General features: G+C 40.9%; 2 protein-coding genes across 2 annotated transcripts; both read right to left on the bottom strand.

The window, feature by feature from the left end:
* Window positions 1–27,784: 27,784 nt before the first annotated feature.
* On the bottom strand, window positions 27,785–40,251 carry LOC148034992 (pentatricopeptide repeat-containing protein At4g18520, chloroplastic-like). Its single transcript, XM_087680749.1, has 8 exons — window positions 40,104–40,251; window positions 39,843–39,941; window positions 39,427–39,801; window positions 37,998–38,177; window positions 28,768–29,002; window positions 28,361–28,707; window positions 28,073–28,198; window positions 27,785–27,954 (listed from the first exon to the last, which is right to left on the bottom strand). The coding sequence occupies exons 1-8, from the start codon at window positions 40,249–40,251 to the stop codon at window positions 27,785–27,787; spliced, it is 1,680 nt and encodes a 559-aa protein (XP_087536875.1).
* LOC148034993 (pentatricopeptide repeat-containing protein At4g18520, chloroplastic-like) lies at window positions 40,251–40,799 on the bottom strand. Its single transcript, XM_087680750.1, has one exon. It carries the CDS (start codon window positions 40,797–40,799, stop codon window positions 40,251–40,253), a length of 549 nt encoding a protein of 182 aa, XP_087536876.1.
* Between the last annotated feature and the right edge of the window lie 31,290 nt (window positions 40,800–72,089).

The following is a 72,089-nucleotide window of genomic DNA, read 5'->3' on the forward strand; positions in this document are numbered from 1 at the left end:
TGGATGTAGTTTCCAACAGTTTCCACGAAGGGTCTATGCCAAACACTCCGTCTACACGATCCTCAAATGACGCCATATTCTCTCTCTGTCATGGCGCCCCCCTGTTCATAAACAAATCACAGCCTACGAGGCGCAAATTCGTCCGCAGAAAAAATGGCACCCCCTCTTCTTCCACATTCGTCATCATCAGCAGGCGTCGTTCGAAATCCAATGCTCTCCTCTTCTTCTTCACGTCGTGTCGCACCCCTCCCTTATCATGACAGTTTTTTCTCTAACTGCTCTCTCACACAACATTCTTTTTCTCCCCCCTCTCACTACATTTTTTAAAAGAATAATGACGCTCCCCTAATAATTTCTTCCTCAACTCTCTATGAGTTGGAAACTTCCTTCTTCTTCATGTTCTTTTCGGATAATCTCTACATTGTCATGGCCAAGTCCTCCTTTCCTCTTTGGAGAACTTCCTTCAAAGACTCTTGGATGGCTCTATAGTGCCTACTTTTTGGAAATTTCCTTTCTTACTCCCTTGTTGACTTATTTTCTTGAGTGACTTCTCAATATTGGGCTTTTGTTCCACCCTTGGTCATTTGTCCTTCATTTATCCCACTTTTTTACTACTAGTGCTACTTGGAATGGTTTTGACAATCCCAAGGCTGTAGTAATGAGCTTATGAGAGCACTACCATAGGTGATCACATAACTTGGCCTTAGTAGTGATAAGCTTTTCATAAGGATTTTTGGGAAGATCCATATGTGCCTTGGCAACTGATGAAGACCCTCAATGCAAGAGATATTCTGCTACACTAATGATAGGGATACGAACCAAAAGTCCCCTGATACTCTTGGCCTTGAAAATTTGACTCTCTCATTGAAAAAAATCTTATGTTGGTTGCGAAAAAGTTCCAGCTTTCCAATTACCTGATATTCAACACCTCCCCAAAGGAATCTCCATAATAATCACCAATGATCTAATGATCACCCCTTGATCATCGCTACAGTATCACTGTAGACAATAATCACAATCATGATGCTGTGCATTCTTCATAAAGAATTTAATCCTTAGGAGGTAGGAGGTAGCATATTAACTAGTAAAATCCCCCATCCCTTAGATTAATACTAAGATATCATATCAACCTGTCAAGACCTTGCCAAGTCTAAAATTCCCCCCAAAGACTCCTAATTTATAACAAGGTCTTATCTCCTCTAAGTGATAATAATCCCTACGGGAAAATTTTAAACAGTCATAGCTAAGATTCACTAAGTAAACCTATCAGATTTTTATCTAAAACTCCACCTTCCTCTCATACAAGAACTTTCTCATAGATTCATCTCCTAGCTAGACTGCAAGGACACGGCCTCCAAAGACAGCAACAACGAACACCGCTTCTGCATTAAATTCATGTAAAAATTTAGTAATAAGGTGTCAATTGTATACAGTTTTGCCAAAAAATTGTTGCAATAAATGAGTATATTTCTCCACTTGATAACCATTCTTGCCTATAGAACTATCCATCTTACTAACTTAAATATCCCAAACTCCAGCACTGAGAGGAATACCCTAACCGTGCGTGCAACTAACTACTAACTACGTGGAAAATAAAACTAAAGTGCATGAAAACCTACAGGATATCAATAACTCAAAGCATTGTATGTTTTTTTTTTAAACGATATATATTTGTTTGTTTGTTTTTTTTTCAAAATGTAGAATAAAAGAAAAACATAAAAGATTAAGAAAACAAAATATCTAGACTAAAATCTTCAAAGTCTCTGAGATCTTCTAGTGAAAACAATAATCCTAATCCAAAATCATCAACTCCATCTAAGTCAAACCTATTAACTAAACTATCATCTATAGGATGCTCAAGAATATCCTCTAGCGTAGACATATCAGAAGTCATAGATCCGCTATCATGTGCATCGCTAAGAACCTCCATCACATCATGGAGCGAAGCCGAAGCTGCATCATCATAGTAGGGCATAGGGGCCACTGGTAAAGCATCTAAGGAATGCCCCTCGGTCGTATCCATATACCAACAAATATAATCCCAACATGGGCAGGGAACACTAGTTTGCAAATCATGGTAAGATGGAGTAAGGCGGTAGACAGTCGAACGATATCTCGCAAATTCTGCCTGCTCTCTACCTACCCTAGACTGACCAGCGCCGCGCTCAGGAGAAAAAACACTATTATAATCATGACGCTGGTAGGTATAACCAATCATTTCCTGCATGGCAGTGGTACCATAGCGTCGAAAGTATGTGCGACACAGCCAACACAAGAGCTGAGCACGCACAAATAAATGCCGCTGACAGGACCTACAACCAAAAGGTGGATGATACTGTAAACAAAAAATAATCACAAAAGAAGAACCACAACAGGCCTCCCCTCTCGGTGCATATAAAAACCTGTCATGCGTCTGAAAACGCGGAATATCGTAAGGTCCAGCATGAACAGGATCGGTACTATCGGCATCAATACGAGGGTAAAGCGCATCCATCCACAAAAAGGCCATACCTACATCCCATTTAAAAACCCCCCAAGAAAGAAAAGACATCCAAGGGTGGATTAGTCAAAATATTATTGTAACTACTAACCTAACTATACCTAGCTAGCCTAAGTCACAAAATGTTTAAGGCGCAGGCCATTAACCCTAAATATCTCATTTTCAGCATTAATATCCTGCACATCAAGAGAACCATTATCATAAACATTAATCACCTTAAAAGGTCCCAACCAACGAATTTTAAGCTTCCCAGGAAATTTATAATAACGACTGTCATAAATTAAAACTAAATCGCCTTCTTTAAACTCCCGTACTTTAATATTCTGGTCGTGCCATGCTTTACGACGTTTTTGCATTGCTTCTAGACTTTGTAGAGCTAATAATCTTTCCTCATCCAACTTTACCAATTGTAAAATCCGTTGTTTCAAAGATTCAACCTCACCTAGTCGTAATGATAGAGCTACTCGTAAAGTGGGCAACTCTTGCTCAATAGGGAATATAGCATTAGTGCCATAAACTAAATTGAAGGGTGTATTTTGCACTGTCACCTTATAAGTAGTTCTATAGGCCCATAACGCTTCATATAAACGTTCATCCCAATCTCGCTTGTGGGAAGCAACCGTTTTAGTTAAAATCCCACAGATAATGCGATTGGTTACTTCAACCTGACCGTTAGCTCTGGGATAATAAGGTGTTGATTTGCGATGTTTAATTTTATAGATTTCCATTAACTCGCTAATAAGACCATTCAAGAAATGGGAACCTCGGTCACTTACTAATTCCAGTGGGCAACCAAAACGCGTAATAATATTCTCATACATAAACTTAGCCACATCAATGGCTTTATCCGTTTTAAGCGCTTTCGCTTCCACCCACTTTGTAATATAGTCAGTACAAACTAAGATATAACGATTCAATCGATATCTAGTAGGCGGATCAATTGGGCCTACAAAATCAATTCCCCACTTCTCAAAAGGTGCTAATGCTAATATAGGTGTCAAAGGCGTAGCAAAACTCTTAGAAGGACGACCAGTCCTTTGACATACATCGCATTTGCGACAATAATAATAAGTATCTTTAAATAGAGTAGGCCACCAATAACCAGCTAATAGAACTTTTCTTGCAGTCAATTCATCGGCAAAATGGCCACCACACGGCTCATCATGCAATGCCTTAAGAACCACTGGTACTTCATCTTCCCTTACACAACGTCGATAGATACCTTCGCGTGGAAAAAATTTATAAAGGTAACCCCCTAATAATCCGTAGGAGCGTGCTTGCATTAATATCTGACGTTTCCTGCGCTTATCAGCACCAGGTGGATATCGAGCAGTACTAAGAAAATTCGCAATATCAGCATACCATGGAACTCGTGTCTCCACAGTAAAAAGTGATGCATCCGGCAAATCATCTTCCACACCTTCCTCCTTGTCTGATGTTAATAATCGTGATAGATGATCTGCTAGCACATGACTCTACCAGGACGAGTAACTATTTGAAAATCAAACTCTTGGAATAACAACATCCAACAAATCACACGTCCTGAAAGTTCTGCTTTATTAAGCAAATACTTTAACGCCTCATGATCAACATATATGGTAAACTTATTCCCTAATAAATAATGACGAAATTTCTCCACCGCAAATACCATTGATAGGCATTCTTTCTCAGTGGTGGTATAATTCCTTTCTGCATCACTTAAATTTTGACTCGCATAATAAATTGGATGATCCACCTTACTATCATCTGCTTGGCACAAAACAGCTCCTACAGCATACATAGATGCATCAGCATGAATATGGAATTCTTTTGTCCAATCTGGAGGTGCGAGTACTGGTCCTTCAATTAACTTATGTTTAAGAAATTCAAATGCTTTCTGGCAAACATTATCCCAAATAAAAGGAGTATCCTTTCGTAGTAGATTTGTCAAAGGTGATGCCACCTTTGCAAAATCGGAAATAAATCTCTGATAATAATTTAGATGTCCTAAAAATCCACGCAATTGCTTAAGATTTGTTGGAGGTGGAAGTGCAGAAATCTTAATAATTTTAGCTGGATCCATGGCAATACCTTCTTTAGAAATGATATGCCCCAATAAGGTTCCTTTTGGTACTCCAAAAACACATTTATCAGGATTCAAGGATATACCTACTTCATCACTACGTTCAAATACTTGTGTTAGTAGCTCAGGCATTTCTTTTGCCGTACCATAGACACAAAAGTCATCTAAGAAAACTTCCATCCATTGACGTAGAAAATCTTGATAGGCTGCAATCATAACCCTCTGAAATGTTGCGGGTGCATTGCACAAACCTCATTACTCTATAAGCAAATGTACCCCATTCAGTAGTAAATGTAGTTTTGGATTGATCTTCAGGATGAATTAGTACTTGGTTGTAACCGCTAAATCCATGAAAGAATACAGCTCATGACCAGCAACCTTATCAAGTACCTGATCAGTAAATGGCAAAGGAAAATGATCTTTACATGTTTTGCTATTCAGCTTTCTATAATCGACACAAATGCGAATCTTCTTACTATTCTTCTTGGGTACTACCACAATAGGAGATACCCATTCACTGTATGCAACAGGATAAATGAATCCAGCATCTAAAAGCTTAGTAATTTCAGCTTTCACTAACTCTGCATACACAGGGTTTGTTCGTCGTTGACGTTGACATACAGGTTTTGTGCTTGGTTCTAGATCAATAAAATGCTGACATAATTCAGCTTTGATACCCTTAAGGTCCTTATATGACCAAGCAAAAGCGTCAACATGCACTCGTAAGACTTCTTCGAATCTTTCACGATGTGGCGATTCCAAGTGGTCTCCTAAATTTAAATATTTTCCTTCTGCCATTTTAAGCTTAACTACTTCAACTTCAAGCTCTTCAATAAATAGAGAGTCTATTCTTCGTGGCTTAATTGTGGGCACATCTTCGGATATCTGCATCAATACATTTTCAAGCAGGTTATTCTTAGTACTTAATTCCAGTGCTTCTTCTCCCACATTCACAGAATTTACTAAGGGTAAAGCCCTATAAGGAATAATAGCCAGGTTATCTTGCGTAGCACCATCAACTTCTACTCTATAAATATTTACTAACTCAGGAAAGGATTTTTCAGTATATCTCTTCCCATATTTATCTACACCGCCATTATTGACAATTACATTTTTACGAGATTTCATGGTAAATGAGGTTCTTACAAAGTCAATTACGCTAGGTATCTGCTCTGAATTACATGGATATTGAGCATGTAACCTACGGCGATATCGACGTAAAATTTCGTTATTCTTTTCTAGACATTCCTGATCATCTAAACTCCAAAACCATTGATTATCTTTAAGCTTGAGAATTAATGAATGTAGATTCTCATCCTCCTCGCCCTGAATTCGACAGCCCAAATAATGTATAACTTGTTTCAGTTCCACAAAATTCCTAGGTGCTGCAGGTTCAAACCATCTAAGTTGTGGATCTTGCCCATCCCCATAAATAGTAAAATCCATTACTCTTTCTTTTGGATGAGGCAACACCACCGCTTGCATATTGTGCAATTTAACCTTAGTAGGTTCAGATTGGACTCGTTGATAACCAATTATCGGTCCCCTAGAACAGCGATAAATCTTCTGCGCAATTCCGGTCGAACGCCTAAAAGAATGACACAACCAGGGAACATTTGTAGGGTTTTTCTCTTGAGTCTCTGGTTCAAAAGTATTCTTAGATTTATTTTTTTCCAAAAACCTATCAGTGTCTTCATGTTCTTCCCAATAATTTGTATCCATAGATAACGCTTGGTCCATCTGTAACTCACCCCTACTGAATTTAGATTTCTCTTCTTCTAAATAAAATTCTAAAAGCGAGATTTCATCTAGATATCGCCTTTCTCTAAACTGAAACTCTGCCTTTTCCTTTTGCAACTCAGTAATCTTCTTCATTGCTTCATTTATAGCAGTCAACGCTGCCTCACGCTCTACTTCCAATGCCTCTTCCAATTCTCTAATAATCCTAGCGTAACTACCATGATGTTCACGAGAAGTCTGTGAAAACCTGTTAAAAGCCGAAGCTGAATCATCCTCATCCTCACGAGATAGTGGTCTTTGTAAGGGTTTGCACCTATGCCTACTTCTCCTTTCTCTTTCCTTCGCTTCTAGCTGATAGTAATAAATCCTTTTAGCTCTATCTGGCAATTGTCCAAATCCAAAGGGTAAAGCATTTTCCCCATAAGGAAGAGCTTCTAAAATCCTACTCTCAAGCATACTATTATGATTATCAGTAACATCATCTTCTCCCATATCTTCTGAAGAGGTTATTGAAATGTCAGCCACATCAGATATCATTAACTCAGGCATTTCTTCCTCCTCTAATTCATCCATAGAAATCACTTCCGACCTGTTGTAAGCAGAAAATACATCTTCTTGATTATTTTCTTCTTGATCCGTAGATAATTGAAAACATGTTTCAAGCGAATCATCAAGATATTCAGCTTCTTCTGCTGAAAGCATTAAGCAGTCGAGGGTTGTATCTTCGGATGTAGATAACCACTGAGTAATATCGCTATCCGAATCATTGTCAGATGAAAACGCTACAGCATATTCACCAATACCCATCTATTCTACCTTGTGAGGCTGATTTACTATATTGACCTCCACTTTCTCTGCTCCTGCTGGGTGTGGTGTTTTAAATAACCAGGCATAAGGCCCTTCATGATCAGTCCTCTCCATTTCTGAATCATAAAACTCACTGTTGGATCTCTCATCCATTTCACTAACTGCCTCATCTCCTGACTCTTTCAAAAATCCTTTTGAAATAACTTGTATTTTAACCCTATCATTTCGAGGACCAATCACAATTGAACCTTTATACCAGTCTTGAATGCATATTGCTTGGTATAACCAAGGTCTTCCCAACAGGACAGAATATGATGAAATATTTGTTTGCGAACGAACGATCAAATAGTTCACATGAAATTCTAATCCAGCTACTACAGATTTTACATTCCGCAGTAACCCCAAAGGAGTTACTTTCCTTTGATCAGCCACCCGTAAAACAATATGAGTAGGTTCTAGATCCTTCAACCCTAATTCTTGCATAGCTTGTTCTGTCATCAAATTAACTGCTGAACCGCCATCTAACTACACTTCATGTAGCAAGTGGCCATTAATAGTAGTATCGATAATTGGAGCTCCTGGGTCCACAAATAAATCTACTATTTTTACATCCTTAGTTGTTTTTCCTTTGAAAGAATTTTCACTGACTTTAGAAGCGTTTATCTCAATCCTCTTCCTTCGACGCCGAACTAATTTATGGTAAAGTTGTTTCCGACAAACAGGCGCTATTTCTAGCAATTGCCGAAGGTTAATAGTCAATGATATTTCTTCTAATGCAGCCCAAAGATCATAGGTCTTATTTACGGATTCTACAAAATCTTTACTCCCTTCCTTAAGAGGAACCAATCTTTCGGGAAAAGGAGCTACTCCCACTTGAATCTTCGGATTTGCCAAAGGCACAGGTAATAACGGATGGTCAGAGGAATGCTGCGGAGAATCCGATTCAGGTAGTTCTATATTAGGATCTATGTCCTTAAACTTATCCTTCACTGCTCCGTTTAATTGTGGACTCTCTTCCTCTAAACCTTGCTCCTTTTGCTGTTGCTTTCGTGCCCGAGTAATAACACCAATCATCGGGTCAGCTCTAAAAGTCACCTTGCGAGGTATAAATTTTGACTTAACTCCAATATCTTTCCTTATTGTTTCTACTTCAACTAAATTTGCAGCAGACGTTGAAGGTTTGTTAGAGGTTTGTTTCCCTTTGTCAGACATTTTATTATCCTCTCGCTTAGGACAATTCTCTTCATAGTGTCCTTCACCACTGCACCTCCTGCAAAGAGGAGTATAGTCTTGATTTTTACGCGCATTTGGACAATATGTGGCTATGTGACCTTCTTGTTGGCATCGATAACAAATTACTGGTCCCCTAGGTCTTTGTTGACCACCTTGTCCCATTGGATTACGAAAATTTCCATTATTTCTTCTAAAAGGAGAATTTCTCCCTCGATTGCCATCACTGTTGTAATTGTTTCGAGGCACTGGGGGTCTACCCTGGGTGGGCAATCCTCGTGGCCTAAAAGGTTGATTGGGTGGTCCAATCTCATAAGTCCTATTATTACGATCCATGTAATTGTAATTCGTTTGCATTGAACGAGCTTGTTGTTGCTCTTGACCTAATTTATGCCAACAATTTGTATCTAAATGACCAGTCTTGTGGCAAAAAGAGCAAAACGGTGGATGATCGGGCATTAACCTTGAAGGCGTCGGACACTCTGTAGCCACATGGCCGTAACCATGACACTTACCACACCAGATATTAGATCGAGGTGGGTTTGAATTCGAATTTCCCGACGATTGTTGAGCACTAGATCCTTGTGTCGTTATCGAATAAATTTCCTTCAAAGGCGCTTGAACTGCAGTCATAATTTCCTCCTTTAATTTTCCTAGAGATTTCGCAATAATATCTGCTACTTTTGCTTCATCCAGAGGAGATTGAGATTGCGGCATAGAAGGCATTCCTGTCTACATCATATAGGCTGGAATTGAAGTGTACGGATTTAAGGGTACACTTGACATGTTTGAGCTTGCGGTTACCGAGGGATTTAAAGGAACGGTCACATAAGACACGTTCTTAGGTCCCCCACCTGAAGTGCTTGAATATTCTGTCCGAGATTCTTTGAATAGATCTCTCCGTCGTTGTTGACTAAGCTGCACTTCTTCCCACCATCTAGCATGTGTTTTAGCATCTGCCAACGTAGCTGGTCGTTGTAAACTAACATGCTGATGAACTTCAGGATTAAGTCCATCAATAAACTTACGTTTTTGCGTGGGATCGTCAGGAGCAGGATTCATCTTACGAATGATTGTCTCCATGCGCTCAATATAATGTTCAACACTTTCAGTTGCTCCTTGGGACAGATAATCCAGTTGAAGAGCCAATCTATCTTGAAAACCTTGTCGTCTAAATTTTTCTAGAAAAGCTCTTGATAAGGCATCATAGGTCCCTTTATGTTGAGCATCTAAATTCCCATACCATTTCGCTGCTTCATCTTTTAATGTTGCAGGGAAGATATGAAGCTTTTGGTCATCATCTATTATCTCATTGGCGACGCAAGTCACCTCAAATCTTTGTGAATGGGCATCGGGATCTTCGTCCCATAACCCCCCGAATTGCGTGAAATCAGCTAATCTGACTGGGTTGCGAGCCATTGTTTCTCTAAATAGTAGCCCTAACCCTAAATCGGTGATAATATCAAACCACGGAGGTTCCTGAGGTTTCTTAAATAATTGACGCAATCCGAAATTTGACTCTAAATCCCAGTCAAAGAGCAGTTCAATACTCCCGACCGTAGCATTAGCTTCACTCTCCCTATTTTCACTATTTTGCCTACCTCTTTCGCCAGTGACACTGCTAGTACTGGAGACAACTTGATCCCATTGATATGAAGCTGCTTCACTTTCCTTTGATAGTGTTCTATTAGTTGATAAGCTAGGCTGAAGAGGTTCTACCGTTGAGTTAGACACAGCGTCTACTCCCAAATTCAGCAATGCGTTGACCCTCTCTAGCCTTTCTAATAGCCAAGCCTCTTGTCGCACTGCTCGTTCTCTAACTCGCTGATCCCTAGCTTCGTTTTGCTGCTTCCGTCTCTCTTCTGAATTCATCCACGAGTACTAAACTAGCTTTTACTGTCATACTCCAAAATTACGCTCGTTTTATTGGAAGCTATAAAATTAGGTTGTCGCTTATATGCGCACTTAGAAGGTTCAAAATAGTCGGCAACTCTGGGTCTATCTCCCCAAAAGGTAACTTTTCTTCTTGCTCGGGGATTAAGCCTAGAATTTCAGCAACCTCTCTAACGTCTTTCGTGTCAAAAGCAATTTTTAAACCTCTGGATACACGTATCCAAGGCAACACATCATCCCACACTACTCTTCTAAACGTCCGATAAGCTGGGCGGTGATACCAATCAAAGTGGTACGATACACTGATTGTATTTATCTCTACTGCGTCTATTAACCCAAAGTGTGTCGCTAATAGAACTATGGTTTGCGCACAGTCGTTATAACCCCAGCTCCAAGAGGATAATTGTTCGACGTCCACCATTAATTGTGGCCCAAAATATGTGCCTCCCTCTACTAACTCTGTATCTCTCGCCCAGTCTAGCACTTTTCTTTGGCACTCTTGGGGCAAATTAGGAAAATAGTCCCTTAGAAAAGAGACTGCGTATTCACTCATAAATAACACTTAGGATCTAAAATACCCTCGGAAGATTTATCACTCGTTCGAGCGCACTTGGCTCCCGGCAGACGCACCAAAAAATGACTGGCCAAAGACCAAGCCACTTTTACCCAGGTTAGCAAGCCAACTCCTAAGAGTTGTTGCACTAAACAAGTGATTATTTGCACTAATTGTTTTAATTCGACTTAACCTTCTCTAATATCTACAACGTTGTTTGTAGTAGTCCAACTGCAAAGATTCTAAACTTCAATAAATTATACTAGGCACTAAATTGCTAAACCTAAGATGATTATGGTTTCTCCCCATCTCTCAGGGGCAGCTCCTCATAATGTTCTCCTGCCATGCTAGTAGCGGTTTATTCAGGAAATGTTTTTAATGTTTGACTTTGGAAAGGTTGTTTCAGGGATATAGATCTCTTAGATCTATTTGTATATCTCCGTTTAAAATTCCTTTTTATGTTTTTCCTCCACCTGATTAAAATTAATTCTTTTTATTTGTTTAATTTTAAACAAACATTCAAATCAAATTTTCTGACGTACCATAAACTCCTAAATTTTAATCTCCCTTGGTAGACGTTTCCCACTCCGTATATAAATTTCGTCGTTGCTTTTAATTTTTAAATAATTTTTTCATTCTGCGAAAATCACGTCCTTTCTTTTCCTCTTCTATAACCAGTATCAAGCATGATAAAACAAGTTCTTTCCACACTCTTATGGTTCACATACAACGTTCATTTTAAATCCCGTATATCCCCTTAGTTTTCTTTAAATTATCATAGTGGCCCTCCACTCCATGTATTTAAGAAATCGATTGTAAAATGAATAACATGTAAAAATTTAATAGATGCTGAGGCTTGTCCCCCATGCCATCCGATCATCAAATTGTTTGATTTTATTTGTTTTAATTTAAACTAAATTTTATAACTGCAACCTAACATTATTGATTATTAAAAAGTGTTGTCAAACTTTTTATTTGTCACTTCCCATGTTTCCTAAATGTTCACACCGCGTATAATCTCTCCTTTCAAAACCAAAACACCATATCTTTATACGAGCATTTCTTAAGTAAAATATTATTAAATTATTATTTCTTTTCTTTAACCCTTACAACAAAAACGCACTAACAAATCAGAGATTTTGTTTCCAATATTTTACTAAGAATCCATAGTTTATATCAATAAATAACACATTTTACGTAAAGGAAAACTATGCTTTTTCCCTAAATATAACTCTTTTCTAATTTTCAAATATAACAAAACATCTTTAAAAATCTTGATAAAAATTCAGTAAATTCCTTGACTCATAATATTTATAGGAAAAATATCAAAACTTATAAATTTTCAGTCAGTAATTTTATAAAATTTTATTTATGATAATTTTGAGTCATTTTTTAGTGTTTTCGACTGTTTTTGATTTTTAATAAATAAAAACCAGTTCAGATAAATGCAAACAACCATGTAGCATGAGAAAACAGGTTTAAAGACATATTTTAAAAATATTAAACTAAAGAAATTATCATGCCATATCATTTACTTTAGATAAACGAATTAAGACACTTACGTGTAAAACCGCGGGTCGTGATTGCGCTTTTGGGGTCCGCGTCCTCTTGCAGTCCAGCCAAGGTAGGTCTGTCGTCCAGCCACTCGTTTCGACCGTGAGCTCACCAATTTTTTTACTCTCTCACCATTCCTCGCACGACTGTTAGTCTATGACTGTAGAAATGCCCCTTCTCTCTTAAGTTAAGGATTTAACTCTTAATCAAGAGTTAATTGAAACTCTTGCTAAGGTTTGGAATTGAAGAAGGCGTCGACTCTCCATGGCCAAAGAGATTATTTCCATATCTTTCTGATCTGTCTGCCAAATCGTACGCGAGCCCAGGCGATAGAACGAGAAGACAATCTTCATCCAGCCTACCACTTCAGATTAGGCAAGTATATGGAAGCTCCGAATTCTCATAGAGAGATATGGCGTCGTGTGATGAAGGCATTGATGGAGCAATTCATCCTTCCTGCTCTTCTTGATTGTGATCTTGCTTTAGAGATGCTTTTCTCTCTCTCTCTCTCTCTATATCTCTAGAGTTTAGACCAGCCCGTCGCCACACACACTCTCTCTCTGTCTCTCTCCTCCCTTCCAAGTTCTCCCTCTTTCTTCTGGAGATCTGGTTATGGCGGATTTCGACTCTTGAGAAGCCGATTGATTGTGAGACAGTGCGTTGTCGGGCTTTGGGGCGAAACGATCTCTCTCTCTCTCTGTATTATCGTAGATCGAGGAAGCCTCATAAAATCTGCATATCGGCACAGCATCGTTTCAAATAGCGCCTGTAACGAATGATATCACCGAGACACAATCATACGTGAAGGAGATGGGGGACATGCTCAGCCAGAGATCGCGAGCCACCACACCGCCATCTCGGAAATCTCTCTCTCTCTCTCTCTCTCTGGGAGACGATCTGACGATCCTCGATCAGATGCAAGACCTCGATCAAGCGATGATGGGACTATGCTATCAGCGTGAAATATGATGCTCTCCTCCGTTGCATGACAAGATCAAAGCCCTAATTTGGGGTGTGCCATGGCAGATAGAGATGGACCCTGGTAAAAGCAAGAACAATTATCACTCTCTCACCCACACACACGCACACACACACTCTCTCTCTGCGTCTGTGTGTGGCGAGTTTGTCAGTCGGCCGATGGATGTAGTTTCCAACAGTTTCCACGAAGGGTCTATGCCAAACACTCCGTCTACACGATCCTCAAATGATGCCATATTCTCTCTCTGTCATGGCGCCCCCTGTTCATAAACAAATCACAGCCTACGAGGCGCAAATTCGTCCGCAGAAAAAATGGCACCCCCTCTTCTTCCACATTCGTCATCATCAGCAGGCGTCGTTCGAAATCCAATGCTCTCCTCTTCTTCTTCACGTCGTGTCACACCCCTCCCTTATCATGACAATTTTTTCTCTAACTGCTCTCTCACACAACATTCTTTTTCTCCCCCCTCTCACTACATTTTTTAAAAGAATAATGACGCTCCCCTAATAATTTCTTCCTCAACTCTCTATGAGTTGGAAACTTCCTTCTTCTTCATGTTCTTTTCGGATAATCTCTACATTGTCATGGCCAAGTCCTCCTTTCCTCTTTGGAGAACTTCCTTCAAAGACTCTTGGATGACTCTATAGTGCCTACTTTTTGGAAATTTCCTTTCTTACTCCCTTGTTGACTTATTTTCTTGAGTGACTTCTCAATATTGGGCTTTTGTTCCACCCTTGGTCATTTGTCCTTCATTTATCCCACTTTTTTACTACTACTGCTACTTGGAATGGTTTTGACAATCCCAAGGCTGTAGTAATGAGCTTATGAGAGCACTACCATAGGTGATCACATAACTTGGCCTTAGTAGTGATAAGCTTTTCATAAGGATTTTTGGGAAGATCCATATGTGCCTTGGCAACTGATGAAGACCCTCAATGCAAGAGATATTCTGCTACACTAATGATAGGGATACGAACCAAAAGTCCCCTGATACTCTTGGCCTTGACAATTTGACTGTCTCATTGAAAAAAATCTTATGTTGGTTGCGAAAAAGTTCCAGCTTTCCAATTACCTGATATTCAACACCTCCCCAAAGGAATCTCCATAATAATCACCAATGATCTAATGATCACCCCTTGATCATCACTACAGTATCACTGTAGACAATAATCACAATCATGATGCTGTGCATTCTTCATAAAGAATTTAATCCTTAGGAGGTAGGAGGTAGCATATTAACTAGTGAAATCCCCCATCCCTTAGATTAATACTAAGATATCCTATCAACCTGTCAAGACCTTGCCAAGTCTAAAATTCCCCCCAAAGACTCCTAATTTATAACAAGGTCTTATCTCCTCTAAGTGATAATAATCCCTACGGGAAAATTTTAAACAGTCATAGCTAAGATTCACTAAGTAAACCTATCAGATTTTTATCTAAAACTCCACCTTCCTCTCATACAAGAACTTTCTCATAGATTCATCTCCTAGCTAGACTGCAAGGACACGGCCTCCAAAGACAGCAACAACGAACACCGCTTCTGCATTAAATTCATGTAAAAATTTAGTAATAAGGTGTCAATTGTATACAGTTTTGCCAAAAAATTGTTGCAATAAATGGCATATTTTTAGGTGTTGTCAAATTTCTTCATTTTTGGACTATAATACTATAGTAACGGATAGTATTGCCTATTATTTTACAATGCTTGATGCAATTTGATGGAAGCTAATTTGAATATATTGTCATTCATAAGCTCACTCCTTCGTTAGAATTGATTCGAACATATATATATTTCCTTAATAATTTTTCTTTGCATGATTGACTAAAACCCAAATTAATATCAAGAAGAAAACCTGGCTTTGAGGTGAGATATCCACATGGATACCGGGAGATGACCCTCCCGCGGTTACGCCTTGGACTTTCTTAGGAGGCATCGCAAGTGTGGTCCGTTGAACGTGGAAGCAGCTTTATAACTTCTCCTTAGAATTCCACCGTCGCTCCTTGCACCGTTCGTCAAAAGTAGTTTTGGAAGGTTCCCTCCTTGAATTCGGGAATTGAAAAGGGTGTTTTAGAAACTTTTACCACTAAGACGCATTAAAGCCATGGGACAAGCTTAATGGCCTTAGTAAGCTTGCACGAACGGGAATATCAAGGTGTGGAAAAAGACGCAAGGTATAGGAGAGCTTTAAGGGAAATTAATAGCCGTAAAGATTATAAGTAAAGGTCTAAGGACTTTTAGGCAATTAGGCTCATGCGGGTTTTCACACGAAAAGGGGGGAATGATTCCGAACCCAAGGGGGAAGAGTATATAATGCTTTAAATCACTAGGGAAAGGGGTCTTAATGGGGAAAGGCCTTAAATTGTGACGGAAAAAGGGTGTAGGACAAGTTTAGGAAAGGCCTAAACTCCGGGGAAGGGGAATTTAAAACCATAGAAAGAGCTAAGAGGGTTTTTTTTAAAAAACCGGGGTTAAGAATCCCTTTGTTAAGATCGCAAGGGGGAAAAGGCTTTATACAGTCCTAAGGGAAAAACCCTAGGGGGAAAAAAAAGACCCTAAGGGGAGGCCTTAGGGAGGAGTTTAAAAGGGAAAATAAGGTAGCCTTAAAGGCTATTAGTAAGAGGCCTAAGGGCCTTTAGGGTAAATAAACTTTGGGAAGGATAGGGTAGTTTCAAAGACCACACGAAGGGGGCTTAGGAAACCCCCCCCCCTTGGAAGTTTCCCAAGGCTTCCAAGAAGCCACGTGGGAGAAAAGAAAGACCAAGGAGTACGTGGCAGTCAGGCGTCCGATGGCGGCTGAATGGCGAGGATGGCGGCTGATCGTCGACTGCTAGCTGGCGGCGTTTGCTCCACGGCAGCCCCCTCGCCTCTCTCCTCGCTGCTGAGTCCTTCAGCTATAATGGCTTCCTCCCTTTACGACTACCACACGGCCTCCGTCAGCACATCAATGCTTCAACTCTTCCTTTCCTCACGAATGTGGCGATCCGTAGCTTCCTACAGCATCCTCCCTTCTCAAACAGCTCCTGGCTTCGACAGGGTGAAGGGCGTCGTCTCTCCCTCTTTCCTCCTTCCTCAGGTTTTATATAGGAGGGGGGGAAGAGGTACCTTCCCTCCCCACGTGGATCGTGCATGGATTCCCTCCTCTCCACGACTACTCCATCTTAGTTAGGCATCATTATCTTCCCTCAGCCACGCTTCGGCTGAGGAAAAAAAGAAAAAGAAATTTACCTAAATTCCCATTATTATCCCTTGTCCTCCTCCCAAGAGGAGGTTCTTATGGGAAATACACGGTTTCGAAAAGCCGTGACTTGTATGGACTCAGTGAAGGTGTGTTAGTTTAGACTATCCCGTCCGAAACGTCACTGTAACCTTATTATTTTCCCGAAACTTCGCATGGCCGGAAATATTACAAAATGTTAGAATTCTTATTATAAATATTGTTATGTATGCTAAAGGAAAAGGAGTGGTTGCAGACATTGAAATATGGCACAAATATATTGGACAAGTAAATATGAAAAGGTTAAAAGTGATATATTCCAAAGGATTGGTTATAGGGTTGCCTACTTTTAGAGTTGCAAAATTTCATAAAGTATGTGAAGCATATAAATTTGATAAGCAAGCAAGAAAATCTTTTTCACATGATAGAGATATGAGAAGAAATATACTTGATGTTACCCATATAGATGTTTGGGGGCCTACATAGAAAATATCTCTTAGTGGTAGAGCAAATAGTTTATCATATTTATTGATGATTATTCAAGAAAGTTGTAGGGGTATATTTCATGAAGGAAAAGACTGATGTATTTGAGCACTTAAACTTTAAAGTTACTATTGAAATAGAAATAGGCTTGAAAGTTAAGTGCTTGAGGCTAGATAGAGGGGGAGAGTGCCTCTCTAATGAGTTCAATGACTTCTTGAGGTCTCATGGGATAAAGACATAGTTTACTTATTGGTATACCCTAGAGCAAAGTGGGGTCGTAGAAAGAAAAAGTAGATATATTGCAAATATTGCATGGACATTGATGTCTAAAAAGAATATGGCAAAATATTTTTTGTTTGAAGTTGCCTATATTGTTGTCTATGTTATGAATAGAACTCCCATAGCTACAATTTATGGAATGATCCTTAAATAATGCTTTAGAGATAAGAAGCTAGATGTGCCATACTTGAAAGTGTTTGGTTGTATTGCATATGTTCATGTGCATGATGAGGTATGAAAGAAGTTTGATCCAAATGTTGAAAATATATATTTTTATTGGATACTCTTTAGAGAAAAAATAATATCGCTATTATAACCTTGCCATAGGTGAGTTTAGAGTTAGCACTAATGTTATCTTTATGAGATGAGCAATTGGTATGCATCTAGTAGTGATGCATTGATGATGATGATGATGATGATAGTTATGTGCAAATAAGAAGCAAGAATCACAGAGCCTTAGCCGATCGAAAACATCATTCGGTACTACATCTACAAGTAGTCCTTGGTTTGGGAGACTAAGGAGTAGTCCCACATCTTCAAGTATATCAACAAGTTTTATAGGTAAAGACAAAGGGAAGAAGAAAGTGTTGAATGGTAATGATGCATCTACTAATCATTTGGGATTTGATGGAGGTTCTAGTGATTTAGAGAGTTTGAAGGATGGTCTTGGTATTCCTTCAATCAAGACACTAGGTATACAAAGAGCACATGGTAATGTAAAGACTCCACTGAAAGTGTAATATTTTGATCCTACAAAAAAATACATGACTATGAATGTGTTAGTAATTTAAAAAAGACACAATACATAAATTACATCATCTTTTTCTTTTTTGTCACAAAAAAAAAATGGTCGATAGCTTAATAAACATTAACTTAATCAACAATGTCCTCATCCCTGCACATATCAACATCCTCATCATCATGAACGTCAACATCATTGCATTGCTAATTGGGAAGGATAATAACTTTCCTCCCCCCAAAATAAATTACACGTAAAGTAATAATAATGTGCTTTTGATAAACGAACCCCCTGCAAAACTATAAATTGAGGGCATGTGGATAACGAGAGGGAACAGAAAGGGCAATATTGATGAGGGTGAGATGTTGATCGAGAAGGAGGAGACTCTATTCCGCAATTCCAAGACGAAGAGACTCTACTCCATCAACTTAAGAGGAGAAGACTCTACTTATGAGATGAGGAGATACAACCCAAGGAGTGGATACACTGAAGATCTCTCATCCTCTTCTACTCTAATCCAAGAAGAGAGCACGTTAAAGAAACCTATACTATTCTAACAATCCAATAGAAGTCATATCTCTACTCTCGTCCCTACTTCGTCTACTAGAGAGAAAGAGAGAGAGAGAGAGAGAGAGATCATACCTATTCTCTCACTCTTGCTCTATACTAGCGAAAGAGCTACTATTGTTCTTATCCTTACTTGCCAAGGTGAGAGAGAGATATGTGTTTCTCTCAATGAAGCAAGAAGAACCATTAACAAGGCCTAGATCATCGAATCCTGCAATAACCATCATCATCATCGAGAGTCTTACACCTCTACTAGCCGGTATTATTGCCACGTTCTTCTTCTTCTACAAATCATATTTCCCTCATGGCCCCGAAAAGAAGGAATTCAAAATCGGAAATCGCGAGTGGCGGTACTAACATGGAACTAACAGATAGAGTTGCAAGCATGGGAGTCACTAACGAATTCAAGAGTGTGGATAACAACCCTTTACTAATCACAATACCATAGGTTTTTCTAAAAATTTATGTCTAAATTCAATAGGAATAAGATAAGTCTCTTAAGAAATATTGCGATCTTAGGGCATTCACTTGGTAAATTGTTAGAACATATTATAGGCTAGAAACTATTAGGGAAACTATGAAAACCTAGAACTCAATAGAAATCATGATGAATTTTCCAATACGAATTTTTTAGGAATAAAACCCTGAAGAAATTAGTCAAGGATATGGTTTTTATCTAGAAGCTTTGGTAGAAGATTTTAAAGACCAGAAATATCTCAAGTTGAAGAAATTGACTTAAGGTCAAAAAACTTGGGTTACAAGAATGTCATCATAAACCTTAAACTGAGAAGTTAGAGACCCCAAAATCTAGATACGAGCTTATTGAATGAAGTTCAAAGGTCGATTGTGTAACGTGTCCGCTTGTATCTTTAGGACACGTCTTAGCAGTCCACCAGAAAGGATGTCTAGAAAGATCCACCCGGCACTCCCATGGAATGTTATGGGGTTTGCAATCTAAGGCTTTCCACGTCTGCCACGTAGTGGAAGTATTCCGACTGTTCCCACTTAGGATCGACCTGAATTAGGGTTTCCCTTATTGGTCATTTCCTAACGGCAACTAGCGTCAGACCCAAGCGAACTACTTTACGGAGAAACGCCAGGTCCGAAGCGAATTCACGCTGCACTTGGTTCAAGGAGAATGGGAAACGAGAGGGATGCAAATCTCAACCTCTCTGCCATAAGGCATAGTCCCATTCCATTCCCCTAAAACAGCGTAAAACGGGATCAATCATAACTCTAGGTCAACTCTTTTGTTGTTCGTGTTCTTTGACGATCTTCTTGCTGTCCATCGTGATTTCAGAAAATTTTCCGGCCAATTGGGACCACCCATCCATAGGCCCATCCTCTGCACTTTCCTCAGGTTGTTTTAGTTATTTAATTACCTAACACATTAGTTGGACATGTAACAACCGGCTTCTTTAATTAGCCCGTTAGGCACTGGTTCTTTCACGTAATCATATCACTTGACATAGGAAAACAATATCAGAAAAGTTCCTTATTAACAGGTTATCATATTTATCTTTGAAATACAAAAAGTCCAGCCCGTAGGCTTATCCACAATCCGCTCGAAGGCTATCCAGCAATCCACAGGCGTGTAGACTAGTATGCGGGCCTCGAGATCCAATCTCGAGTCACGTTAGCCTCTTGTGCAGGGACCGGAAGGCGAGGGATTTACGGCCAGAGCCCCACTGGCACCCAAGCATCCTCCTACTCCAAGCAGTGCTCAACGGAGAGATCTCTCGTGGCGAGTTCGGTCCACTTCCCCACCGCAGTGGGTCAGGCACGCAGTCAAGGATAACTGAAGCTGCCTCTCCCTTCAGGCCTTCAACCTGAAGTATAGATATCCATTTATCTTTTAATTCATTGATCAAACAAAGCTTAACAGTGCTCTAAAATCTGTAGCAAGCACAAACATTTCCATTGATCGTTTTTGTTGGCAAACTGCTAAGGAATGAATCCTTCCTTTCAATTGCATCCAACACTCGATCTGGGATAACTTGCAACTTGGCAAGATCCCTTATATCCTGGGTTAGGGCGTACCCTATTAACCCGACTTGGTCAAACCTTAAGTTCATAGGTTATTTCAGTTTATCGGCTGGTCTATTGCTTCCAAGCAATCTTCTTTACTCAAGAAAGATACTAAATTAGGATGATTATTCATCCTCTTGCAAGATAACTTGCGTAAGGACCTGCCAACCTCATTGCGAGAATTGGCCATTCCCTTGTGATCCAATCACAAGATCATATGACTCTGCACTTGTTGCGCAAGTGTCGCATCGAACTATGAGACTATTCTTCTCATTAAATGGAGTCACGAAACAATCTATTTCTGATTACATTAGGCTGACATCGTCAGTCCTAGAGTTCCAAGTTCCATCTCGTAAGATTCTTAGGGACAAACCCTAGTTCACTTTCCAATTACATTTAATTGTCCCTACATTCAGTGAATGTGGGTAAGTATTTAAGGTATAGGAGTTTCACTTTTAGCAATACGTACGATTAGGTCACGTATTAATTCCTAGTGAATTTATTGGAATTTAACTCATTCTAAACGAGTACTCCGGGGTTGAGGTGTTTAGGTTTTATGCCAATTTGTTTAACTCTTGAAGATAGTTACGTTATCATTTCATAAACACATGACTCATTGTCTACGCATAAATTGATTTTTCAACCTTAACTTATCGATTAAGTCTGTAGGTTAGGTTAAATCAACTAATCTTCCTATAACTTGCGAACAAAATTCATGCTAAACAAGCAACCTTCTACTTGATAATTTATGTAGTTGACAAACGATAATTGCCTAGTGTTATGCATCGTAAGAATCATTTCATGCCTTGCACTTTCCTAAGGATTCCTAGCACTTTCCATGATGATTGAATTTGCGAAGAGGATATGGGTTAATAATGCGATATCCAGTTTATATTTCCATGTTTAAATGAGGTATACTATTTTAATTCTGTTCTATAACAATGGACATTAATCTAATTTTAATTCATTGCAGTGCATAAAGCTTACTAGAAATGCATTTATGCGGCCTTTATTTTGCTTGTTTTATTAAAAATATTAATGACTAAATTCCTCTGTCATGAGCTAGTTTTTCTAAAGCATTTAAAATGAAAAATGCATCCTATTTCCAACAACTATTCTTTGCACGATTGAGTTATAACGATACCAGTGTGGAGGACAACCAGAGGAAGGCAGTGATCACTACAGTTGAAAATGAAGAGACTCACAGTTCTTCACCAGACAAAAAATTCTTTGAAGGTGGAACAACAAGAAGAATATGCTGACCATTGTGATTATAATGATGATTCAGTCCTGATCATTATGATGATAAAGATGATTCAGTTGCAGAGATCTTCACCCAATTGGAGTCTGCCCTATAGGCCTGTAAATACATCATGAAAACTAAAAAAAGCCTGCTGGTGTCCAAAAATCCATGCTATCTATCAAGAAAATGAGCACATGCTGTCCTGAGTATATGCTATCTTTCAACCGGTATGTACAGTGCAATTATAGTAGCACCAAGCGCAGCAGCTAAACCAATTCCCTTACACTGATGCCAACCATTGCCTGGGCCTACAATAGTAATGGTTGCAGCAACAAATTCTGAGCATATGCAGGCAGTTCGCTACCTAAAACACGCAGCTATTGCATTCTGTAATGATGAGTAAGCATAAGCTTCTATTAGCGATCATGACTGAGTTAACTCATTGATTTCTACTACACTGTCCTATAGACAGAGCATTTTGCAGTGGTTCTGGAAAACGGATCAATCTGCAGTCATTTTTGATGTTGCCCTTACTAGGGTGTTTCTGCATAGCTTTCCACAATAGGTCTACCTCCTACTATCTCCACCCTTTTTTTTCTCCAGCATTGAGCGTACTGAAAGGCAGCTTGCCTTCCTCATGTCCATCTGATTCTATCTTTCACTTTGCAATCGATGAACCATTGGAAATGGAGGAAGACGTTTTCAGCCCGAGGACATGCTTCACAATCTTTGCCCCCTCCTGCAATAGGAATTGCAGTACTTTGATGTGCAATTACATTAATTTTACCACACAATGCATCAAAAATTGCTATGATTCAGTCTTTGACAGCACTGATTGCATCACTTTCACCTGTCATTCACAATCTGATCAAACGCTGGGTAAATATAATCAGCAAACTTTATCTCTGCTATTGCTCTATTGCCCATTGCAGCCAATCCAATGCCAAAAGCAATAATTCCATCTTCGCCAAAGACGTAAGACCTCCACAGTTAAACTGGTTCCCCTTTGCCTTTTAGCTCTTAAGAAAGATGTCAAATTGCAACAGTCTGCACCCAACATCGAGCAACCTCCCTCCATTTTCTTCTGGTTCTTTCTCTATGGCCATCTCAACATCATCTTTTACTGGTCAGACGTTCATCGTCGGCTTCTCACAGCCACTTCGTCATCGACGTCACCACATTCTGGCTCTTTGCTGGCACGTCGTCGTCTTGTCGTTGTAACTGTCATCCAGCTTCCGCACTACCTTAGTCCTGCGACGTCTATCTCTTTCCTCTTTTTCCTTCCGGACCAGAAAAGTCGCTTCCTCCACTCCTTTCGTTCATTGCTTTTTCTTCCCCAATCGGACAGCTCTATTTTTACTGCACGGTGGCCAAATTTTCTCCATGTCATCCCAGTTGGTAACAATACCATGCTCAATGGGATACTTTAAAGTCAATATTCCTCGTTTAGATTGAGCTTCATCACTAACATAAGCATCCCATACCAACCATAACACGAGTGTGCCATGGTTGGCCTACAATACTTGGAAATATAGCTTGAGGAGCATCATCTACTTTTTTGGCTTTGCATAGTCTAAGAGTAACCATACCCTCAGTGAGACTATCTGGAAGCATTTCTACTTTCTGCATTCTATTATACATTTCCAATGCATCATCAAATCTTTGTGCCTTGAGGAGAAAGTCTATAACACGATTGTACGTGAAGCTAGCACGCTCACAACCTAGATCACTCATGCGATCAAACAGTTGCAAAGCCTCCTGAATGTGTTCTTGTTGGGTATATCCTCCAATCAAAGAGCTCCATGTCACAACATCTCAATTGGATAGTGTATCAAAAATAACATGTGCATCTGGTAGGTTTCTATACTTGGCATACATGCCAACTAGAGCATTACAGATAAGCTCCTCTTGCTCCAAACCCTCTTCACTATACTGCCCACGCAGAACAAAAGTATAAACACAACTAAATATGTACAAAGTATCAAATCCCACACACACAACTTTTGGGTGGATTTCACACCTCGGATGCGCAGCAATACGACAGCGTGCCAGCGGGCATACGCACAATCTTTGGCAAGCTCCAGCAAGGAGCTTGCCCACCATACTAATCCCCTCTTCCTCCAGCTCGACAATCAGCTGGAGGAGAGGGAAAATAAAAAATTTTGCTTTTATCTAATTAAAAAAAATTATCCCTATGTCTTATAGAAGTAGTTCACGTGTGGGGAAAAAAAATCAGAACGTTACAGATTGCTACGAGATTAATCATCACTTGAAAGTTGTATGATTGCTTGAAGTCATAACTACTTGAAGACATCAATCTTGTTTGTGATTTTCTAGATTAGATCTTGATTTAATTAAGTATTGGAACTGATAAGAATTGAGTATCCCTATACCTCCCCCAAGGATAGTTGTTGAATCCCCATACTAAGTGGGGATGTTTTTACTGCCACCGAAGCATGGACCGACTCCGATGGCGAGAGATCTCCTAGCAGGGATCATATTAAGTAGGAGATGGATAGGGTGCCAAGGAGTAGGCTCTTTCTAGTAAATCCTTTACGCACCTAGGAACTACTTGGTCCCCTGTATGGCCCGAGTTCTATTTGGGACACCTAAAAACACTAGCTATAGGTGGATTTGATCTTGATGATGTGCAGATGCATTGGAAACAAACAACTATGCATAAATGAATTTTTTTATTAATAAAGTTGTTTTATATGTTTCATGTAATGTGGTAGGTAATTAGATAACTAAGAAACTTCATAGAGGGAAGTGAGTGAATGGATTCCTGATGAATCCAGTCCTATGGTAGGGTGGTCTCGGTTAGCCGAGAGCTTTTCCCAAAAACAAACACTAGGAAGGACTGATTTACCGACATACCTAGGGTTTAGTCTTAGAAACAAGTTGTAAATTATCTTAAGGGAAAGGTGCCGTAGTTGTGCTAGAGCATTGCTAGGGATTTCATAAATCCTTGGTTTGCCTACTGGAAAAAAGTATTGTAATCCATAAGATATGCTCGACAAAGACTTGTATACCTATGACTCTAAACTTTGGCAAAGGAGGGATGAAATAGATTCTTGAGGATATTTTTGTGCAGACCTCTTATGTGGCTGGAGGTGATGCTTCTGCCTCTGGTATGCAGATGGAGAGGAGACCATAGAGTAAGCAACAACTATGGACTTTTTCTTGGATATATCACATAGGGGTAAATTGCTACAATGAGAGTTGTCTAGTGGGGGGTAGAGCATAAGGAAAGAGACAAGATGGGATGCACCAATAAATACTTACTCTTTCTATTACTTGGAGAAGAACAAGGGGACTCATGTACTTGTTGAAGAGAAGAGAAGGTAGGATGATTATGCTCCATGTATATCTAAAAGGGCTAGAGGGGGTGAGTTTGCTACTCTCCCTCCTAAATCAGTTCTTGAGAGGGTTATAGATGATGCGTAGAGAAAAGAGAAGAAGTAGGATGTGCAACCCAAGAAACGACTTAACTGTAAATTATTTTTAGATATTGAGAATGCTATTGACCTCAAGAGAGTGCTTGAAGGCTAGATTTTAAGTACTAAAGTGGAGTTCAATCTAGACAAAATCTTGAGAATAGCCAAGATGGAATTCCAACAACCTGTAAATCGCACCGCATATTTCTTGACCTGCGATCGTGATTGGTAGTACAAACTGCCACAGATGAAGAAGCTTTACAAATCATGACTTCACCATTAGATCCTTAGAAGCTTCTGAGGATCTAACGCTACCTTTTCAAGGAATGCATCCACTTCCATGTCGCCAATTTGTCGATGTTGCAGTCCATGGTTTTGATACTTGCAAGCCTCACTAATATCGCTAACAATGGCTCTCTCTTAAATATTCCCTGTTGTTTCTGTCCACAATCCATCATTAAGCCAAATTTATCTAATCAGCTTTCCCTCCCCCCCCACCAGATAGGCTGCCTTTGGATCCATTTTATCCGCCTTAAATGCTTGACAAGGGCATGGAGCCATGCCTACTAGGATGGCTAGGAAGCTTATATCATGTTGTAGTCCTGTCAACTCTAGAGGTTGAAGCTTATGCATAAATGAATGAAGAGGGAGATTTGGATTGATTACACCTCCATTCCTTAAACTTGCTTGCGATTATTTCAGCCTTCTAATACCAGTCTTGCATTCAATTACTCCCTTCCCTCGACGATGTCGAAGGGTTTTCGAAAGCAAAGTCACGACCGCAGAGGTCCTTGAGAAATTCCAAGATAGAAGATCAATCAAGCAAATAAGCAAGATGAGAAAATGATGTCAAGTCTCTGTTTTGATTTCTGTCAATAACTGAAGACAAATAGAAAGCCAAATTAGCTTACAATGGCAACCTCCACAATGTTCATGTTTACATTCGAACAACTCTTCAAAAGACTGATGAGACAAGTAGCTTTCTAGCTTAACAACTCCCTCTTTTACATCAGAAGAGCTGAACTCTGTTGTGACAACATGATCTTTTGATTCAGACAGGTAATTATTGTCTATGTTCAAATCCACAGCTTCAGTAGCTTTTGAGAATTCTGAACCCAATCTAAGACAACAATTCTGTATGTCTCAGCCCTCAGAATAGCAGCAGCAGCAATAAAGGACAAGTACGGAGGATCCTCAGAGGTGTATACAAGAGGTTTAGGCAACAGTTTTGGTGCAGATCAAAATAATGCCGAGTACTGTAAAGGATTCATACGAAATCCAATAACATAGGACAAAAATCAAGGATCTCTTTACTGAATAACAAACTACTCAATTTGACATCATAACAGATACATTCAAATCATTCCTGCATCATCTATCTTTCTTGAGTATCATCTGATTCATCACTGCCTCACTTTGTTGTCCTTTCATACCTTTGAAAAGTTCTGAACCCTTTCAAAGACCATCATGCCATCTGCAGTCTCTCAATTTTCTTCTCTTACATCTTCTGCTATCAACCCCAGTATTTAAGTGCAGTCTGATCATAAGCTCTTGCTGCTTTCTCACATTCATCATAAACACCTAAATAAACTTGTTTGGTCTTTCAAGCCTTCCCGAATCTCTCACACAGATAAGCACGGTAGTGTCTGTACCAGCAATGCCTTCATGGACGAATGCAGGTCAGCAGCCCCTATAGAAAATCTTCCTTGCGACGGAGGGAACCTCAGTGCTATATGAAGTACACTCTTACAAGCAAGATGCGAAGGTTTACGCAGGTCATAATGTCTCAGTATCGAGCAGAACTCTCCTTGCTCTTAACATGATTCGAGTAAGAATTTCAAGTGGAAGAGTCGAGCATGACTTCCACGGTAACCTGCCCGCACAGAGCCCCCATTCAGTCACAGACTCCAGGTCCAGAATGCTGTTAGAGAAGATAATGCACCAATAGTTGTATCCGTACTCCAATCATCTGAGATTCCATCATGAGCCTCGTTTGTGAGGAGAGGGAGCTTTGCTGTTGATTAGGCAACACTACGCACCAACTATGCTTCCAGTAGCAGTGGAAGAGTGATGACTACTGCTCGTGGGAGGATGTGAACTGCATCCTTAGTGCTCCAACTGGTCATGCTTTTATCAATCGCCGCATATGTTCGTAAGACTTAGCCAATGAATGTTGGATGGCAATCATGGCAGGGAGGGTAACTCTTCAAAAGACCAAGTCTTCTTCCCCCTTCTCGTCGTCTTCTCTTCCTCGTCCCTATCACAGTCGTCTCCTCCTTCCTCTGTGCCAAAATCAGGCTCCTTTTTTATTTCGAGCCCCTTTTTCCCCTCCAGAAAAGCGGCCCCCTCAGAAAAGCAGTAGATACATACCATCACCAATCGTGCCCACAAACAGACCCCCTTCTAAACCTGATTTATTAATATCAGCATGTACTTCTCTGCCTCTTTCTACAGCTCCCCTCACACCACACACTTTCAAGGAGAGAACAAATGTGACAGCACATCTGGAGAAACTCCTTCTAGTTGCATCTTCTTCAGACAGTTCACCACTTCCTCTCCAAACCCATGTTTAGCATAGCCTGCTACTAGTGCATTCAAAGAAACTGTATTTCGATCTGGAAGGGCTTCAAACACCTTATGAGCTCCTGTTAAGCAAGCCAGCTTTGATGTACATATCCACCAGCGTACTGCCCACATGAAGGACTCTCTCCAGCCCCTTAGTAACTACCTCAATATGTAATATCTGGCCTGTTTTTATATCACCAAAGGAAGCACAAGCTTTCACAGTACAAGCAAATGTGATAGCATCAGCAGCAGCAGACATGCCTTCCTGTTGCATTTGATGATAAAAATTCAGGATCTCCTCGCCAAGATCAAGTTCAGAAAATCCTGAAATAAGAACATTCCATGTGACTCCATCTCAAACTAACAATTGATCAAACACTTGCCATGCATCTGCTAGAAACCCACATTTCATATACATATCCATGATTGTGTTGCCTACATTGGCATCCCTCTCAAGCCCCCTTTTGATTAGTTTGGAGTGCATGCCTTGGTCCATTTCTGAATCTCCTAAGATGCCACAAGTCTTCAAATTCCAAACATATATGCCAGAATCAGGGCACATGCCTCTCAGCCACATCAGCTGGAAATAATTCCTTGCTTCCTCATCAAGCCCAAGTTCAATGTACCTTGCCATCAATGAAGCCCATGAAATTGTGTCTTGAACTTGCAGACCATCAAAAACTTTGTGTGCTTCTGCTACAAAGCTGCATTTGTTATACATATCAACTAGAGTGTTTCCCACATAATTCTCTGTTTCCAATCCCCTTCTCGTTATTTCGGCATGCACACTATGGCCTGTATGTAAAGCTCTTGCTGTGCCACACGCTTTTGAGCTGCAAACGAAAGTCACAGAATCAGGAGATGTGCCTTCCAGCTACATTTGCTGAAAACACCTCTGTACTTCCTTATTAAGGCCACGATTTGCATATCCTGCAATGATTGCATTCCATAATACTACATTTGAATTTACCAGCTCATTGAACACTTCATATGCTTCAGCAGGTTCTCCATGTTTGGAGTACATATCAATGAGTGCATTTCCTACTTCTACATCAAAACCGGATTCTGTCCTAATTATCTGATCAGGTATCATTCTACCATGCCTTACGGCCCCAATGTTATTACAAGCTTTTAGAACACATGTCAATATGAACTTGTTTGGCACAGGGCCCTCATGCTGCATAATATCATACTAATGGAGAGCCTTCTCTCCCTATATTGCCCACGCAGAACAAAAATGTAAACACAACAACTAAATATGTACAAAGTAACAAATGTCACACACACAACTTTTTGGTGGATTCCATACCTCGGATGCGCAGCAGTACGACATCCACCCCCTCTGATCCTGCGCATCCTCCAGATGGGCCAACTACCCATGATCATTATCCTCAAGATCCATGAACAAATCAATCTCTTCATTGTGTATTTCCGGTATTTCAACAAGATTATCTATCATATCATTTGTCTCTTCGACTGGAGTTTCTTCTCGTTGCTCTTCTCTTGAAAAATCTTCCAATGCATAATCCTCATCATCTCTTTTCTTGAAAATCTTGATTCTTTTTCCCGCAATAGGCACTCTAAGCACTGTCCCATCCAATTCTGTCAGCTCATATGTTGCATTTTCACAGACATGTCTGACTATGTACGGCCCAAACCATCTTTTCACCATCTTCCGAAGTGCAGTATGCTGATTTTCAAGGCTGCTATCAAAGACTAATACCCAATCTCCCTCTTCTATTGCTCTAGGCCGCAAGCGATGCCTGCTGTCAAACCTGTCCTTATTTCTTAGTCTAGCAACCTTCAACCTGTCAATAGCTAGCTGAATATCCTCTGGTCTTCTCTCCAACTGTCGGATCCAAAGAGCTAAGAGCTCCTCTCTCGTCAAATCCTCCTGCCAAGGTAAAACTGACAAAGTCAAAGCACAAGTCTCAGTCGGCATAACCGGTTTCTAACCATACATCAACTCTGCGGGCATATATCCTGTGGTAACACTGTGAGTCGTACGATCAGCCCACAAAGCAAATGGTAGAACTCTCGGCCATTCTACAATCTGTCCTTTGCATGCTTTGGCTAATGCTTTCACTTTCAGCGGATGCCCTCTTTCACTCTTCCCATTTCCCTTTGGATTGTATGCTGTGGTTAGAGCCAACTTGATTCCTAGTTGACAGAAAAACTCCCTAGCTTCATCTACATCCAGTTCACCGCGATCTGCAGTGATCTTACCCACACAGCCATACCTACAGAAAATTTCTTCCAATAAGAACTTACACACTGCACTAGTGGTCTTCGTTCTCAAAGGTCTGCCCTCAACATGATTGGTAAGATCCTCTCTAGCCAAAACAATATATCTCATCTGCCATAGACCCATAGGCATAGTAAGCAAGTCAACTACCAACTTATAATGAATGCATAGTGGATAGGTCGGATGAAGCCCATCTCAATGACGCACTACCGAATACATCTGGTAGTCTCTGCAAGTCTCTACAAAATGAGAAACATCTCTATACATGCCTTTCCACCAATATTTCTCCTTTATTTTCTCATAAGTAGCCCACACTCCTCTACGACCAGCCCAAGGACTCTCATGAAACTTCCTCATCACCTGTAACTGTGTCTCTTTACCCCAGACAACCCGCAAGGGTAATCCACCTCTTTTCTTCGGGTGCTTCCAAAGAAATCCATCCTTGAGAAAATAACCATAGGCTTTTCTTCTGATCTTCTTGAACTCTTCATCTGTCCATTCATCTCTTTTGCTTAGTGTACTAAGGTACTTGCCAATCTGCAACCAATCTCCAACATAGAGTTCTTCTATGAAAGCCACAATATCATAGCATGGCAAACATGATCAACCATAGCGGCTGAAATTTCTGCATCATCCTCTTCTGCAAGTAGTGTCTCTCATCATCATATCTGGCTCTAGACAGCATATCTGTCATTGGATTATCCTTCCCTGCTATGTGTCTAAATTCTAGATTTAATGACTTGATGTATGCGATCCATCTCAACATAGCTATATCCGAAGTAGAGCAACTCGTAATCATACCTATTAATGGCAAGCAATCTGTCTCTACAACAACTGAGGCTCCAGTAAAGTACTCCTTGTCACATTTGAGAGCCGTAACAATCCCCAGTAACTCCCTCTTGATTTGCAAATATCTCCTCTGTCTCTCGTTTAGGACTTTCGCCCCAAATCGAATAGCGTATCTGTTTCCATCTGCATCATCTTGACCCACACCCCAACTTATGCCAATTGGACTAGTGACAACTATCAATACAATAGGCCTTCCGCAATTATAATCCGCTTTCCTAAGAGTAGGAGCAATCTACAATAACTTCTTTAATTTCCGCATGGCTCTAGTGTGGCTCTCATCTCAATAAAATTTCTGCCCCTTTCGAAGCAGCTGATATAAGCAATCTGCTATGTGTGCAAAATGCAGTATCCAAATCATGTAAAATACACAAACTCCAATGAATCTCCATACCTCTGAAGTGGTAGAACAATACTCCGTAATCTTGCCTATAGCATCCACCTTTTTAGGTGAAGGTTTCCTGCCATAATACCCACACATATGTCCAACAATGACAACCTCATTCACTCCAAAAAGAGATTTTTGCCCTGATAGTGTCAAGTTCACTTCTTCTAACCTGGCCAAAAATCTTCTTACAAGCTGAAATATGATCAGCCACAAAATATCCGCATCCTTGCTCATTTAGACTCTCATTGTTCTCTTCTTCTACACACCCCTTAATGGGCACATCATCCAAAAAAGGCATGGTAAGCTGAGGTATGTAATCACAAAGGACCTTATGCATGGCATTCATCATATGCGCAACATAATTAGTGGCAGCTTGAGGCAAGGTACACATCCTGACAAGCCCAATAGGAGTTCTCATAGTGGTTATGTCCCTGCTTTCCAAATCCAGCTGAAACTGATCATATCCCGAATACAAATCACCTAAAGAATAGATGGCACGTCCAGCAAATGCTTCTACAAACTCATCCACAATTGGACCTATACCAACATTCCTGATAGTAACTCTGTTTATTGGCTGCATGTCCTGTATAAATCGGAGAGTACCATTCTTCTTTCGAACCGTAAACCATCTATTTGAGTATGGTGCAGATGACGGCTCTAGGATTCCCATCCTGATTTTCTCATTCAACAAGTTAATTAGCTTTGGCAGGTGTGCCTTAAGCACTGGAATAGGTCGGAGGTTCCATGGAATATGAGGAATAGTAAAGATCACCATAGGAGCAACAATATCCGGGTTCACACATCCAATCTCATGTGGGAAAAAAGCAAACCCCCTTCCATGTCGCTCAAGCATCTCTTAAAAGCATTTCTTCTCTATGGGTAGCAAGAAATCACCATTTCCAATTTTTAATTCAGCAAGAGTCTCTGCTGAAAATTTATGGCCTATATGCTCTGGATTCCTCAAAATTGGCTGTTTGGCAGCCCTTTCTATTTGCTGATCATTGTTAGGTGGAAGCGGTATAGCTACCGGCTTCACCTTCTTATCCACAGTCTTGTATTTCGTGTCAACCCTGGCTTCATTATGATCCTCTGCATTACTCAAATCTTGTTGTAAATCAGCAATTCTGCACTCTAGTGGCTGAATATCCTCAGCCCTCTGCTCTATGGACTGCATAGAAACAGCCCTAAACTTTGGATGCTGAAATATTTCAGCAGTAAACTCTGTTGGCTGAAAGTTTTCAGCCCTCTGTGTCTCTGTAGTCTGATCATAATCAGCCAGAAACTATGTTTGCTAAATTTCTTCAGCACTCAACACTTTTCGCTGAGTCACCTCAGCCTCTGACTCTATTTATGACACAAAATCTGCAATTTCATTAAACATGTCCAGGGATTGCACTAATACATCACTGTGACAACTCTGCATATCAGTTTTCAGCATATTTTCCATCTTTGTCATCGTATCTGTACAAATCATACTATCATACATCCCATCTATATGCTCATCATCCTCTAAAATACCTGCATTTTTCAAATTTTTCTCCTCCCTGCATATGTACTGCCTGGCAGCTCTAGGCAACTTAGAAGTCTTCTAATAACTCATTGAACTGTTTGGCTGAAATTCCAACAAAACTGGAGGAGAAAACACTACTGCCAGGAGGCAAGAACTCCAATCTCCTCTACTCTATACCACCGTCGTCTCGCGAAACAGCGGTACCTAATGAAAACCCGAATCCCTCACAGTGGGCAAAGGTGCATCTCTAAGAGTATCCCTGTTTCTAACATGGTTCACACACACAATCATAAACTGAACTGCTCTCATACCATCTTTACTGCGAATCCGTGCATAAGAAGATCCATCATCCATTACTTTTGTTTCCATGTGCATCTCTGTGATGAATGGCTGTCCAAGAGTTATGGGATAAGAGCATGAATCCTGCACAAAGAAATGGAAATCCTCCTCTACATCTCCAATAGAAACCCTGACACTGGGGCAGTCAACATACAAATCACCTGTAGTGTTGTTGGCGGCTCTCATACGCCACCCATGCTCTGCATCCATAGGCCATCTATTACATTCATAAACTCCACGAACTATGAGATTAATCTCTGAACCATGATCCACCAAAGCAACATAAGGCACATGTTTCTCTCCAACTTTTACCATTGTTTCTGTAGTTTCCCTAGCCCAATGACTCCATGAAAAATGACTATGCGGTACTAAGATAGGCTCATCAGTTTCAACATAATGCATAGGCTGAACCCTCTTCTCTGTCTATGGAAAAACAAAAGCATTCTCAACCATAACCTCGTCCTCATCCTCATCCAACTCCCCAATCAAAACTCCTTGTGTATCAGTAGTAGGCAATGCATGTCTTTTCCTCTTGAGAACTTCTTGGAACTGATCTTGAAACTCTATTTTCGAGATGCCCAAAACCTCAGAAATAGTAGAAGTCACCTCACTGCCAAGTATCTTGTCATTAAAGATTTTCTTCATGTCCGTAGATGTCTCAATATCAGACATCAATCTAAACCTTGGCTTCTTTCTCTCTCTAGGCTCTTGCCTCTTTTCTTTCTTTTGAGCATCTTCCATCTGTCGTTCCGGCCCTGGCCTCAAAGACGGTCCTGCAGTAGGTGGAGTAACAAACTCACCCCCTCTAGTCTTTTTAGCTGCATTTGGATTTTCTTTATCCCTCTTACGCTTCTCCTCAACAAGTACATCTGCTCCCTGAGACTTAGCCAAGTAGGCATAAATAGTGTACCTGTCAACAGGCGAATCCCAACCTGTCTCAGATCTGATGCTAGAACCTATCTACTGAATTTTTCCCTTGTTTGCCGTCTCCATAGCATAAGTCCATAATGCTGACTGATTCTCTGATTCTTTCTCAATCTGGACTCCATATGCAGAAGCATCTCCTCTAGCTGCCACATAAGAAGTACGCCCAGCCATGTCATCCACTAATTTCTTCATTCCACCTTTCCCAAAATTGGTAGCAAGCGGAGCTCCTGTTTCAGTCAACCAGATCTTACCATCTTGTCCCCAAAATACCAAATTCTTCCTCCTTGCATCTTGAAAAGATTCACAATCCCTGCAATGCTGATGGTCCGTACTATCTGATGGGACCTAAAACGGGACGGCACTGGCTCATGCACTAGCCAGACCTCTATCATGCGCTCAACAACCCCACGGCCTTGCGGCCAGGAGCGTAGATGACACATACATCATCTTCCTAAACATCTTGCGTTTGTATCACGTCTCGTAGTCCAACTCTAACCCAATTAACACTCCTCAGAGGGAGTCCTAGCACATTGCCAAATAGCACGAAGTACAGACATAGGAGGTCCTCCCACGGCTGACTGCCGCTACCTCACTGCGACTCTCCTACATCTTGGGGATTGGCCCCTCAATGCATCGCTCAACATTTATAACACATACGAACACAAACTTTTCTCTTTTATGATTCGCGTATTTCCAGGAGATATACCATTCTTCCTCACTTTACTTTCCCCTTAGACCCAATGCCTAGCCTACAGCTTGAACAACCTTACTCACTCAACGTTGGTCATGATCCTCTAGAAAGCAAGTGTCATGCATCCAGGAGGTATTGTCTGATACCTTTTATCATTCATACTTCATGCAAATTGTGAATGCCCATGTGCTCAAACAAAGAAAAATCAGCATTGGTGCATATGTGGAAAACAATTTTTTCAATGATTTTGACTATTGCTCGTAGACGGCGTTGCATGAACCTAGCACCGAGAAAACCTCGTGCTACTAGGTTCTTAATTTTTAATTATCGCCGAACCTAAATGGTATGCATAAAAACAAGCAAGCTTTTCATCATTTCATTCAGTATTTAAACACTTTTTATACATTCTACCCCCTCACCCGTTTAGGTTGTGCATGGTGCATAGGTTTAGGGTTCATTTTCCAAATTTTTATTGCATAAAAAGCCATAAAAACTCACTAAAGCATAAAGGTAGGGCTGAACTGAGGCTAAACCTCATACTTCAGACCCCCCATACATCCACAAACATGGTTCTTATTTTTCCTTAATTTTCGGCACTCAAAATCCATTTTTCCTCTATTTTTTTCCATTTTTTCTATTTTTCTTGTATTTTTTCCAATATTAAATGACTGAAAATACAAAATGAGTTGTGGGCTATGGCCCTTAGGTTCATTTGCAGCAAAAACACAAGTTTAATTGGTGTGTTTTATTATATTTTTCATTTATATCTCAAAAACACCCAATTTCCCCATATTTTGTGTATTTTACGGGTTTTATACTATTAATTTCATCCACAACACTTATGATTTTCTGATTTTTTGATTTCAAACAGTTGGAAGACATTGCAAACAACATTATAATGCATAAGCATCCCATGGGAACAAGTATTCATGAAGCAATCTTGCATAAAACATCAATTTCCTTTGTAAAAATGAGATTACCGTTCTTTGCGGGTTGCGTTTTTTTATTTGTCATATCTTGGGACTGATTTCCAGCCACAATTAATGCTCATGACAATCCACAATCAGCAATCTTTCTTCCTCTTGAACCACGGAGCAATCCGGTCTTCATTGGGGACAAGCATCCGTCATCCATTCTTCTTCTTCTTCTTCACCACATGAATCTGCCTTTAGGGGAGAGAGAGAGAGAAGAGAGAAAGACTGAAATTAGAATTCTTCACAGAGACCACCATTTCTCGGGTGAGAGGCGGCGATATGATTGGCATCTAGGAGGGAAGCAAGGGCAATGATCAGTGATGTGGGTTGTTTGCAGGCTGGAGGTTGCCTCCTCCCATCCATGGCGTGAATTTCGGCGCCCTCTGTTGGCGCCTTCTTCTCCTCTCTCTCCATGATTTTTTCATGTGGCTTTTGGTTGGGGGGTTAAAATGTCCCCAAAGGGCACCCGCCCTTTGGTCCATGTTGTGGCCACCCTTTCAAATCTTGACCATTTCTTGGCTCCTTCCCCGTCTGAACTCCGAATTGAGCTCTGAAAAATCCTAGGCGTCCGGCTCGACATCTTGCATTGGCCAGTAACTCTTGTCAACCTGCATGACAGTCTGAAAAATTATGAAAAATCAACAAATGTCACTCAAGCGCCTTTAAAGCACTTTGGCGCTTAAAATCGTCCTAGATCGAGCCACCGCCTTCGACGTTGAATATTTTTCCCTTGATATTCATAATTTTTAGCTATTTTTAAGCACTTCTTAGCACCAAAATTCCGCTCTCACTATCACACCAAATACATCTTCGATCTCTCCTAGGTGCACTAGGAGCACTTCTAGGTGCAGTAGGAGCACTAGAAGAAATAGTAGGCACGGTCAAAGCAAACTACTATTTCAATTTTCCCACCAATTCTGCTTTAACTGGCTCCAGTGTCAAATCCGTTATGCCTTTGATTATGTCATCAAGAGAGGAAGGCACCGACGAAGCGGATGGTTTTGGAGCAAAAGGAGCCGGCATCGGTCTTGGAACAGGAGGAACAGGAGGAGTAGAAACAGTAGGCACTGGCATAGGCCAAGAAACTGGCTGAGGAAGAGAAGAAATAACAGGGATAGAAGCAGGCATAGGAGCAGAAGACGGAGTCGGTGTCATAGATCCATTCTGTAGGTGGGTCTTCCATATCCTCCTCTTGGTCAAAGTCGAGACTGCATCCTGGGCATCTTGCCAATCCATTTTAAGACTTATAGGCTTCGTGCGATCTTCAAGAAGCTCTCCTAATTCTTCCTAAAGAGCACGATCTACAGCTTGCAAGAAAAGCTCAACTTTCTCAACATCCAATGCTCTTTGTTCAATGGCATCAAGTTGACTATACCTCTCTTCAAATTCTCGTATCAACTCTGAAGCAACTAGACCTTTGTTTGGCATGTAGACCCACTCTCGGAATGACCGTCGTGTAGCCATCCCAAAGTCCTCAGGGAAATACTCTTCTTTCAGGGCCTTCTTAAAATCTTGCCAATGCGAATTTTGAAGAAAAAGATCAGTCACTTTTGCCCTCAAGGCGGGTGTGACAAGACGAAGGAAATACTTACTCATAAGTCTTGCTGGTACTCCAAAAAATCTCATCTTGATCTCATACGTCTTCAAATAAGCCGAAACATTACGGCCATCAAACAGCTTCTTCTCATTCTCAACTGCTTCAATCGCCTTAGTCGCGCTGATTGCATTCTCCTGCTCCGAATATAGTTGCATTTGCTGAGACAACTGTTGTTGATGCAACTGCTGCTACTGCTGCATATACAATTGTGTCTCCTGATTTTGAAGTTGCATATAGATAGACATATTCTGCAAAATCTGCTTTAAATCATCCGTTGAAGTACTTGAAGCAGTAGTCAATGATGGAGCTGAAGTAGAGGACAAAGTAGGAATTGTAGAAGAGGCTGAAATGGATGCTGAAGTATCTCCCATCCTGAAACTTATGCGACGCTTTCATGTCAGGTTCACCAAAGATGTTGAAGGGTTTTCGAAAGCAAAGTCGTGACCGTAAAGGTCCTTGAGAAATTCCAAGATAGAAGATCAATCAAGCGAATAAGCAAGATGAGAAAATGATGTCAAGTCTCTGTTTTGAATTCTGTCAAAAACTGAAGATGAATAGAAAGCCAAATTAGCTTATAGTGGCAACCTCCACAATGTTCATGTTTACATTCCAACAACTCTTCAAAAAACTGATGAGACAAGTAGCTTTCTAGCTTAACAACTCCCTCTTTTACATCAGAAGAGCTGAACTCTGTTGTGACAACATGATCTTTTGATTCAGACAGGTAATTATTGTCTATGTTCAAATCCACAGCTTCATGTAGCTTCTGAGAATTTTGAACCCAATCTAAGACAACAATTCTGTATGTCTCAGCCCTCAGAATAGTTGCAGCACCAATAAAGGACAAGTACGGAGGATCCTCAGAGGTGTATACAAGAGGTTTAGGGAATAGTTTTGGTGCAGCTCAAAATAATGCCGAGTACTGTAAAGGATTCATACGAAATTCAATAACATAGGACAAAAATCAAGGATCTCTTTACTGAATAACAAACTACTCAATTTGACATCATAACAGATACATTCAAATCATTCCTGCATCATCTATCTTTCTTGAGTATCATCTGATTCATCATTGCCTCACTTTGTTGTCCTTTCATACCTTTGAAAAGTTCTGAACCCTTTCAAAGACCATCAGGCTATCTGCAGTCTCTTAATTTTCTTCTCTTACATCTTCTACTATCGACCCCAGTATTTAAGTGCAGTTTGATCATAAGCTCTTGCTACTTTCTCAGGTTCATCATAAACACCTAAATAAACTTGTTTGGTCTTTCAAGCCTTCCCGAATCTCTCACACAGATAAGCACGGTAGTGTCTGTACCAGCAATGCCTTCATGGATGAATGCAGGTCAGCAGCCCCTATAGAAAATCTTCCTTGCGACGGAGGGAACCTCAGTGCTATATGAAGTACACTCTTACAAGCAAGATGCGAAGGTTTATGCAGATCATAATGTCTGAGTATCGAGTAGAACTCTCCTTGCTCTTAACATGATTCGAGTAAGAATTTCAAGTGGAAGAGTCGAGCATGACTTCCACTGTAACCTGCCAGCACAGAGCCCCCGCCTCAGTCATAGACTCCAGGTCCAGAATGCTGCTAGAGAAGGTAATGCACCAATAGTTGTATCCGTACTCCAATCATCTGAGATTCCATCATGAGCCTCGTTTGTCAGGAGAGGGAGCTTTGCTGTTGATTAGGCAACACTACGCACCAACTATGCTTCCAGTAGCAGTGGAAGAGCGATGACTATTGCTCGTGGGAGGACGTGAACTGCATCCTTAGTGCTCCAACTGGTCATGCTTTTATTAGCCCACATATGTTCGGAAGACTTAGCCAATGAATGTTGGATGGCAATCATGGCAGGGAGGGTAACTCTTCAAAAGACCAGGTCTTCTTCACCCTTCTCGTCGTCTTCTCTTCCTCGTCCCTATCACAGTCGTCTCCTCCTTCCTCTGTGCCAAAAGCAGGCTCCTTTATTATTTCGAGCCCCTTTTTTCCCTCCAGAAAAGCGACCCCCTCAGAAAAGCAGTAGATACATACCATCACCAATCGTGCCCACAAAGAGATCCCCTTTTAAACCTGATTTATTAATATCAGCATGTACATCTCTGCCTCTTTCTATAGCTCCCGTCACACCACACACTTTCAAGGAGAGAACAAATGTGACAGCATCTGGAGAAACTCCTTCTAGTTGCATCTTCTTCACACAGTTCACCACTTCCTCTCCAAACCCATGTTCAGCATAGCCTGCTAATAGTGCATTCAAAGAAACTGTGTTTCGATCTAGAAGGGCTTCAAACACCTTATGAGCTTCTCTAAGCAAGACAGCTTTGCTGTACATATCCACCAGCGTACTGCCCACATGAAGGACTCTCTCCAGCCCCTTAGTAACTACCTCAGTATGTAATATCTGGCCTGTTTTTATATCACCAGAGGAAGCACAAGCTTTCAAGTACAAGCAAATGTGATAGCATCAGCAGCAGCAGACATAGCTTCGTGTTGCATTTGATGATAAAAATTCAGGATCTCCTCGCCAAGATCAAGTTTAGAAAATCCTGAAATAAGAACATTCCATGTGACTCCATCTCAAACTAACAATTGATCAAACACTTGCCATGCATCTGCGAGAAACCCACATTTCATATACATATCCATGATTGTGTTGCCTACATTGGCATCCCTCTCAAGCCCCGTTTCGATTAGTTCAGAGTGCATGCCTTGGTCCATTTCTGAATCTCCTAAGATGCCACAAGCCTTCAAACTGCAAACATATATGCCAGAATCAGGGCACATGCCTCTCAGCCGCATCAGCTGGAAATAATTCCTTGCTTCCTTAGCAAGCCCAAGTTCAATGTACCTTGCCATCAATGAAGCCCATGAAATTGTGTCTTGAACTTGCAGACCATCAAAACTTTGTGTGCTTCTGCTACAGAGCTGCATTTGCTATACATATCAACTAGAGTGTTTCCCACATAATTCTCTATTTCCAATCCCCTTTTCGTTATTTCGGCATGCACACTATGGCCTGTATGTAAAGCTCCTGCTGTGCCACATGCTTTTGAGCTGCAAACGAAAGTCACAGAATCAGGAGATGTGCCTTCCAGCTGCATTTGCTGAAAACACCTCTGTACTTCCTTGTTAAGGCCACGATTTGCATATCCTGCAATGATTGCATTCCACGATACTACATTTGAATTTACTAGCTCATTGAACACTTCATATGCTTCAGCAGGTTCTCCATATTTGGAGTACATATCAATGAGTGCATTTCCTACTTCTACATCAAAATCGGATTTTGTCCTGATTAAATGATCAGGTATCATTCTACCATGCCTTACGGCCCCAATGCTATTACAAGCTTTTAGAACACATGTCAATATGAACTTGTTTGGCACAGGGCCCTCATGCTGCATAATATCATACTAATGGAGAGCCTTCTCTCCCTATACTGCCCACGCAGTACAAAAATGTAAACACAACTAAATATGTACAAAGTAACAAATGTCACACACACAACTTTTTGGTGGATTCTACACCTCGGATGCGCAGCAGTACGACAACGAGCAACTATAATTGTCATGTTGACACAATGGTATGCCATGGGTATTATAGCCACATAATAAATCATGCATCATTCATTGGTTTTGTCATGTTTATCTATCGTAACACTTCTTCATGTGGGGTATTGTTGATGATATTGTTGATACATCAAGAACTCTATTACCACTGAAAGACATTATAATTGGGCAGACTATTTCAATATGAAGGTCACATAGTTAAAGTATAGCTTACACATTATGTACATTGAGAAGCCTAGTATATAAAGGTGGTCATAGTTGACAAATTTTCTCATGTTGAACGAGTACAGAATGTAACGGTGAGTGTAAGCTACTCTAGCTCTAGTCAATGATTTAACATCATTTCCACGTGGAAAATGCCAATGAGGTTTGCCATTTACTTACTTCATTAGGAGATTTCCTGTAACGTGTCCACTAGTATCATCCAGGACACGTCTTAGCAGTCCATCAGAAAGGATGTCTAGAAAGCTCCGCCCGGCACTCCCATGGAATGTTACGGGGTTTGGATCTAGGGCTTTCCGCGTCTGCCACGTAGTGGAAGTATTCCAGCCGTTCCCACTTAGGATCGACCCGAATTAGGGCTTTTCTGATTGGTCATTTCCTAACAGCAACTAGCGTCGGACCCAAGCGAACTACTTTACGCAGAAACACCAGGTCCGAAGCGGATTCACACTGCACTTGGCTCAAGGAGAATGGGAAATGAGAGGGATGCAAAGCTCAACCTCTCTGCCATAAGGCATAGTCCCATTCCCTTCCCCTAAAACAGTGTAAATCGGGTTTAATCATAACTCTAGGTCAACACTTTTGTTGTTCGTGTTCTCTAACGATCCTCCTGCTGTCCATCATGATTTGAGAAAAGTTCCCGGCCAACCAGGACCACCCATCCGTAGGACGGACCTATGGCCTATCCTCCGCACTTTCCTCGGGTTGTTTTAGTTATTTAATTACCTAACACATTAGTTGGACAGGTAACAACCAGCTCTTTAATTAACCCGTTAGGCACTAGTTCCTTCATGTAATCTTATCACTTGATATAGAAAAACAATATCATACAAGTTCCTTATTAACATGTCATCATATTTATCTTTGAAATAGAAAGAGTCCAGCCCGTAGGCTTATCCACAATCCGCCCGAAGGCTATCCAGTAATCCACAGGGATCACTATTCTAAGTTTTCGCCCGTAGACTAGTATGCGGGCCTCGAGATCCAATCCCAATTCACGTTAGCCTCTTGTGCAAGGCGCGGAAGGCAAGGGATTTACGGCCAGAGCCCCCCTTGCACCCAAATGTCCTCCTGTTCGAAGTAGCGCTCAACGGAGAGACCTCTCGCAGTGGGTTCGGTCCACTTTCCCGGCACAGTCAACAACCCCCTTGGTTAGGGTCAGGCAGGCAGTCGGGGGTAACTGAAGCTGCCTCTCCCTTCAGGACTTCAACCTGAAGTATGGATATCCATTTAACTTTTAATTCATTGATCAAACAAAGCCAAAAAGTGCTCTAAAATCTGTAGCAAGCACAAACATTTCCATTGGTCGTTTTTCTTGGCAAACTGCTAAGGAATGAATCCTTCCTTTCGAATGTGTCCAGCACTCGATGCGGGATAACTTGCACTTGGCAAAATCCCCTATATCCTGGGTTAGGGCGTACCCTATTAACCCGACTTGGTCAAACCTTAAGTTTTTCGGTTGGGTCTTTAGTTTTCAAACAATCTTCCTTACTCAAGAAGGATACTAAATTAGGATGATTATTCATTCTCTTGCAAGATAACTTGCGTCAGGACATGCCAACTTCATTGCGAGAGTTTGGCCATTCCCTTGTGATCCAATCACAAGATCATATGACTCTGCACTTGTTGCGGAAGTGCTGCATCGAACTATGAGACTATGGAGTCACGAAACAATCTGTTTCAGGTTCTTTAAGCTGACCTCGTTAGACCTAGGGTTTCCAAGCTTCATCTTTGTAAGATTCTCAGGGACAAACCCTAGTTCCTTTTTCGATTACAATTCACTGTCCCTACATTCAGTGAATGTGGGCAAGTATTTAAGGTATAGACGTTTCTTTAACTTATTCCAACGAGTACTCCGTGGTTTAGGTGTTTTAGGTTTATGCCAATTTGTTTAACTCTAGAAGATAATTTCGAGATTACTTCCACATGATTCGTTGACTATGCGTAAATTGATTTTTTTAACCTTAACTTGTTGGTTTGAGGTTAGGCATAGGTTAGGTTAATTTCAACTAATCTTCCCTTTTCTTTGCGAGCAAAATTCATGCTAAATAAGCAATCTTTTCCTTGCTAATTTATGCAGTTGACAACGATAATTTCGTAAATTTTATGCATCGTAAAAGTCGTTTCATGCTTTGCACTTTCCATGATGATTCATTGCGATATGGGTTAATAATGCGAGATGCAGTTTATACTTCTAGGCTTAACCGAAGTATACTATTTTAATGGATAATAATCTATTCTTATAATTCATTTCAATGCATAAGCTATTTGCTAGAAATGCTTTTACGCTTTCTTTATTTCGCATGTTTCATTAAAAGTATTAACGACTAAGTTCCTTCGTCGTGAGCATCTAGGAAAAAATATATCCTATTTCTAACAATTAACCTTGCATGATTGAATTACAACAATATCAAATAAGAATTAGGAAGGAAAACCTGGGTTTGCGGTAAGATATCCACGTGGATACCGGGAGATGACCCTCCCGCGGCAGCGCCCTGGACTTTCTTCGGAGGCATCGCAATTGCAGTCTTTCGGACGTGGAAGTAGCTTTACACTCCTTTTTGGAATTCCACCGTCCCTTCCTTGCACTTCAATACTCTCCTTCTCTTTTTCAAGTGGGGGAAAAACCAAAGGGTATTTTGAAAAGGGCAAGGAATTTCTAAGGGGTTTAACCAAAGGAGACCCTTTGAGACCTTAGTTCTTCCAAGGGGAAAAAGGGACTTATAAAGGTTTTAAAAAACCTGGGTTAATAAGCCCAAAAGAAGGGGGCTTAAGGGTTAAACACGAGGGGGGGGATGACTCCAATATCCACGAAAAAGGGGCTAAAGGGTTTATAAAAACACGGAGGGGAGCCCAAGGAAAGGGAGCATAAGTGAACTTAAAAATCATGAGGGAGGGGTAATAAGACCTTTTAAGGCCTTAATTCTTTTGGGAGGGAAAGGGGTGTTTCAATATTCATGAGAAAGGGCTAAGGGGCTTGTGATGGTTTTAAAATGAGGGGGGGGAGGAAAGGGTTTCAAAAGCCCATAAGAAGGGCCTTAAAGGCTTAAATCACGGGGGTTCCAACATGCATGGGAGAGGGGCTTTAAAAACGGGGGGTTCCAACACACATGGGAGAGGGGCTTAAAATACGGGGGGGTTCCAACTATGGAAAGGGTATATAATGCTTTAAATATGGGGGGGTAATAAAAAGGGTTTCGTAGGGCACAAGAAGGGGGTGAAAAGCCCTTAAGAGAATTAAAACCGGGGGGGAGGTGTGAGGTCCCAAAAAAACATAAGAAGGGGGGGCCTTGGGGGTTTTTAGGACACGAGGGTGAAAGGGGGGCTTAAGATGGCCCCCCCTTTGGAAGCTTCTATGCTTCCAGAAGATTATGGGGGGGGATGGGGTGTGAAAGGGGGTGACTCTGACGGTGATGACGGCATGTAGTCAAGCTGCGAGGCTTGCGGCTTGCAGGCGGTGGCATCTCCAGATTGAGGGCAACGATTCCTAGCCCACAGCAGCGCTATAGTCCAACATCCTTGACTCCCTCCTTTTCTCACGACCACAGTGGCAGGATAGGGCCCACACTACACTCCCTCATTAGCTCTCACGGTAGCACCTCTGTTCCTCTCTCCTTTCGTCCCTCCCTGGCAGCATCCCCCCTCTTGGTTTAGCTAGGGGAGGGGAGGGGGATCCTCCCTCTCCTATGTGTCAGGCGGCATGGATGTGTCCCTCTGTGAGCTCCACCGAGGAGCTTCTGCAACCTTACTATTCCCCTCCCCCTCTAGCACGACTGTCGGCTGGGCGGGATAAGGAAAAAAAATTTGCATTATTCCCAAAGAAATTACTAACAATTGCCATATCATTATCTCCCTTTTCTATAAGGGGTAGTTCACACGAGGAAGGAGATTTAGAACTTTACATTCTCTCCCCCTTAGAGGAATTGACATGTCCTCATCTCAAGATAAACTGGGCATATTGATGGTTGAGAGTGCCTTCATCTACCCAAGTGGCATCCTCTTCGGGATAATCTCTCCACTGGACGAGGCATTCTCTCAGGGTTCTGGATCTTAATGGTCTCTCCCTAACATGTAAGATCTTGTCAGGCTTTAGTTCAAGGACTCCTTGACTAGGCATTACAACTTGTTGATCGTCAAGTACATGGTTAGGGTTAGGTACATATTTCTTCAATAGGCTGATATGGAATACATTGTGAACCTTTAGGTTCTCAGGAAGTTGCAATTTATAAGCATTAGATCCTAGGCATTTTAGGATCTTGTACGGCCCACAATACCTTGGACTTAGCTTCTTGCAATCTCCTAAGGATAGGGAACTCTTTTTAGGGCATACGCGAATGAAGACCATGTCTCCTTCTTTGAAGACTCTATCTTGACACTTCAAATCCACGTATGCCTTCTGTCTATCCTTGGCCGCTTGGATGTCCTATCTTATTGACTTTATTTGGTCATCCATCTCTTCCAACATCTGCCTTGAAGCTTCAACCCTTAAGGTTGGATCTGAAAAGTTTAGGAGACTTCGACAGTCATGACCATACAATGCTTGGAAAGGGGTCATTTGAATGCTTTGTTGGTAAGAAGCATTGTAGGCAAATTCAACCAAAGGCAAGTGTTGAATCCACCTCTTTGGCTCACGACAGCAGTATGCCCTTAGCATATCCTCCATGACTTGATTTACTCGCTCTGTTTGGCCATCCGTTTGGGGATGGTAAGCGGTGCTAAAACAAAGTTGAGTCCCAATAGCTTCAAAGATAGCTCTCCAGAAGTGTGACATGAAGAGAGAATCACGATCACTAATTATTCTTCTGGGTAAACCATGTAGCTTGAATATTTCCTTGATAAACAATCTTGCAATATCTGAGGCTTTATAGTTTGTCTTTACTGGAATAAGATGTGCAACCTTAGTAAGCATGTCAACCACAACCATGATGGAGTTGTATCCTCCCTGGACTTGGGGTAGGCCTACAACAAAATCCATAGTGATGAGTTCCCATTTCATTTGGGGAATGTCAAGCGGTTGCAGTTTCCCTGGCATCATGACATGTTCCGCTTTGATACGTTGGCAAGACAAACACTCGGTGACATATTTGAGAACGTCACCTTTGAGCCTCTCCCAATGGTAGCTCTTCCTAACTGCATTGAGAGTCTTGGCATAGCCAGGATGTCCTGCGAAAGGGGAATCATGAGCTTCCCACAATATCTTCTGCTTAAGTGGCTGGCTTGCTGGTATACACACCCTTGTTCTATAGTAGAAAAGTCCACTATTGATAGAAAATTCATGATACTTAGCCTGCAACTTTTGATTTTGATCCTTGATAGAGATCTCCCTTAGCATTGTTTGATAGGCCGGATCATGGCATGCATCCTCTCTAGCTAACTCAAGAATAGGGTTGTTTGGCATAGATACTTTTGTAGCTAGAGATATGGCTGTTGATGGATTTTGCAAGATTAGGGAATCAAGGAATGCCTTGCGACTAAGTGCATCGGAAACTACATTCTCTTTCCCTGGTCGGTACTTGATTTCAAAGTCATATTCCTCCAACACTTCAATCCACCGACGTTGCCTCATGTTGAGCTCATTCTTGGTAAAGATCCATTTGAGACTCTTATGGTCAGCTACTAGAGTAAACTTGTTACCCAACACGTAGTGTCTCCAAAGCTTTAGAGCATGGATGACAGCTAACAATTCCAGATCATGCGTAGCATAATTCTTTTCATGACTCTTCAATTTCCTTGAAGAGTATGCTACTGGATGACCTTCCTGCATGAGTACATACCCCAAGGCAAGAATGCTAGCATCAGTTACTACCTCGAACTCCTTATTGAGATCTGGAAGTTTTAGAATAGGTGCTGATACCAAACTTTGCTTTAATCTGTCGAAGCTATTTTGTTCGGGAGTTGACCATGCAATGGAAGTTTGCTTCTTCAATAGGTGTGTTAGAGGTGCTGCAATCAAAGCATAGTTTTTTATGAAGACCCTATACCATCCTGTCAATCCAAGAAAGCTGTGTATCTCTTTGACAGATGTTGGTATTGGCCATTCAAGCACATCTTTGACCTTGGCTGGGTCCATTGAGATTCCTTCCGCTGATATTATGAATCCCAGGTATTCAATCTGACGCTTGAAGAATGCACATTTCTTAATCTTGGCATATAGCTTATGTGACCTCATTGTCTCAAGGACAATCCGAAGTTGGGGTTCATGATCTTCTTCCTGTTTGGAATAGACTAAAGTGTCGTCGAAGAAGACAAGCACAAAATCATCAAGATATGGCCTAAAGATATCCTGCATTAACCTGTTGAAGGTGGTAGATGCATTAGTAAGTCCGAATGACATAACTAGGAACTCAAAGCACCCATATCTTGTATTGAAGGCCATCTTGGGGATGACTTCTTCCTTGATCCTTATCTGATAGTAACCTGACCTGAGGTCAATCTTGGAGAAGATCTTTGCACCTTGAAGACGATCAAGAAGCTCATCTATTCTAGGAATAGGGTACTTGTTCTTGACTATTGATTGATTCAACCCTCTATAATCAATGCATACTCGAAGTGTTCCATCTTTATTTTTCTGGAATAGTACTGGAGCTCCCCACGGTGAACTGCTATGCCGGATGTAGCCCTAATCTAGTAGTTTCTTGAGTTGTTCCTTCAGCTCAATTGCTTCTGGTATGGACATTCTATAAGGTCTATTTGCAATTGGCGCAGCTCCTGGTACTAACCTAATCTCATGATCCACTTATCTTTGAGGCAGAAGTTTAGTCAACTCTTCAGGGAATACGTCTATGTATTCCTTCAGCCAAGAAGGTCCTTCATTAGACCCTTGTTTCTGATCTAACTTGTTGAGTTTGATCAAGTAGACAGGTAATCCTTTTCTGACTCCTTTTATGATCCGAGATATTTTGGCCAATTGGATTCTTGGCACTCCAGCCTCACCTTGAGTTGTGACTAATTCCCTTTTAGAGTTTCGAAAGGAAACTTGACCCTTTCCACAATGAATGTGGGTGTCATTAGGCTTAAGCCAATCCATTCCGAGTAGACACTGATGGATACCTAAATTCATGACTCTGAATTTGACCGAAGTCTTCTTTCCTCCCAGAAAGAATTCCACCCTAGCAGTTTGCCTGGTACAAGTAACCTCACGACCACTCGCCAATTCCACAAGCAAGGTAGGTGCTTCTACTGTGGCTATTCCTAATCTTTTTGCACATGCTAGTGAGATAAAGGAATGAGTACTGCCACAATCAATCAAGGTCTTGAAACTTTTACCTTGATAGTCCACCGACGGTGTCTGAATCACCGAGAACTGGCGATTCGGCCCTTTCTTGTGTAGAGCAGCATGGACTGTTGCCCTTTCGAACTCTGCTTCCATGGTCGGATCTTCTTCTTCTTCTTCTTCTTCGCACATTTGCCTATTGGCAATGTAGGCGGTTCTTCCTCTTCCTCGGGTAGCGGCTCCTTGACCACGGCCTGTTCCTTGGAAAGGCGCTTGGCGATGTCCTCCACCAAGCTTGGGACATTGCCTCTTGAAGTGATCGGGTTAGTTGCAGTGGAAACAATGGAGGCTTCGGCCATTGCTTTGAGTAGGAACAAAGTTGTTGACGTTGTTCGTCCTTGCTTTCTTTCTTTGTCCTTGATTATGACCTTGAACTCTCTTCATTTGAGGTCTGAATGCTCCTCTGTTCTGGTCATTATAAGACCAAGTTTTGTTACCCCTTGGTCTAGCTTACACCTCCTAAATTATAAGCGCCGCTCGAATGAGTGCATCCTGAAGATCTGATAGACGCATAGATTCAAGACAGGTATTGAGACTGGTGGATTTAAACCCGCACAAAATTTAGACACCTGCTGTGTCATGTCCATCTGTGGTGCATACTTAAGAAGTGAGAAAAATTTAGAATAATATGCATCAAGCGTGAGCCCCAGCTGTTTTAGTTCGTAGAACTCATTCATCTTCTGCGTGCGATATGCAGGTGGCAAGTATCTTCCCTGGACGGCTTTCTTTAGCTTCTCCCAGGTAATGGATCCCTCCGCGATCCCTTGATCCCTGCACCATTGCTTCCACCAAAGCCTGGCTTCGCCGGTGAGCTTTAGCTTGGCGAGCATAGCTTGATTGGTGGGTGCAGTACCGACTGCTTCGAAGTAATCCTCCATGGATTCAATCCAAATTTCAGCATCAGCTTGGACGAATCTGCCTCTCGTGTCAAACTCGGGGGGCTTAATTTTCTTGAGAAGGAACTTCTTCTCCTGGATTATAGCAGTACTTGATGTAGGAGGCAAACTAGGAACCTGTACCTGGGGTTGTGCCTAAATAAAGGTTTCTTAACGTTATTATACGATAATCGTTATTGATTTATATTACATCTTCAATTCTGCTATTTACTTGCACAATCAGAAATTGATAAAAACGAGTCTTATTTGTATTTATATGGATATAGCCCTTTCAGAATACAACATTTCTTGCGATGATAAGCCAACTGTTACATTTAGTTTGGGGAGAACAACATTGTATTACATTTATCTACAGGAACTGTATAGTAGTATGGTTTCGGGTCATGGATTTTCAGGAATCAGTAAATCATTGAAAGTTCAGGATATCCTTTCCGTTGGAATCCATTCTTCTCATGGCGGCCCAACACTTTAATACTATCGGCAGGGATAACACGGGTTACTTCCTCATATACATATGAGTTCATCTCAACCCTCTGACCTCGAATATATAAAGTTGAGTTTACGTGAGCTTCCATAAAAATAAATAGCTTCACGACTTTTAGGTCTTCCAACCACTTGATCCTCTTTAGGTTGGTTTGTAGATAAGCAAACCGGTGGGCGGCTATATAGTAGATTCCTGAAGCATCCGTCCATCTTTGTTCCATGTACAAGGGTGATGGATTATAGATTTGCTCCAGGATGTTCATTATCCCAACCCTTTGTGATAATGCAGAGAATGCGTTGCAGTCATAAACATGACTCGAAATACTAAGAACTTGTTCCACGCTTCGTAATTCTGCAAGACAGCATTGAAGGTAAGGAAATGTTTGGAACATCAACATTTGCTTTACTTCTTCTTATTAAGATTTCATAAAACAATTCCGTTGTTGATTCGCTCTGATACCAACTGTAACATGTCCACTAGTATCATCCAGAACACGTCTTAGCAGTCCAGCGAAAAGGATGTCTAGAAAGCTCCGCCCCGCACTCCCATGGAATGTTACGGGGTTTGCAATCTAGGGCTTTCCGCGTCTGCCATGTAGCGGAAGTATTCCGGCCGTTCCCACTTAGGATGGACCTGAATTAGGGTTTTCCTGATTGGTCATTTCCTAATAGCAACTAGTGTCGGACCCAAGCGAACTACTTTATGCAGAAACATCAGGTCCGAAGCGGATTCACACTACACTTGGTTCAAGGAGAATGGGAAACGAGAGGGATGCAAAGCTCAATCTCTCTGCCATAAGGCATAGTCCCATTCCGTTCCCCTAAAAAAGCGTAAATCGAATTTAATCATAACTCTAGGTCAACGCTTTTGTTGTTTGTGTTCTTTGACGATCCTCTGACTGTCCATCGTGATTTGAGAGAAGTTCCCAGCCAACCGGGACCACCCATCCGTAGGACGGACCTATGGCCCATCCTCCGCACTTTCCTCGGGTTGTTTTAGTTATTTAATTACCTAACATATTAGTTGGACAGGTAATAGCCAGCTTCTTTAATTAACCCGTTAGGCATTGGTTCCTTCATGTAATCTTATCAGTTAATATAGAAAAACAATATCAGACAAGTTCCTTATTAACAGGTCATCATATTTATCTTTGAAATACAAAGAGTCCAGCCCGTAGGCTTATCCACAATCCGCCCGAAGGCTATCCAGCAATCCACAGGGATCACTATTCCAAGTTTTTTCCCGTAGACTAGTATGCAGGCCTCGAGATCCAATCCCGAGTCGTGTTAGCCTCTTGTGCAGGGCCTCGAAGGCTAGGGATTTACGGCAGAGCCCCCCCTGCACCCAAGTGTCCTTCTGCTCCAAGTAGCGCTCAACGGAGAGACCTCTCGTTGTGGGTTAGGTCCACTTTCCCGGCGCAGTCAATAACCCCCTTGGTTAGGATCAGGCAGGCAGTCGGGGGTAACTAAAGCTGCCTCTCCCTTCAGGACTTCAACCTGAAGTATGGATATCCATTTATATTTTAAGTCATTGATCAAATAAAGCCAAAAAGTGCTCTAAAATCTGTAGCAAGCACAAACATTTCCATTGGTCGTTTTTTTTGGCAAACTGCTAAGGAATGAATCCTTCCTTTCGAATGCGTCCAGCACTCGATCCGGGATAACTTGCACTTGGCAAAATCCCCTATATCCTGGGTTAGGGCATACCCTATTAACCTGACTTGGTCAAACCTTAAGTTTTTCGGTTGGGTCTTTAGTTTCCAAACAATCTTCCTTACTCAAGAAGGATACTAAATTAGGATGATTATTCATCCTCTTGCAAGATAACTGTCAAGATTATGGGAGAGAAGGAAGGAGTCTCGCTTGAAGCTTTCTTGCTTGCACAATGGGGGAAGACACACAAGGGTGGAGGCTGAAAACAGTTTTCCTCTTCTTAGTTGTGTAAGCCAAAAGAACTCACTCACAAAGAAAATAGGAGAACCCTATATATGGGTCTCAAACTAAACTCAACTAGCTAAGGTGGCATACTAACTGAGCCACGAACTAGAGTAGATAAGGATAGCTATCATGTAGCTATTATTTATGGGCGGTGTACCAACCGCGTCTAGTCGGTGATATAAATACACAACGGTCACCCTGGCGTATCACGAGTGGAGCTCGATATCTCAACACTCCCCCTCGAGCTCAATCCCAATTCCTGCACACCAAGCAGGTCTCTAAACTTGCGCAGCTTCTCTGCGCCCAATGCCTTCGTGAATATGTCAGCTACCTGATCCTCTGTGCTGACATAAACTAGATCAATAAGACCTAGTAAAACCCTCTCCCGCACATAGTGATAATGCACCTCAATGTGCTTTGTTCTAGCATGATAGACTGGGTTATTTGCCAAGTGTATACTACTCATGTTGTCACAGTAAATGACAACTGGCCCATCTGTAGACTGATGAATATCATAAAGTAGCTTATGCAACCAAGCTACCTCACATGCAGCCATTGCTGCACCCCTGTACTCAGCCTCTGTGCTAGACAAGGCAATTGTAGGCTGTTTCTTGCTGCTCCAAGTGACTGCAGCACTTCCAAAAGAGAACACATATCCACTGGTAGATCGTCTATCAGAAATACTACCATCCCAATCAGCATCAATGTATCCATGCAATTGTATCTGAACCCCAGTCTCATAAAATAGTCCATATTGCAATGTGGACTTCACATACCTGAGTATGCGTCTAGCCGCATCCAAATGTGGTTTCCTTGGAGCCTGCATAAACTGACTTACCAATCCAACAGCATAGCTCAAATCTGGCCTGGTAATAGTCATATAAATCAAACTTCCTACTATGCGTCTGTACATAGTAGGGTCTTCTAGAAGCTCACCTGCATCTGTGCTCAGCTTCACATTCTGCTCCAAAGGAATTGAAATAGGCTTACAGCCTGTCATCCCATATTTGGATAGCATGTCCAATCCATACTGCCTCTGCAAGAGCTGTATCCCACTTGGTGATCTAATCACCTCAATGCCCAAGAAATAACGCAGCTCTCCCAAATCCTTCATCTCAAACTTCTGCTTCAATAGCATTTTCACATGAAGGATATCTTCATCACTGTCACCTATCATAATCAAATCATCAACATAAATGACAAGTAGCATAATACCTTTCTCTGTTTTTCTCACATAAAGTGAGAAATCTGCCTTGGAAATCTGAAAGCCAATAGTGACAAGATACTGTCCTATCTTGTCAGACCATGCTCTAGGTGCTTGTTTCAAGCCATACAAGGCTTTCTTCAACCTGCAAACAAACTCAGGATGAATAGCATGCACATAACCTAGTGGCTGCTCCATATAGACCTCTTCTTGCAAATCACCATGCAAGAAGGCATTCTTTACATCCATCTGATGTAAAGACCATCCCTTTGATGCAGCCATAGCAATGACTGCTCTTACGGTTGCCATCCTTGCAACCGGACTGAATGTTTCTTCATAGTCAATGCCATATGTTTGTGCATACCCCTTGACTACTAATCTTGCCTTGTATCTATTCACAGAACCATCTGCATTGTGCTTCACCTTATAAACCCACTTACAGCCAATTGCATTTTTACTTTTAGGCAAAGGTACCAATTCCCATGTAGCATTTGCTTCCAAGGCATCCATTTCTTCATCCATGGCTTTCTCCCATTTTTCTTTTCCCATGGCTTCCTCAAAAGAAGTGGGTTCTGGTTCCTGTATCACTTTAACCATATATGCATAATGACTGGCTGTAAATCCATCATATTTCAGCCTATCCACAGGATACCTAGCTCTGGTAGACCTGCGCAAAGTAGGTTCACTCCCAGGTGCTCTCAAAACATCCCTGGTCTTCCTTACTCCAGGTGTAACAATAGAAGGAATACCCAACTCATCATCAATGCTCTGTTCTGAGCCACTGGATTCACCATCCACATAAGAGTGACCTGCATTCACATCAAACATGGGCTGATCAACCTTCTCTTTTCCTTTTCGTGATACCTACATACCACTATCTGCATTACTTTGAGAAGATTCTCCTGATCTCAATCTGCCTGTCCATGGCGAAGAATGTGAACCACTGCTAGAGGACGCTCCAGGTCCACTAATATTTTGTGACTGCTGCTGTGAATTCTGTGCAGCATTACCATTTTGTGCATCTACATCATCAATCACATTTACTGGTTTATACCAGCTACTCATCTCATCAAAAACAACATCTCTGCTCACTGTAAACTTACGAGTAGAAGGGTTATAGCATCTATACCCTTTTTGCTGCAGAGAGTAACCAATAAAGATGCACTTCTCAGCTTTTGGATCCAACTTGGATCTCAACTCATCTGGCACATGTACATAGGCAATGCAACCAAAAATTTTCAAATGAGAAATATCTGGTTTCCTACCAGTATACCTCTCCTCTGGAGTCATTCCATGTATTGCTGCAGTGGGAGTCCTGTTCATTATGTAGACTGCTGTAGCAACTGCTTCAGCCCAATAAAAATCTGGCAAGTCTTTTTCATTGAGCATGGCACGAGATACCTCTCCAATATGCATGTTTTTTCTTTCTGCAATTCCATTTTGTTGTGGGGTATGACTGCATGAATATTGCTGCTTTATGCCATGCTCCTGCAGGAACCTTGCAAACTCATTTGAGAGGTACTCTCCCCCTCCATCTGACCTTAGGCATTTTATCTGCAGGCCTGTTTCTTTTTCAACCATAGCTTTAAGAGTTTTGAAATGCCCAAAAACTTCACTTTTCTTTTTCATAAAATACACCCAAACTTTTCTGCTATAGTCATCAATAAAAGTGACAAAATAATGACAGCCTCCAAGAGATGCAGCTTTAGTAGTCCACACATCAGAGTGGATTAATTCCAATGGCTTCTCACTCTCTTGAACATGTCTAGGAAATGGTTTCCTTGCCTGTTTTCCAAACTGACAGGCTTCACATACCTTATGCATTTCTGCAACCTTGAATTTAGGCAAACCTGCAACAATATTTTGGGACTGCATTGATTTAAGTCGCTGTACATTAACATGACCAATGCGTTTATGCCAGATATCAATATCTGCAACTACACCGGTCCCATGTGCAAACATTGCTGCACTCAATTCAGACATGTCTGCATCCAATGTAAACATTCTGCCCTTCTTCTTTCCTTTTGCTATCAAGCGACCTTTATTTTTCATATCCTCAACAAAGCATCCATGAGGATTAAATCTAACCTGCAAGACCTGCTCAACCATTTGACCAACAGAAACCAGATTCTTGGTGATATTCGGGACATGAAATACATCGGACAGGTATTTCTTTTTCCCATCCTGCATAGACAAAGGAATTTTTCCAATCTACACAATAGGATGTGCAGTATCATCACCAGTCTCCACAAATCCTGGTTTTTCCATTTTTCTTGCATCCTCCATCCATTCTGCATGACCTGTCATATGGTTTGATGCACCTGAGTCAACATACCATATATCGTTGCTTTCTTCTACACTTGTCACAGAATTGTTCATGTGCTGCACCATAAACAGATGCTCATTTCTGTCATCACCCTGTCTACTAGAGGATGCATAATTTCCTTGTTGCAGTTTTCCATTCATGATGTCATTCTGCTTTTTATAGCAGTCTTTAGCCATATGACCCATTTTACCACAATAGTAGCATTCAACATTACTGTTTGCATTTTGGCCTCTTTGCCATCCACCACGACCTCTTTGGCTCCCCCTGCCTCTAGAGTTACCACGTCCTCCTCCATAGGACTGGTTTTCTTGAGTTTGCTGCATATTCTCATTTCTACCACGGCCTCCAAATCGTCCTCCTCTACCTCTGCCTCTACCTCTTCCAGCATTTGAGTAGAAGACAGCTTCTTTTGAAGTTCCTCCTGAAGAAGATGCACCACCATTTCTTTGCTCCTCAGAAATTAGAAGAGCAATCAACTCCTCAAAATCAGGAAATCTTTCACGAACTGAAATGGATGTCCGAAACTGTGCATAATCCTTTCCTAGACCATTCAAGGTCACAGAAACTAAATCATCATCTTCCATTGGCGACCCAATGGAAGCAAGTGCATCTGCAATCTTCTTCACCTTCATGTGGTAGTCATTGATGCTCATATTTTCTCTTTGCACATTATGCAACTCTTGCTTGAGCTGCATTTTCCTGGCTTGTGTATTTGTGCTATACATTTTTGACAAAGTATCCCATGCCTCCTTTGGCGTACTTGCATCTTGAATATGCACAATCATAGAGTCTGAAATGCTGATAGACAGCCAGTACATAACTTTCCTGGCTCTCTCATGCCATGCTTTAAATGCCTGCATTTGCTGTTGATTGGGAACATCAGGAAGAACTGGTTCTTCTTCATTTCCTGCAACAAATTCCCAGTATCCTTTTCCCATAAGGAAATTCGTCATTCTAAACTTCCATGCTTGGAAGTTGTTCTTGTCAAGCTTTTCAGTAACAATCTGTGAGAGAGAATCAGATGCCATTACAGAATACTGCAAAAAGTTATGTCATTGCAAAGAACACAGCTTCAGCCTCACAAGGGCTAATCTGCAAAACTGACGAGAGTGGTATTTGACCACACAGTCACTTCCTAGTGACGATTTTGCATCAACAGGCAACAAGGATGATTCTGTAACTCCCAATGTCTCTGCACACAAGCATACGATGCAATTTCTATAGCAACTTTTCACCGACCTGTAGAACAGTGGTCGCATAGCATAAAACTGGGCCTTTTCCTGAGTGCGTGCAGAAAACTTCCGCCTCCAAAACTGGCCCCGAAATGGCCTCAAATCAAAAAAACAAGGTCGCCGTGGGCTAAAGCCCTCACCCACAGCATATACTGCCCTCTTGCTTCACCGCGAAGGGCGTCTCAACCTGAGACAATGCACTCCTGCACTTTCCGGCTGTGCTATCTGCAGAGATCTGCTCCCAAAACAGAAAATGAAAGCAACACTGCTCCTCTTACCAGAACACCGCGAGCTTGGCTTGCTTTCTTGAGCTCCTTACCACGAACAAGGCTCTGATACCATGTCAAGATTGTGGGAGAGAAGGAAGGAGTCTCGCTTGAAGCTTTCTTACTTGCACAATGGGGGAAGACACACAAGGGTGGAGGCTGAAAACAGTTTTTCTCTTCTTAGTTGTGTAAGCCAAAAGAACTCACTCACAAAGAAAATAGGAGAACCCTATATATGGGTCTCAAACTAAACTCAACTAACTAAGGTGGCATACTAACTGAGCCACGAACTAGAGTAGATAAGGATAGCTATCATGTAGCTATTATTTATGGGCGGTGTACCAACCGCGTCTAGTCGGTGACATAAATACACAACGGTCACCCAGGCGTATCACGAGTGGAGCTCGATATCTCAACAATAACTTGCGTAAGGACATGCCAACTTCATTGCAAGAGTTTGGCCATTCCCTTGTGATCCAATCACAAGATCATATGACTCTGCACTTGTTGCGGAAGTGTTGCATCAAACTATGAGACTATGGAGTCACGAAACAATCTGTTTCAGGTTCTTTAAGCTGACGTCGTTAGACCTAGGATTTCCAAGCTTCATCTTTGTAAGATTCTCAGGGACAAACCCTAGTTCCTTTTTCGATTACAATTCACTGTCCCTACATTCAGTGAATGTGGGCAAGTATTTAAGGTATAGGCGTTTCTTTAACTTATTCCAACGAGTACTCCGTGGTTTAGGTGTTTTAGGTTTATGCCAATTTGGTTAACTCTAGAAGATAATTTCGAGATTACTTCCACATGATTCATTGACTATGTGTAAATTGATTTTTTAAACCCTAACTTGTTGGTTTGAGGTCAGGCATAGGTTAGGTTAATTTCAACTAATCTTCCCTTTTCTTTGCGAACAAAATTCATGCTAAATAAGCAACCTTTTCTTGCTAATTTATGCAGTTGACAACGATAATTTCATAAAGTTTATGCATCGTAAAAGTCGTTTCATGCTTTGCACTTTCCATGATGATTCATTGCAATATGGGTTAATAGTGCGAGATGCAGTTTATACTTCTAGGCTTAACCGAAGTATACTATTTTAATGGATAATAATCTATTCTTATAATTCATTTCAACGCATAAGCTATTTGCTAGAAATGCTTTTATGCTTTCTTTATTTCGCATGTTTCATTAAAAGTATTAACGACTAAGTTCCTTCGTCGTGAGCATCTAGGAAAAAATATATCCTATTTCTAACAATTAACCTTGCATGATTAAATTACAACAATATCAAATAAAAATTAGGAAGGAAAACCTGGGTTTGGGGTGAAATATCCACGTGGATACCGGGAGACGACCTTCCAGCGGCAGCGCCTTGGACTTTCTTCGGAGGCATCGCGATTGCAGTCTTTCGAACGTGGAAGCAGCTTTACACTCCTTTTTGGAATTCCATCGTCGCTCCCTTGCACTTCAACACTCTCCTTCTCTTTTTCGACTGGGGGAAAAACCAAATTCCCAAGGGTATTTTGAAAAGTGCAAGGAATGGCTAAGGGGTTTAACCAAAGGAGGGGGGTAATAAGACCCTTTGAAACCTTAGTTCTTCCAGGGGGGAAAAGGGACTTATAAAGGTTTTAAAAAATCAGGGTTAATAAGCCCAAAAGAAGGGGGCTTAAGGGTTAAACACCGAGGGGGGGGAGGGGGCGGGGGGAGGGGAGAGATGATTCCAATATCCACGAAAAAGGGGCTTAAGGGTTTATAAAAACACGGAGGGGAGCCCAAGGAAAGGGAGCCTAAGTGAACTTAAAAATCCCGAGGGAGGGTTAATAAGACCTTTTAAGGCCTTAATTCTTTTGGGAGGGGAAGGGGTGTTTCAACATTCATGGGAAAGGACTAAGGGGCTTGTGATGATTTTAAACGGGGTGGGGGGGGGGGGGGGGGAGGGGGGGAGGTGTGAGGTCCCAAAAGAACATAAGAAGGAGGGGCCTTGGGGGTTTTTAGGACACAGGGGTGAAAGGGGGGCTTAAGATGCCCCCCCCCCTTTGGAAGCTTCTATGCTTCCAGAAGATTACGGGGGGGGGGGGGGGGGGGGGGGGGGGGGGGGAGGGGGTGGTGAAAGGGGGTGACTCTGACGGCGACGACGGCGTGTAGTCAGGCGGCGAGGCTTGCGGCTGCAGAGCGGCGGCATCTCCAGACTGAGGGCAGCGATTCCTAGCCCATGGCAGCGCTGCAGTCTGCCGACGTCCTTCACTCCCTCCTTTTCTCACGACCACAGCAGCAGGATAGGGCCCACACTACACTCCCTCAAATCATCAACTCTCACGGCAGCACCTCCGTTTCTCTCTCCTTTCGTCCCTCCCTACCCCCCCCTTGGTTTAAATAGGGGAGGGGAGGGGGATCCTCCCTCTCCTATGTGTCAGGCGGCATCGATGTGTCCCTCTGCGAGAGCTCCACCGAGGAGCTTCTGCAACCTTACTATTCCCCTCCCCCTCCAGCACGACTATCGGTTGGGGGGGATAAGGAAAAAAAATTTGCATTATCCCCAAAGAAATTACTAACAATTGCCATATCATTATCTCCCTTTTCTATAAGGGGTATTTCACATGAGGAAGGAGATTTAGAACTTTATATTTCCACTAGTGAAATCACTTAACTAATCATAGTGAAATTTACATCATTTAGTCACCTCAAATCACTTCTAGCTCCTGCAGAATGTCATGTCGATTCACCCTTCAAAAGCTATGACAATGTCATGTCGATTGTCCATTCAAATAATGGTAATACTACCAACCATAACCAATGCATTCATTATACCAACCACTCATTATACCAACCACCAGCCAATGTATTCATCTAGTCAATCGTCGAATCACATTGGAAAATGCCAATGAGCTTCGCCACATACGCACTTCATAATGAGATTTTCACACTTAAAATCGCTTAACAAACGATGATGAATGTGCATCATCTGAGTCACCTCGAACCACCTTCAGCTCCTAAGAATGTCGAATCACCTTCAAGAAGCTATGACACTTTGATTGTACATTGAGATTGATTCTACGTGCAAGATGGAGCTATGCTGGTCACCGGGTACATCAAGCTTGATGTGGTGTGCTGACGCAGTCTCGAGCCAGTCCACCTTGAGCTCGCCAACGCTGGCGATGGTAGGGAAGCGAGAGAAGCTGGCCATGATATAGCGCGCGCGCGCACAGACACAGAGAAAGAGAGAGAGTGTGTGTGTGTACTAAGCCAACGAATGGGAAGGGATGAGCCAGAACCTGCCCTTTTATAGTAGTAGCGCTCTCTCTCTCTCTCTCTCTCTCTCTCTCTCTCAGTGTCTCTACTCAACCCCCATCGGGTTATTTCCTTCCCTTTCAGCTGACTCGCTTGTTCCTTTCCTACATTGTTTATCTTTTGTTTATCCTTTCGATCCATCATTCTCCCCCGCCGTCCCCTTGAGTGCATAAGAAGCCTCCATTCTACTGTTCATTAGCATACGGCCACCTCTGTTCAATGGGTTTTGGGGTACGCAATAAGCCTCGAGAATGGCCTTTACCAACCGGACTTTACCTCCCATCGACAAGCTTTTGAAATGTCGAGAGTATAGCGGCATAAGCTTTTGAAATGTCGACGCTTACAACTATGAATCGAGAGAAAGACAATTGCAACATTATTGTGTCGTTCAAATAGTAGTCTTGTATTGCTACATCGACGAATACACTTAAGAAAACTCTTGCAAATCCAAGATTGTGAACATAAAGTGTACAAAAAGCATTACATGTGTGAGGTACATCACTACAAAGATATTATCTTTACTATCAGATAGATACCTAGAGGTTGTGGATAAGCAAGCTCAAGTGCAATAGGATGAAAATGCCCTATCAACCTATACTCACATAATGTTTTGGTCTTCCTTATGCCTCACAATGTTTAGGTTGGATCATAATCATTAAGCATGGCATGAATAGCCACCATTCAATCTCAATGATGTATGCATGTAGGCCTATTGTGTCTAGCAACAATAAGTAGTCATGGGAGAGAGAATGGTGAGTAATAGGAAGATCAAAGTGCTAAAAAGGCATCAACCTTGGCAAATATAAGGGTGTGAATCATGATTATAAGAGTGAGTGTGATATCATGTTCTCGTGCTTTATGCACAATATAAGAAATACAGTTAGCAAAGAAGATACCATTTTGAGTGATTTTGTCCCATGTACAAGAAACAAAGAGCCATGCATATAAATTGGCACTTTAACTCCCCCAAGTAGATGATCAACAATGACACAAGTCAGAAAGTAAATTTCTGGTTGAGATGAGCTAAGTTATGGGATTCTAGTGCGAGGTGGCTTTGACCTCGAAGTCATTGCCTCTAGAAAGTATTAAAAAAATTCCAGGGTGGAGGGAAGTCTATCTGATGTTACTTTCATTGCAAAATATCTCCCAGATAGGGTAAGCTACCTTACCTCACTATCTTCCATCCAATTCCACCTTTGAATTTAACATCTTGCAATTGCCCCCTCTACAACCCCTCCGCCCCCCTCTCTCTCTCTCTCCTAGAAAGGTGCGCAAATGTCAAATGCTCAAGTAACACCATATTAGAGAATTTGTCCCACTTTTAAATAAGGGATAAAGATTTTGCTATGTGGCTAAATCTTAACCCATGCTTCAAAGTGGGACTTGGAAAGACAACCTATATAGTAATTAGGGTAAACTCCACTTTCAAGTAAGGGGACAAGATTTGATCATGTGTCCAAATACTAACTATATGAGAATTCCCAATTTCCCCAATATAGCACTTAGTGATGCACCTATAAGCAATTATCTACATAACTTGCGTTCAAAAGGTATTAAAAATTATTCTTTTTTGACATGATATAATGCCATACAATGGTCCCTTTTACTCGACTTATTTTTCAAAAAATTCAATATTATAATGGAAAGACCCCTTTACTAAATATAATCTTGTAAATTGTACTAAATATAATACCCTTACTTTTAAACTCATGTGGCCTCTTAGATTTTCTATAAGGTGCAACCCCTTGGGACAAATGCAAGCATGAAGATCAATGAGGCAAGATTTTGTGGATAGCTTGAGTGTCTTAGGTGTCATAAAAAGATCTTAAAGCTCCACATGTTTGGTGATATGATAACTCTTGGGCTCATGTAACACCAAATGACCTTAAAATTTTTTATTGGTTCTATAAGTATCAATCAATAGTAATATATAGGTAAGTAAGTGTCTCTACAATTAACACGTATCCAATTTTGATTTTGTGATCTTTATATTATATTCCTTGTGCAAGTTATTATTATTTTCAATCATATGCTATACAATTATGTCCCTCCTTAGTTATACTGTGTGATTAAATCATTTTTTACGCTTTATTACTTTAGCCATCTTTTAGAACTTTAATCACGTATTACCTATCATAATGTTAGGACACTCATGCTTTGTATCATGGAAGAATCCAAAAGACAAAATGTACCCTTAACACAATTTCAATATTTTGTATCATGGAAGAATCCAAAAGAAAAACATAACCTTAACATAATTTAGACATTTTATTATTCATTTTTACACACTTGCATATTCCTATTACTCTTTATGTTGGTATATGCACAATTATGCTTCATTTTACACAATTTAGATATTTTATGCTTCATTTTTAGAGACTTGCATGCTACTATTACTCTTTTATATCAGTATATGCACATGTATTACTTAATAAATGCATTAGTCTATTTAACAATCTATAATAGATAAGTTTTGTGGTCGCAAAGCCTTGTAGATGGTTAAATAGAAACATTTTGTGAGCTATCCAAAACCTTACAAATGCATCTATCAACTTGCTTATGTATGCGTCAAATGACTCGCATCTAAGATTGCATTTATCTTGTATTGAGTAAGCACATAAATAAACACATTTTTAAACACTTTTATAAAAGTCCCTATGGTAGTGCTTATAAATACGTTTATAAGTATGCAAATGTTTTGGTGTTGAAAAAAGCCAAGGAGCTATTGGTTTGACTAATGTTGCAACCAATAGCTCCTTGAGTTTTCTTTAATTTTGCACGGTGTATGGTGTCAAGGAGACAATTAGTACCCCTCTAGTTTCATTTACATAAGCCTCAGAAGATACAAAAAATGGTCACGCTGTCAAAGAGTTTACTGTTCATAGTATAAATCATGGGATTCTTATGAACACAGAAGAGCTTCACTGGAAGTTATATGAGAAAATTGTATACAAAATTCAGACATTGTTATCCAATAACCACCTTAGTTATACAAGTTCTTTTGTACTTAGCATATAATTTTCAGTTATATCATTTATACTTATGAAAAATAAGTCTATTGGAACTTACAACTTGGTCATCTGGAAGAAATTGACAGTCTGCAGGATAAATCACATTAATGCAGGTACAAAAATATGGTCAGAACCCAAGAAAGATGCCAAAAACTGCCAAAAGTCCACTAGGTCCACATGGGACCTGGAGTAACAGACTTAAGTGACTAGCAAGTGACCTAGGCTGATCAAAAAGTGACCAGGGACTGAGCAGGGAGCAGCCCGCATTTTTCGGCGCAAAATGCGGGCTGCACTGTCTGAGGCAAACTGGAGAGAGCTGGAGCTATGGTGCATGAAATGGAGCATGCAAACTGAAGATCAATAGGCCCAACTAGTGAAGATGTAAATATGGTGAGAGCTCCACTTCTCTGCCTCTTTGGTCTGATGAAAATGCATGCTGAAACAGTCTATAAAAGAGGGAAATCTGAGAGAAGAGTATTCAGCCTGCTCTTATGCACGACTTCTCTCATCGTGTTTACCTTATTCTTGGTCCAATGAAGCCCGACTTGTACCCAAGTACTTGAGTGGCTTTGGGGCAAGTAAAGGGTGAGGATATTAAAGACATACGGGCTGTTATGGGCTGAAATAACCAATCATAAACAGGGCAGCCCACTGTTATGGTCCATTTTTATGAGCAAACATGGGATTTTATGGTTAAAATGGAAGGAAATGACCTCTTTTCTTCAGGACATTGTTCATGAATGATCAGAAGTGCTTCTTCTTGAGTTTATGCACTCATTTTGAACTTGATTATGGGCTGGAATTTTCTATTTTAAAACAGGGCTGAAGCTAAAATTATACTTCTTCAATTCATTTCATGTATCTTTGGCCCAAATCTTGGATGCATTTGAATCTATCAACAATATACTTGATCCAAAGGGTTGAAATCCATCTATGTACTTGAAATTAATGCCATTAGAGCTTGCATTTGACATTCATAAATGAAATGAGAATCTGAAAATATCCTTTATGATATGATGTATGTATCCAGAGGCATTTGATGTAATCAAGACAGACTTATTCCTTATGTTCATGTATGCTAAGTACATAGTAAAAAGGCTTGAACTCTTCTACATCCTGGATCTTATTAAACCCCAATCCATTTTCCCTTCCCGAATCTTGAATCCTAAACTCTTCTTCTGCACTAAAAGCCCCGATGGTAGACCTTCAACTCTTAACGCGACGACAGTGGTGAACCCGACGTGAAGGTCCATTGCGGAAGAAGAAGTCCAATGGGAGAATCATCAAGTTTGGGAGGAGATGCTTTGCAACAGTTGGTTCGTCTAATGTAAGAGAGCCAACAACAACAGCTGCACTTTTAGCAACAGTTGCAATTGCAACAACAACGGAGACAAGAAGAAGAGCGGATTGATACTGCTGCCATTAAGGCCTTAGAAGCAGTTGGGCATGAGCTCAAGCAATTTAATGGGCAAAATGTGTCCTCTTTTATCCGCCTCTACACTGACAAGATGGTCTTCTTTGGAGTTCCTCAACATGCTTGGAGCCATTACTTTGCCCGCCTGGCTGTGCATAGTCTCCAGGATCGAATTCATGGTCTTTTCCAAAAAGATGCTGGATGGACTGTGTTCAAAAGGGCTCTTCGAGAAGAATTTTTCCTTGAAGATTCTGGCCTTATGACAAAGAAAGTCTTCACCGAATGGGTCGAAAGACCCAATAAGGGTCTAACCGCCACTGCTCTTCATCGAGAATTTGAAAGCAAATTTGCCCAACTAGATCCTGATGACCAACAAGGTATGGAAAGTCAAAAGATTGAATTATTTTTAAAGGCTGCAGATTCTTCTCTTCAGGAGAAATTGACTGACCGACTTGAAGATCCTGACTCTGAGTCGGGATTAAAGACTGCTAGGAGTGATGTCACTGAAGCAGTTAATATGATTGCTCGAAGAGAGCGATTGCACCTGAGATGGGGATCAACCCCTGCAACAACTGAATCTTTGAAGGAGCCTGTTCCAGTTTCTCGACCTCCTGTCTCTATGGCCGAGCAATCAAGAAATTCTGTTGTTCCTTCTCCAAAAAAGGATGTCATGGACGAGCTAATTAAAAGCATGCAGGATCTCCATCTTAATTTAACAGAAATTAATTCTAAAGTAGAAAGGCTTGATGTAAAAGTAGAAGAAAGGGGTCGGTCAACTACCCAAAGGCCTGCACGAGAAGGCTTGAAAAGACGCTGCATTTGGTGTGATAGCCTTCAGGATGACAAGAGGGAGTGCGGTGCATTCCGTGAAGCCAAAGCACAAAAATTAGTCTTTTGGAAGGATGGTAATGATTTGGCAACAAGAACGGCCTATGCAGCTGTTGATGCTGCAACTTATGGGTTGCAAATTGATCCAACTTATGAAATTATTAAAACATGTAAAACTAATGAAAAATCTAAAGTGTGGACACAGGCCTTGGAACGCATGGAGCAAGGCAAGGCAACTAAGGATGATTTAACCACTGCCAGTCAATGTATTCGAGGGAGAACCGGATGGTCCGAGCCTGTGGATTCATTTTCAGCTTTTGCCCGGTTAGCTGAAATTAATAATCAAGAAGCCATGATAGAAGAAAAGAGAAGAAGAGATGAAGATGTTATCTTCTTCTTCAGGACCGACTAAACGCATAACAAGAAGTAAACCAGACCAACAGAAGGCTGCTGAAAATATGCCGCCACCAGAATTTGACATGGGAGTGCCCCTCAAGCAAAGAAGATAGAAGGAAAAAGAAAAAGCAAACATCCCAGTTACAAGTTGCAGTCTGACATAGAGACCGCAATGGATCTCAAACGGATTCTAGAAGAAAGGATTCTTGGAAGTAGAATTGAATTTACATTAGGAGAAATTCTCGGTATTGCAAAACAAGGATTTCATGATGTAATAATTGATGTAATTAAACGAAAAAGACAATATGTTGGTGAGGAAACTAAAGAATCTGTATTTGCAAGTACTTCATGTGTATTTGCAGGATGAAGAGAAGCTGAAAACTCAAGGGATTCGATGGGAGGCAATCAAAGAATTGATTGCAGCCATAGAAGCCAAAGATGAAGACATTTATGAAGCGGAAGCTGAAGAAGCCATAATGGTGGGAACTTCTCAATCTAAAATGTAGCCCATGCATAAGAAAGAGACTCTTCTTCACAATATGCAAGAAAAAAGTGAAACTCACTTTATTCCTAGTAGTCACTATTCCCGTACCCATTGGGCAAGGGCGACTACTGAAACTGTTGTTAAAATCAGTGAGAAAGAAACTCCATGCATTGCCCTTATAGACCATGGCTCGGAAATTAATGTTATGTCAAGAAGTCTCTATGAGGCATAAAGGCAGCCAATAACTCTTATGGCGATCTTTATGCAGCATGTCTGTATGTACAAGTTACAATTGGTAATGTAAAAGATGAATTTCATTTCTTTGTTCAAGATTCCTGCAGTTATCCTATCATTCTTGGACAACCATTTATTTCCGAGTCTCGTTAAGGAACAAAGGCTCTTGATGATGGTTCATCATATGCTCGGATAAGAAGCAAGGATAATGATAAAGCTGTTCAATTCCTAACTGTCTGTGTTAATCACCATCGGAATAGGGATCGATTGAGAGATCATCCTGTTCCTCCTAATACCCGAGAATTTAAGGGTTTTCGGGTAGCGCTGCTATAAGTGGAGGCTATGGGCAGTACATCATGTCACAAAAAATTGCCTCCACGTATGAAGGAGGCAAGGTCAAAAACTGATTTGCAGTTTTTTTCAGCCAATGGTGTGGGCTGTTATAAACAGTTTTTGGCCATGAACAGGGCTGAAAGAAAGTATTTGAATCATATGGAGCAAGAGCTGAAGAAAATTGATGTTTTATCTAAAGATGAAGAAATTTCAGGACTATTTTATGAGCTGAATCATAATGATACAATGGCTGAAATTTATATAGGCATTCATGCAGAAAATCAGTCCATACAGGTATGTACATTGGATATGTATGACATAATTCAAGAATTTGCAGATTATGAAGCTTTTGGACAGCCAAACAAGGATGAAGCAAGAGTACAAACAAAGTATAAAACAGTTGATAAGAAGGTTAAGCCGGTAGCTACTCCTCTACCACCTGAAAGCGAAGGATTGGTAGAAAGGGTATCCAAACAACCAAGCCTTCGTGAACCTAAAGATATTGGTCACCAATTTACAGCAGAAAGTCTACAAAAGCTGAAAATTGGTGGAAACTCTTTTCTCTTACCGGCTGAAAAGAAAATCTTCATGCATATGTTAAAGGACCATGGTAAAGCTTTTTCATTTCAGCCACATGAAATTGGCTGTGTGGATCCAAGCATTGTGGCACCAATGGTAATTTTTACGGTCCCACATGTGCCTTGGAATCTTAAACCAATTCCGGTTCCAAGGGCTCATTTGCCTAAGTTATTGGAACTTTTAAATGAAAAGATTAAAATGCGAATATTGGAGTCATCTTCAGCTCCATATTCCAACCGTTGGTTTACCGTACCTAAGAAGAATGGATCTTTACAATTCATTCAAGATTTACAACCCGTCAATAAAGTCACTATTAGAAATGTTGGATCAGGACCAATTGTGGATGAGTTTGCTGAAGCTTTTGCAGGTAGGGCAATCTATTCCATGGGAGACTTATATTCAGGCTACGACCAATTTCAGCTTGCTTTGGAAAGCCGTGACATTACCACAATGAAGACGCCTCTTGGCCTAGTCCGCATGTGTACTCTACCTCAAGGGGCTACGAATTCAGTAGCTCACATGATGAATGCTATGCATAAAGTATTGAGGGATTATATTCCTCAATTGACTCTTCCTTTTCTTGACGATGTTCCAATCAAAGGATGTGAAGTTCATGAGAAAAATGAAGAACTCAATGAACTTGGATGTCGAAAGTTTGTCTCTGATCATATTAATGATTGTGCTCAAATCTTGTCTAAATTGAAAAAAGTTCATCTTACTCTTTCAGGAGCTAAATCTGTTTTTGGAGTCGAAGAAGTCCTTGTGGTCGGACATATGTGTGGTCCATATGGCCGAAAGCCTTCTCCATCCAAAATAGATGCTATCGGCAAAATGCAAGAAGAATGTACAAATGTTTCAGAGGTGAGAAGATTTCTTGGTGCATGTGTGTTCTACCTTATTTGGATTCCACATTTTGCCCATGTTGCTGAAAATCTTTATCAGCTTCTAAGAAAGGGCCAAAGGTTTCTATGGACAAAAGAACACACTCAGGCTATTCGAAAACTCAAGAAAATGCTGATTTCAGCCCCCACTTTAAAGAGGGCTAACTACTCTAATGGACATCCCATTATACTCACAGTGGACACAAGTCCTATTGGAATAGGATGGGCAGTTGGACAAGACGACCTTGAAGGCAACGGATATGTAATCCGTTTTGGAGCGAAGGTTCTTAATGAACAACAAAGAAGGTATGCTCAAATTAAAAGAGAGCTTTGGGGAGTAGTAACTGCATTAAAATGTGACAAGGAGTACTTCATGGGCGCACATGTTATAGTTGAGACACATTTTCCTTCCACTCTTGGGCATGATCGCCAACTGTTCCACTCCTGACATAGCCATGCTAAGATGGATAGCCTATATTAAATCCTTAAATCCTGATTTGAAACATATTGCAGGTAGAGATAATCCAGTTGTTGACATGCTTTCACGTGCCAGATATATAGATGAAGAAGAAATGATGGATGAAGAAGAATCAGAGTTTATAAATGATGCTGTTAATGCATGTACAACAAAAATTACAGCAAGAACAACAAGTTTAGCTGTTAAAACAACTTTTACATCAGCAAGGAAGGATGAATCAACCAAAGAAGGACAATGGACAGCTAGTAAATAACATATTCCATGTTTTGTTATGGTTTGTTCACACTTTAAAGAAGAATATTATGTAGATGATTGGCTAAAAATTGGCCAATTTTTTAGCACTATGACAAAGAAGGAAGGTTGGACTAATGAAGAGTTCAAGAGAATTAAGAGAAAAGCCTATGGTTTTTTTCTTAAAGATGGTTACCTTTGGAGGCATGCAAAAAAGAAAGGAAGGGCGTCTGTTCGTATCTTAGGAGATAAAAAGACACAAAGACAGGTCATGCAAGAATTCCATGAAAGCCTATTGGCTGGACATAGAGGCATATGGGGCACTTTTGCCAAAATAAAAGAAAAATTTTGGTGGCAAAACATGTATAAAGACATTGAGCATTTTGTTGAGTCTTGTCATACTTGTCAAATGTATTCTATGGTAAAGCATAGAGATGGGCTTCAGCCTACCTATCCTTTATCCATTCACTATAGATGGGTTATTGATTTAGTAACCATGCCTACAGGAATTTGGAACATGAGATTTCTAGTACTTGCTAGAGAAGATCTCACAAATCAAGTGGAAGGAAAGGCCTTGACAACAAAGTCCACTCACGATGTTTGTAGATTTCTACTTGAAGAAGTATATTGCAGGTATGGATGTGTTGCTAAAGTAACTGCTGATAGAGGGGAATTGGATGCCGATGAGGGTCGCCATTTCTTTGCTCAATTGGGAATTAAGTTATCTCTTACTTCAGTCTACAATCCTGAAGGCAATGGTAAGAGTGAAAGAGGCCATCAACCAATTCTTAAAGCTTTAGCAAAATCATGCAAAGGGAAGTTGAGGGAATGGCCTAAAATGCTACCATTCGCATTATGGGCTGATAGAACTACCCATAGTGCAGTGACAGGATATATGCCAGCTGAACTCATGTATGGACAGCCACCCGTTATGCCTATTGAGGAATCCATTGTCACATGGAGTATCTTGCCTTGGGATGAAGGCATGAATAGAGAAGAATTGTTGTCTATGCATAAGGCAACTTGAAAGAAGGCCAGAAGATGTTAAAACAGCCATTGAAAGGCTAAAAACAGCAAGACTAAAGAATAAGAAGAGGTTTGACAAGCATCATCGACTCCGTCCAAGAGTTATTCAAGAGAATGATTGGGTTCTTGTCTATGATAGCAGCCTGATCAATATAGTGCTCATAGGAAGTTAGCCAAGCGATGGTTTGGACCATATGTTGTAAAAGTAGTACATAATAATGCTACTTACTCTTTGGCTGAAATGGATGGGACCATGATAAAGATTCCAATAGCTGGGAAACGAATCAAACTCTTCAAACGAAGAGAATCTTCAACTTATGAACTTGATGACTTAAATATAAGCCCTCTACTTGAAGACATGCAGGAAGAAAAAGACTTCGAGAATGAAGATGAAGAAGAAGACCCTCCTTGACCTGTAATCTTATGAAATGGCACATGCCGGAGGATGTGCAGGTTAGGAGGGGGTGAATGTCAAAGAGTTTACTGTTCATAGTATAAATCATGGATTCTTATGAACACAGAACAGCTTCACTGGAAGTTATATGAGAAATTTGTATACAAAATTCAGACATTGTTATCCAATAACCACCTTAGTTATACAAGTTCTTTTGTACTTAGCATATAATTTTCAGTTATATCATTTATACTTATGAAAAATAAGTCTATTGGAACTTACTACTTGGTCATCTCGAAGAAATTGACAGTCTGCAGGATAAATCACATTAATTCAGGTACAAAAATATGGTCAGAACCTAAGAAAGATGCCAAAAACTGCCAAAAGTCCACTAGGTCCACATGGGACCTGGAGTAACAGACTTAAGTGACCAGCAAGTGACCTAGGCTGATCAAAAAGTGACCAGGGACTGAGCAGGGAGCAGCCCGCGTTTTTCGGCGCAAAATGCGGGATGCACTGTCTGAGGCAAACTGGAGAGAGCTGGAGCTATGGTGCATGAAATGGAGCATGCAAACTGAAGATCAACAGGCCCAACTAGTGAAGATGTAAATATGGTGAGAGCTCCACTTCTCTGCCTCTTTGGTCTGATGAAAATGCATGCTGAAACAGTCTATAAAAGAGGGAAATCTGAGAGAAGAGTATTCAGCCTGCTCTTATGCACGACTTCTCTCATCGTGTTTACCTTATTCTTGGTCCAATGAAGCCCGACTTGTACCCAAGTACTTGAGTGGCTTTGGGGCAAGTAAAGGGTGAGGATATTAAAGACATACGGGCTGTTATGGGCTGAAATAACCAATCATAAACAGGGCAGCCCACTGTTATGGTCCATTTTTATGAGCAAACATGGGATTTTATGGTTAAAATGGAAGGAAATGACCTCTTTTCTTCAGGACATTGTTCATGAATGATCAGAAGTGCTTCTTCTTGAGTTTATGCACTCATTTTGAACTTGATTATGGGCTGAAATTTTCTGTTTTAAAACAAGGCTGAAGCTAAAATTATACTTCTTCAATTCATTTCATGTATCTTTGGCCCAAATCTTGGATGCATTTGAATTTATCAACAATATACTTGATCCAAAGGGTTGAAATCCATCTATGTACTTGAAATTAATGCCATTAGAGCTTGCATTTGACATTCATAAATGAAATGAGAATCTGAAAATATCCTTTATGATATGATGTATGTATCCAGAGGCATTTGATGTAATCAAGATAGACTTATTCCTTATGTTCATGTATGCTAAGTACATAGTAAAAAGGCTTGAACTCTTCTACATCCCGGATCTTATTAAACCCCAATCCATTTTCCCTTCCTGAATCTTGAATCCTAAACTCTTCTTCTGCACTAAAAGCCCCGGTGGTAGACCTTCAACTCTTAACGCAATGACAACGCATAGAAGTATTGTTCTCACCAGAACCTTATAGAAGGATTTGCTACTCCATTTTCAATCAAATGGTAAATGTAGATATGCTAAACTAAGTGTGCATAAGGCTACTAATATCTTTCATACTCTTTGTACACATCGTGTTCTTTGCAATACAGAAAAGATAGACATGCATTTTTTAGTTTGAGTTTCATTTATTAATAGTATTTCTTGTAAAGCCTAATCATAGCCTGACCTACTCTACCCCATCCTATGCTT

This window comes from Lygodium microphyllum, chromosome 6 (genome assembly GCF_053477565.2).
Source record: "Lygodium microphyllum isolate KBCC chromosome 6, Lygodium_microphyllum_v1.1.10, whole genome shotgun sequence".
NCBI classification, from domain to species: domain Eukaryota; kingdom Viridiplantae; phylum Streptophyta; class Polypodiopsida; order Schizaeales; family Lygodiaceae; genus Lygodium; species Lygodium microphyllum.

Bases quoted from the DNA above. Each gene is read 5' to 3' on its own strand.
- LOC148034992 (XM_087680749.1), bottom strand. From the start codon at position 40,251: ATGGCAAGGTACATTGAACTTGGGCTTGCTAAGGAAGCAAGGAATTAT. The intron at 39,942-40,103 runs GCATGCACTCTG...TTCTTATTTCAG, and splicing joins AGATTCAGAAATGGACCAAG to GATTTTCTAAACTTGATCTT. The intron at 29,003-37,997 runs GTAAACATGAAC...GTGTTCTAAAAG, and splicing joins TTTTGAAGAGTTGTTGGAAT to CTTGTAATAACATTGGGGCC.
- LOC148034993 (XM_087680750.1), bottom strand. From the start codon at position 40,799: ATGCAGCATGAGGGCCCTGTGCCAAACAAGTTCATATTGACATGTGTT.